The following is a 69,521-nucleotide window of genomic DNA, read 5'->3' on the forward strand; positions in this document are numbered from 1 at the left end:
AACATTTTTTGGACATTGTGTGGGTTGAAGACACTATGCATCGACACTTCATAGTAGGGGTGGGTTCAAAAAATCGAAAACCGAAAAAAACAGAAAACCAAACCGAACCGAGGCCGAAAAAAAATCAAACTGGACTGAACTGAACCGAAAAAAAATCATATATAAATACTAAAAATTACATGTTGTCGTCAAGGTTTGAACCCCTTCCCTACGGGTTGGGGTTGGTTGTTGCGAGCCAACTTGACTGTAGGCTTTGTGTTGTTATACCAGTAATTTATTTATAGGTTTCTTATGTTTAATGCTTTATAAAATTTCTTAACTTTACAAACCCTAGCCGTCTCACTCCCATTTCATTTCAGATCTCAAACACCTCTCTGTTCCGTCCACTGCTTCCTTTTTGCCTTTGCTTCCTCTCTCTCTCTCTCTCTCTCCCTCCCTCTCCCTCTCCTTCCTCTCTTCCTCCAAATCACTCTCTCTCCAGTCTTCTCCTGTCTTCCTCGCGGATTCCTTCTTCCATACCATTTGCAACGATCATGGCGATATCGCTGCAACAAAGGTTGTGGTTTTATTTATTTGTCAGTTCATAGGTTTTTAATTGTATGGTTACCCATTTGAAATTTATGTAATTTAAGGTGAAAAAGTTTGTATTTTTCTCTGAATATGTTTTGGAATTTTCTAGATCTATTGTGGACTTAACTATGAATTTGAATGTGGGCACTGGGCATGCGCTATTGAAGTCCGATTATGGTATTTAGAAGAACCCAATTGCTTTTTTTTTTTTTTTCGATTTGCATCGATCAGTTAATTTGTTGAGTTATTTCATGATTTTGTAAATTTTAAAGTTTTTGAATTTTGAATCCTGGAGATGTACATTTCCTTGAAGAATATATGTTTATGTATTTGCTTAACTTTTGAAAATTTGAATTCGTTCTACTTGATCACAAGTAGTTGAATTACTTGAATATATTCAGGATTTTAAGGCTCTCAATTCTCTGATATATGAGAACTAAGAGGTTGATAGGTAGGTTCCTTCCATTTACATCATTTAAAAATAAAAATAAAAAACCGAAAAAAACCAAAACCGAACCGGAAAAAACCGAAACCGAAAAAAACCGAACCGAAAAAAAACCGAAAAAAAAATGAACCGAACCGAACCAAACCGAAATTTCGGTTCGGTTTCGGTTTTTGCAAAAAACTGAACCGTTTTGAACCGAACCTAGCCCTACTTCATAGGGAGATAAAAAAAGCCCTTGCTTTCCATGAGTTGCCTATAAAAAAGTTAAGAGGTCAAAGCTATGATGGTGCGAGTAATATGCGAGGTCAGTGGAATGGGCTACAATCATTATTTACTAAAGATTGTTCATTCGCTTATTATGTACATTGTTTTGCCCATCATATGCAATTACCATTAGTTGCAGCCTCAAAAAGAGTGGTTGTTATCTAGTATTAGGTCCAATTGTTAATGTTATTACTACTTCTCCAAAGCGTCATACTTAGTTACAGGTCGCACAAGCAGTTAACATTGCAAAGTTGCTGCTGTGAACTTGAGATGGGAAGATAAGCTAATCAAATCGGTACTATACATTGACCTGGAGCTACTCGTTGGGGTTCTCATTATGGTTCGGTATGTGACGATACATATGTACAATGCATCTTATACAGTATTTGAGAACATAAAGAATGATAGATCTGCTACAAACGCTTTGCGTGGGGAAGCTACCGGTGCTTACAATGCAATCAGATCGTCTGAATTTGTTTTCATCTTGCATCTATTGTTGGAGATCATGGAAAGCATTGATATCCTTTATCGTGAACTACAAAATAAGTCTCAAGACATTCTAAATGCTATGAACCTAGTCAGTACTACAAAAGATGTCCTTCAAAACTTGTGATTAGATGGTTGGGCTACCTTTATTGACAAAGTGAATTCATTTTGTAAGAAACACGACGTTGATATGCTCGATATGAATACTTAATACAAAGTAGGAACTAGTTGTTCTTGTCAACAAACAGGTCATATTACATTTGAGTATCATTATCGCATTGATATCTTCAATAATGCAATAGATTTTCAGTTGGCAGAGCTAAATAGTAGGTTTAATGAGGAGGTAATGGAACTTCTTATTCTCAGTTCAACTTTAGAATCAAGAGATACTTTTAAGGTGTTTAACATTGATCATATTTGCAAGCTTGTAGAGAAATTTTATCCCAAGATTTCACTCAAAAAGAGTTACATATGTTGAGGTGCAAGTTGAAAATCTATGAATCACCTAATCATCTTGTGTTTCAAAAAATGTCTAATACTTTAGAATTATGTCTTAGAGCTTAACATCACAATATTTTAAACAACACAGAGCTCAAAACTTTGTAAAGACAAACTAAAATTAGTAGCCTTTCAATCTAGGCAAGTTAAAGAAAGACCCAATTGTTGATAAAGACGGAGGAGAAATTCCGGAAGGTCAGAAGTGGATGCGCTCCACTAAAATTAAAATTTTTTTTTCTTCTTTTTAGTTTTTAAATTATTTATTTTTAATATAACATTCTAAAAATTCTACTTTAATTTGACTTGTTTCACATGGCACTTATTTTGCTTCCATATCACCGTAAATATGAATTTCATACTTTTCAAGTTATTATTTAATATATTGACTAACAGATGTATAATAGTGCAATAAATTCGTAAATTTTTGTATGAAATTGCAATGTTTTAAACTTTAGGTATGAAGCTGTACTTGCAATGTTTTAAACTTTAGAGAGTGCAAATGTAATTTACCATTTAACATCTAACAGTGACATTTAAAAAAAAAAAAAAATCATCTTTTGCACATAGCTTACCAAGGAAAAAAAAAAAAAAAAAACTGGTGACAATTTAAAAACTAAAAATTCTACGCAAATTGAGGTTGATAATGGACTTAACTACAAAAGATCAATAACACATAAACTATTTGTATAATTTAGTTAGGATTTTTGAAGGGGATTAATGTCAGTTTGCTACCTGAAATTTCTTAGTTTTCAACGTTTCATAGATGAAGTTTTTTTCGTCCTAGTCTGGTACTAAAGTCATAATTTTGAGACATTTTCATACATCTGTTAAATGTTCCATCAAAACCTCCGTTAATTGATGACGTGACGCCTAAGTGTACCATGACTGAATGTCACCTGTGAATTTGGGCTCACGTTGAATTAAAAAATTAAAAGTTAAAAAAATTAAAAAATTAAATTTTTTTTTATAAAATAATTTTATTTTTTAATTTCAAATATAATTTTTAACCAATCTTGTCACGTCACTTGTCATTTTCTGAAAGTACAACTTTTGTGAAAGATGGTTAAGTGTGTGTGTGTATAAAATATTTTATTTCTTTCTATATTTTTAAACAATGTTTATATTTTTTTTATTAAGTTAATTAATCTAGATTGTTGAATTTCAAAAAGGATGAAATCTAACAGCCTAAAAAGAGACATATGGCCCACAGTAAAATCTGACATTTTATCTATTTATTATTTTTTTTAATGCTGAAACGCCGGTCCACGTGAGCGTGTATCCCACACGCCAGCTGCAAAAAAAAGAAAAGAAATTCATATGGCTGATGTCAGTCTGGCATCATGTAAGTCAGTCTCTTGCTAGTTCATTATGTGCTGAGCCAAAGCTGGCCTCCACTTTGGGCCAGCCAATTGAGCGAGGTGGAGTGAGTTTTGGAAGGGTGGCCTAAAATATAGATTTTGAGCCAACCCATTTGTTAAAGGTGGAGGTGCTCTAAAAATCAAAAGAAAATATCACAAAATAAGTCGGTACAAAAGTCAAAAGAAATAAAAATGATGTTAAAAAAGGTTATCGAACACGTGTCGATTGCAACATCAAACTTGACCCAACTCTCTTGTATCCGTTCACGTGGCAGACATGAAAAAGCATCCCGCTTCTATGCCGTTCTTGGTAGTTGATCCTCTCTCTCTCTCCATCCTCCGACTCTCACTCTCCGACTTCCATTCCATGCGATGAAGCTTCAGCTTTAGCTCAATCGAAACGTCACTAAAATGGTGCTCTTCTTTTGTCCCTAACTTTTTCAGATCCGTCATCTTTCTCTGAAAATTCGATTCCCTTCTGGCTCTCAATATTCTATCCCACAACTTTTATCAAACACTTTGCATCCCAACAAAAAGATCAATGATGCTTCGAACCCCACATTTGTACGATTCAAATACCTCCATGTTCCCTCTCTTTGCATCTCCCCCTTCATCTCACGCTAGTGCTTCATGCACAGTGGCTTCTTCTGTCATTGAAATGGGGTAATTCTCTTTTACTTCTCTGTTTTCTTGATTTTTTTATATGATTGATTGAATTTTCAGTTTTTTGGTTTGAATTTTCATTTTTATGCACTTGGGGTCCATTTTAACGAAAAAGCTTTGGTGGGTTTTGTTTTAAATTAATAAAAATGATTACTTTTCAACTTTCAAGTTTAAAGAATATCATACAGAAATACACCAAAATGTATTTGTAGCAGTGCTACTACCAGTATTTTATGTTATGGAAATATAGTGGTTTGTGATGAATCATTTGGGTTATTGTTGATTTCGGCGTTGATGGTTTATTAGATTGAAGTGGAGTAAACATGCATCGGGTAGCAATCAGCATGGAGCTGTCAGAAAGGCATGTTTATCTTTCGATAATGCAGGGAATCGAACTTTGTATTTGTTTTGGTTTTGCATTGTTGGTAATTATATGGATGGACTTCTGGCATAGGTTAGACCAGGAATGGGGCCAGGCATAGTACGGCCAGTGCTTACGGTCGGCGTGCTCAAGAACGTGTACTTGAGGTAGTTACTTCTTTTCATGTAGGATCATATCTTTTGCCTTCTATATCTGCTGGCTGAAACTTCCAAACTATGTAATATTCATAAATACAATACTAAAACAGTGATGATTCATCTATGTTTGAGAGCCAGAAACTGATTGATGATTTTTTTCCTTAATCAACTCCTTGCCAATGCCAGAATGGGAATATTTCACATTTTCATGTGTTCACTGTCTGTGTTTATAGGAAGAAGCAACCCAACTGTCAGAATCCAGCCCATCATGGAAACTTTTCCCAGGTCAAGCTTTTCCGTTGGGTGTATCAGAAGTTGACAGTGGGATAAATTTTGCTATCTTTTCACAGCATGCAACAGCTGTCACACTATGCTTATCATTTCCAGAGAGGTAACATTGTAGTACCATTTTGTTTGTTGGTTAATATATTTGTACGCTCACATATATATGTAGTTATGTACATCGGTATACAATACCAGGTCTGTTATGTTGCAGATTGACAATTTAACAATATTACTGAAACTTGAGGTCTGGATTGGGGCTGAAATTTGACTCGGATGAAGGCCCTTTATGTATCTCCGCATTGTGTGCTTTTTGTAAAAGACCAGTTGAGAGCATTCATCATTCTTTTTTCAGATTGTCCATTGACTCCATTCACTATGCAAATATGGATTAGGTTTAGGCATATTTTTCAAGGTTCTAAAAGGTGCTGGGCGCTAGTTGGGCAGCAGGTAGGGGCTAGCGCCTAGGTGAGCCAGGGTGGTTTTTTAATTTTTAACTAAATTTATTATATAACATTTAAATACATGTCTACTTATACTTATAAAAAATATATAATTGTATTAGAAGACATAAAGTGCAAAATAGAATGACATATAAATTATAAAGTAGTAGAACATATTGAAAACAGGGGAACATGAATATAATGAGTGTTAATCCAAGTTCCAACAAGTCTTACTATTTATTTGAAAAAAGTAAAATGCAAAATGTAAGTTATCTATATTATGTCTAAGTGAGAGTTGCGACCTAGGTGGTCTTGGCGGGTGCCTAGGCGGGTTTAGGCAGGTTCCTACATAAATGATCCGCTTGACCTGAAATGACCTGACCTGGGTCTAGGCGCCCTTTCTTGTTTTTTTTTAATGCCCAGGGATTAATTGTGGCAGTGGCCAACCGCCTAGCTCTTAGGCGGCCCAAGGCGGGGAGTTGTAGAACAGTAATATTTTTGAAGTGGCTGGGGTTTGGCCTAAAAATTTTCATTCCTCGGTGGAAGCTTACTTTAGTACTGGGCTAACACAAGGGCAATTATTGTTTTGTGCTGTCTCAGCTTGTTGGCGGCAGTTTCCCATTGTTTGAAACAAATTAGATCAGTTTTTCTTATAGGAAACTGGAAAAAAGTAGATTTTCAACTTCTCCATGGACATGTTTTCTTCGTTAGAGGGAGCTTTGATCTGAATGTAACTTGGTTTCTTTTTTTAAGTTCCAACTGTATTTTTGATGTAGATGGACAATGGACATTTTCTGCAGCCTTTTTGGAGATATTATTTCTTTCTTTTTAGTCCTATAAAAAAAAGTCTTCTTTCAAATAATTTCTTTGATTTTGGATTTTGGTTTAAAATGCTCAGTTTATATATTGTTGTTACTAGATGTATTCATCTGTTGACTGATGCTTTTAATGAATATAATTTTGTCATGGTAAGCCTTGGAGGCCTGGATGGTGGAATGATGGAGCTGCCTTTGGATCGTAATGTTAACAAGACCGGTGACATTTGGCACATATGTATCCAGGTAGAATTTGATTTAGGTTACTCAAAGCACTACCTGTCTTTGAGATGTCCTTGATTTAATGATGGCGTTAGTTCTTTGCTTGTACACACAGTGCTCATGATAATGAAATTATTTCTTCCCAGGATTTTCCGAGGAGCAATGTTCTTTATGGTTATCGTATGGATGGGCCACGAGGTTGGCATCAGGGACATCGATTTGACAGCAGCATTGTGCTTGTGGATCCTTACGCAAAGCTAGTTGAAGGCCGTCGAATTTTTGGAGATACCCCAAAAAAGTTATCTAAATTTCTTGGAACTTATGATTTTGATAGCTTGCCTTTTTACTGGGGAGACAACTACAAGCTCCCAAATGTACCTGAGGTAAATATGGTTGTACGGTTATCATGCAGTGAACAGGATAAATTGTGGTCTTGATACATTTGTTCAATCAGATAGAAATTTGATAGTTCCTCTTTCTTTCTCCCCTCAGCATCACATCTTATGGTTCACGAGAAAACTCATAACTGAATGCATTTTTATTAATATCTGTATTATTTATATGCTCATAGTTGATATGAGTTAATTTTCTAATAAATGATATTTTCATTTTTTTTTACCCAACTAAACATTTGATGCTCCACTTGTTTCTGAGTTACATGTAGACTTAAAATACATCTCATCACATCTCAACCTGTAAGTTATCTGCTGTTTTTTCAGAAGGATCTTGTTATCTACGAAATGAATGTTCGTGCATATACAGCTGATGAATCCAGCGGTTTGGATCCTGATATACGTGGTAGCTACCTTGGTGTGATCCAGAAGGTATTAATTGGTTCTACCAAGAAGAATGAGAATCTATCTATCTAATAGCATTTTAATACAAAGTGCAATATCTGAATCAATTATCTGATTGCTCCCTTCAACTCTATCCTTCTTTAACTTGATTTTATAACATTTTACGTTTGTTTTTTGAAATTTCAATTGTTTTCTTCTGTTTTCATGCAACACTCCGTACATGATATTTACCAGAAAACTATAACTAAGTTACGGTAAGGAGCTACTTCTGGAGACATGCATAATGGTATCTAAGTTTTTTCTTTTTCCTTTTCATTTGAAAAATGGTCTCTTAGGTTTTTATCTGCTGCCTCACTTTTAATTAAAAAAAGAACTTTAATTTTTGGTGTGAGCTCTATAATTGTCTGAAGTGATGCCCAGTTGCCTATAAATATGCCTATTAAAAACCAAATTTGTTGCTAAGTTGTTCTGACCGGATACGATTTCCATTAGACAAGACTAGTGAACCTTTATGCCCTCAGAAAAAATTGTCTTATGGGCCTTGGTTCTTGTGTGCTTGAAGATTTGTTTTACAATGTGAATACTTCTAGTGATTTCTTAAATGAAATAAAGTTTGGCAAGTTCAAGATTGATCATGAATAATGACAACATAAACTGCCTTGCAGTTCCATGTATAAATAATTGAAATTGCAACTTCAACTATTAAATTGCTATCCTTTACAGTTCCACGTATGATGGACTTCTCTAATTTTTCCCCTCCATTTTAATCTTTAGATTCCACACCTTCGAGAGCTTGGTATCAATGCAGTGGAACTGCTGCCGGTTTTCGAATTTGATGAGTTTGAGTTCCAGAGGAGACCAAATCCTAGAGATCACATGGTATTTAAATCAACTTTTCTTCATTTGTTACTGAATTTTATAATATATACCTTGCTGTAGCTTTCTTTGTAACTTCTCTTCATAGTCTGAGATGAAAATCTAGATGTTTGCAATTAAAAATGGGACATTTATATTGATAAATAAAGAAATGGATCTGATAAGAACTTAAAACCAACATTGTGCGGGAGAAAAATCCTTCTAATGAATCACCATCAACCTAAATTATGTTATGACATTATCATCAGTATCACAGGTCATTTTCTATACTATATATGAAGTCATTGCCACAGATAGATGCTACTGACTGACAAGTTGGATACCCCAGGTGGTTTCAAAGTTTAAGCTGGTTATTCGAGGCGTCTCAACAAGATGATGTTTCAATAATTGTAGATAATTATTGTGTATTTTTCCTTTTACCATGGCCAAGTGATCTAATTTGTATAACACTGTGTGCGTATGGCTTCTTTTGCTGTGAAGATAAACACATGGGGCTATTCGACAATAAATTTCTTTGCTCCTATGAGCCGCTATGCAAGTGCTGGTGGAGGACCCCTTAAGGCTTCTCAGGAATTTAAACAAATGGTTAAAGCCTTGCATGGTGCTGGGATAGAGGTAAAGTATGTCTTTTCTGCAAAGTTCCTAATATTGTAGTTGTGAAACCTTATCCTTTTGGACAGGTCATTTTGGATGTTGTCTATAATCATACTAATGAAGCTGATGATGCCAACCCCTATACAACTTCATTTCGCGGCATAGATAATAAGGTGATGTCATACTTCTGTTATGAGTATTTTAGTTACACTATTTTCATGCCTTGACTGTGTATTTTAATCCCCAAACAGTTGGAATTAAGGCTTTTAGCTCAACTAGATTTTACTGCCATCAATTAGAGAGAATTTCCTTGCACCTCCTAGGTCTTAAAGACTGAAATTTAATCAACTATATAAGAGCAAATTGATTCATTTTAGTCTTTATAAATATCGTTCATTTAATCTAAGCTTGAATTTTGCTAATAAGGAGGCTACAACTGTTTAGGGTTCTGAATTTTGGAGTTAACCTACAATTTCTAATTCGGAGTTAACCTACACGGTTCCCTTGTGGAATAAACTTCTGGCTGTGGCAGGATGTACAACTTTAAAACACTGGACATCTATTTTAAAATAAAGTATTGGAGGTATTATTTCAGATTTTTTTTAATAAATGATGCATACTACGTCTACAGGTTTACTACATGCTGGACGTAAACAACAATGGCCAATTACTTAACTACACTGGCTGCGGTAATTAATTCAAATGTCTTTACTAACTGTGTTCTTACCTGCAAATTCTGATGGTGCTGTTTTATCGAAGGCAAAGTGTATGAAATGTTTATACAGCATGAATGTGTTATAACTTATATCACATGGATATGGAATTGATTTGTCAATGAAGGGAAGGTGTATGTATTTTGCCAAAGTAAACTTTGAAAGTGACAATTTTTGGACTGTACTGCTGGATTTTGGACGCAAAACATGATTGACTTTGGCCTTGAATAAATGTTAAAACTAGCATTGTTAATATCTGAAGTTCTAAGATTTTGTATTTGTTGGTTTTCAGGGAACACATTAAACTGTAACCATCCTGTTGTCATGGAGCTCATTCTTGACAGTTTAAGACATTGGTAGGACACAATTCACAGAGTACTAATTCATAGAAGGATTGTAACATTATATTTTTTAACTTATTGTGTTGTCATCTGTTTCAATCTGTTGGCATTTCTATCCATCTGGCGATTAACATTGTAATTGTATTTGTGATGTCTTTTATCATTTGACAAAATATTGTAGTCATTGTTTATAAACTTATTCAAATGTGATATATGACATAAAAGTCTATAGCCTTAGTGCCCCCTATACCCTAACACCTTTTTTTTTTTTTTTTTTTCCTTGGTACTTTCATGGAATCATACCTTCTCCCATGATTCAGGAAATGAATTAATATTTAGGTGAAAATGACCCGTAATTTTGTTTAATATTGTTGAACTTAAGTTAGCCAATCCAAACTAATTGGCAATGGTCAGAGAAGCCCAAAAGTTTGTATATTGTGGTGCAAGACTTGGAATTCCCGATTTGGGATTTTATATTCTCATTAAGCCCTGGCCCTTGTGGCTAGACTCAGCCAAACATGTAGATCTATTATATTGGGTGATGTGGAGCATGTGTGGCCAAATTGGGCAGGACAAGTGGAGAAATTGCCTGTTATGGTGTCATGTTAGTATTAGAGCATGCAACCCTTAACCAATTGGCCATGAGTGAAAGGCCTGGACTTTATACATTCTGATGCAACACTAGAGAATTTCCAGTGTAAGAAGTTTAAATTTTTCGACAAAAATGATTAGTATAATATTTTCCCTTGTCTCATAAATCGTCTTCATTCGTTGATTTATACAATGAATAGCTATTTCATATCAAGCTTCATACTTCATCTTTTGTTACACATTTTCAGGGTTACTGAATATCATGTGGATGGATTTAGATTTGACCTTGCCAGTGTTCTTTGTCGGGGAGCAGATGGAACTCCTCTTGACGCACCACCACTTATTAGGGTAAGTTATTTGCAAACCATACAGAAGTTTGCTTCGTGTATCTAGTTTTAAAATCAATGTCTTTGTTATTATGAATTTCTAAAAATGTCCGTTGTTACTTTTATAGTTACAAGTTGGTGGCCATTGCTATGGGCATAATTATATATGATTTTCCATGTAGACCTGCCTTCTAGTTAATGAGTGAAGTTCTAGATGTTTAGTTGTGTGAGGATTGACTTAGCCTTGTTTGTTGGACCAGGCTATTGCAAAAGATGCCATCTTATCAAGATGTAAAATCATTTCCGAACCTTGGGATTGTGGAGGCCTTTATCTTGTTGGAAGATTTCCAAATTGGGACAGGTGATTCATTTTACAAATGTACAATTCATCATAGTTATGCGGGAGAAGCTGTTAGCCTGAGATTTCTAGAAGTAAATGTTACTTTCTTGTCAAAGACAAAAGAGGACACTTTTTTGCATCCTCTAATTTTATTTATATATATATATATATTTTTTTTTGTGTGTGAATAAAGTTGGCTTGCCGGAAAAATGTAACAATTCATTGTCTCCACCTATATCTGAATATTTTGCTTCTAGATTATGTTTTTTTTTTCGTGCTTCATATTGTTTTAAAGGACCACTTCTTGGTCTGTACGGTTTGGAGCTGTGCATGAGATGTTTTTATTGTTTGCCGTTTGGTGAAGGATGCGAATGTTGATGTTGATGTACCAATTTGTTTGTAAAGATCCTTGTATGCCTGTGAAAGTTTGGGTGGCTCTCGTCCATTACTCATGAGATTCCTTTAATGCAGGTGGGCTGAATGGAATGGGAAATATCGTGATGACTTAAGGAGATTTATAAAGGTATTCTTAAGAAATGACAGTCGTCTTAAATGCTCTATGACATAACCACGCTCTTAGCTTTAATGCAAAGTACAAGAACTGATATAACAACAAATATTAAAGTGCAAGTATGGATTATTACTCAAAAGGGATTTCCTCTCATTTTAATCCATAAAGGCTGAATTAGATAAGCAAGGGCTTGCATAAGATTCAATACATTTATTTATTTAGATCAGTGGATGCTTTTTGAAGCTTTGCCATAAACTGATGCAGTGGGATTAAGTTTAGTGTATGTCATTTTGTTCAGTGTTAACACTGTTATGATATGTCTTTTGACTGCCATATACTTTCTTTAATCATTGCATTTATACTTGTCTTCCTCTCTTGCTTGGCATGACTTTTGCCATTTTATGGTTGTTGTTATTTGTACCTTCTAAGTACCACTTTCTTGTATTTTATTGTGTGGTTGGATTATAAATTACATAAAGCCACACACACACATGTATACACATACAAATATGTATATATACATATTCAGATTTTTCATTGAATTTCCTTTATACAGGGTGACTCTGGTATGAAAGGAAGTTTTGCCACCCGCGTTTCTGGATCTGCTGACCTTTACAAAGTAAGATTTTTCATCAATATTATTCCATTATGCTGTTTTCCGTTTACTATCATTTCCTTTTTTTTCGTTACTATCAATTTGGTATTGTTGATGTTCACCATGCAAACTTGTTAAGCTGCCTAATCTGTATTTTGAATTTCAACTGGGATGATTTGCCCCAGCTTGAAAATTCAATAAAATTGAACATGGAACTGGGTTCAGTACTGGGATCGAAAACTTATCTCCCAAGTTTTATCGTCTCGGGTGAAGTTAGACGCGGGGATACCCCATTACAATCAAAAGAACAGAATGCCTTATATTTCATATTACGGCAGCCATACATCTTTTCTGAAAATGATATTTTTCTCCACAAACTATCTTGATTAAAACTGGTCCCAGTACCCGCATTACTGAAATTTTTTTATTCTGATGCAACCAAAGTACCCTCATGCTCATTGAATGTGCTTTTTTCCTTTCTAGTTTCCACAATACCCCAAAACTCATTTTAGGTTTATGATTCTTTTTTCTATCACCATGGATAATAAAAAGATGTAGAGTATCTGATTTCACGACCTTGAACGACAATTATTATTTCTTCTGTTTTATCAACTTATCAACTTCTTAATCTGGATTTGTATTATTTTACTTGCTCTTTTCATCTGGGAATTTGTTTTGCCTCTGTTGAATGTACGACCATCCTGTAGTAAACGTACATTGCATCGTTTTTTCTACTACTAGCTAGTTGTTTAACTGCAAGTCTGCATCAGTGTTGTATTTTGTATTTATTTGTGTTTTACATTTTAATGCAAGCTCTGGTTACATGTTCTCATTATTTTTGCTTATTCCACAGGTGAATAAGCGCAAACCCTATCACAGTGTTAATTTTATTATTGCGCATGATGGGTTCACACTATATGATCTTGTTTCATACAATTTCAAGGTACTTCAACATTTGTTAATGCATCAATTGTTTTTTGTTTATTTAAGTCTACATCATCCAGTTTGTCACTTCATTGTTGATTTTGCAGCACAATGATGCTAATGGAGAAGGAGGAAATGATGGAAATAACGATAATTTGAGCTGGAATTGTGGTCATGAAGGTAGGGCTAACTTCGACGCTTGCTCCTTGATATATTTTGTTATTATTCTAGCTTTAGTGTATTGGCAGGACTGAAAATTTGTGGTCAAGGCCACAGGGCGTCAATTGATGATTCATTTTCAATTTCAAGCTAGCGTTGTATTAGTATGTGTACTGGGGAAGCCCGGGAGGGGGTGGTTATAAGTACAAATTCTACATCTTAAAAATAAAAGTTCATGTCCTATCTCTGTCTTTGGTTATTTAAGCATTAGATTTGATATTTTTTGTTATCTTCACCGAACTTCCTAAATGCCTAGGTAGTTAAAGTTTTAATCAATATAATTACAATGATAGTATCAAGTAGTGAACTGTCCATTTCCATGTTATGTAAAACCACAAAGTAAATAAATATGGTGTACGTGCAATTTTGAGTTTTGTGCATATATTCTATAAGAGAAGATGTAACTTGTGCAAATGGGATGTGCCAGTTCTCTAGTGAAATTGTCATGTATACATGGGTACTGCTTAATTAAAAAATTATATTACATTTTGTCCCTGCAGCATTAGTTTGTGTTTCTACATGCATGTGTTGAAATTTCATTTTTTCCCCATTTATTTGACAGGAGAAACTGATGATTCTACTGTTAAAGCTATTCGCTCCCGCCAAATGAAAAACTTTCATTTGGCATTAATGATATCCCAGGTAAATTTGTTCAAAATCTAATTCCATGTGTCATATCATATGCATGTGCTATCGTGCTTTCCGTTTGGGCTATGTTAAACTTGTTAAGTTCAGACGTCAGTTACATGGTCTCAAAATTCGGCTTTTACTTGACATTTGCCGAATCTGGAAGCATTGAAAATTATTATGCCCCTTGTAATGGGGTCCTGCCTTTTTTCTGCCTGTTGATTGGCGGTAAATAGATTTAAACCTCTGGTATGATTGTGTACTCTTGCTAGACAATTCTTTTCGGATCTGGCAACATTGATATCTTTAAAATACTTAATTTGCATGCCACTTTGAGCACATTTAGTGCTGATGTAAGCTTCTGAATGCACTTGACCAGGGAACCCCAATGATGCTGATGGGGGATGAATATGGGCATACTCGACATGGAAATAACAACAGTTATGGGCATGATACTGCTCTTAACCATTTCCAGTGGGGACTGGTACGTTTTTTTGTTCAGCTTTTGTTGAACTTTAATCTATGACTGGCATGTAATAATCTTTTGGCATGACAGTTGAAGGCACGGAACAACAATCGCTTCAGGTTTTTCAAGGAGGTGATAAAGTTTCGACAAGCACATCGTGTATTTGGTCGTGATACATTTCTTGAGAAAGTAATCTCCTTTTCCTTTTGTTTTATTTTTTGAGGCATTCATGCTTGAATTTTAACTTTACGGATCCCCTTGTTCTAAGACTCATTGAAGAATTATTGGTGTAGCATGATGTGACATGGCATGAAGACAACTGGTACAACTATGAGAGCAAATTCCTTGCATTTACGTAAGGACTTATGCCTGTTTTCTTTTTAAAGTACAGATTTTTGATACTGTAAATTTGAATATTCTTTTCAAGATATTGCGTGAGGGGAGTTGATAAGTAATTTGTTAAGTGATCATGTCTTGCTTCAAGGTATCCTTACGTTTGATGGCTGTTGGTCCTTAATGCGGTTTTGTACTTTTGAGCATGCGCTGTTAAGTTAGATACCACCTAGAAAAGCATCTGATTTTTCCGTTGTTTTTTCCGCTTTCTGCTAACATCAGTCTTGGACTTGATTCTATGGCTTGTTGTATAGCATTTTCCATTTTCCTTTTTTTCTTGTTCAATTTACATTTCTCTTGTTAGTAACTTTAACCTTGAAGATTATAAGTTCAAGACTGTTAAATGCATCAGAAACATACGTACTGAAACTTTTGTTTTGCAGGTTTCATGACAATAGTGAAGGCGACATCTATTTGGCATTCAATGCGCATGACTATTTTATTAAAGTTCCAATGCCCGCACCACCGGTCAAGAGGAAATGGTTTCGTGTGGTTGGTTTTTCCCCCACTTCTATGCATAATCCTTTGTTTTCGAGAAATTGTTCACCAAAGGATCTGCATCTTTTACTATATGCATTCCTTTGGAAAATCATAGATTGCTGCGCCTCCGTTAATTTTGTTTCTTATTATCATCCCTCGTGTAAATAGCCCCGCTGATTCAAATAGTTGTTGACTTCAATGAAATGGAGCATATGTGTTCATTTCTTTATCATTATCATCCATTACCAAACTCTACTGAATACAAGCCTTGTTGAATTCCAGGTTGACACTAATTTGGAGTCTCCCAATGACATCGTGCCTGATGGCGTCCCGGGCATTGCAGGCACTTACAACATGGCCCCCTTCTCCTCAATTCTTCTTCAAGCAAAGTGATGACATAGCATTCCGAAGCTGCCTGCGGATGAGTTTTCCAAATGAAGTGGACTATCTGGAAGCTGGGTGAAGAATTCGGGTTCTTTCGATCTAGAACAAGATTTTCTAGTTGCATTCTCAAACTCCTCCAGCTCTAGCAATGCATGCTTATGCGACTGGGACCAGTAAAGTAAGTAGAGAGTAGTTAAAATCACCAATAAGAAAGAGGAGCCTCCAGCCTCAACCTTGTATATGCAGGGAGCTATGAAGACGTGTAATTACTAGAAATAAATGAGGCTCGTAGTGAAATTAAATATGAACAAATGAAACACTTGTAACTTATTTGGTATCCGAAAATTATCGGATTAATTTCGTGTATGTAAAATTACTCTAATTATCAAAGTATTTGAATAGAAACATGGATTACTCGTGTTGTACGGTCATCCAATGAACACCATTGCCCGAGGAAAAGGAGAAAATCAGGGCTACCGCATGCAGAAGCTCTCCCGCGGGGATTTGGACCCTCTCCTGAGCCCAAGGAGAAGATCCTCCTGACCAAAGGACTTGGGCCGTTGGATGAAACTCCAACGGTTATAATTATTATAACTTTAAAGGGTTTTCTTGTTTGTAGTTGTTGGATTTTCATCCAATGGTCCAAATTATTTGACCTGGAGGATCCTCTCCTTGAGCTCAGGAGAGAATCCAAGTCCCTCTCGCGGATTGTGAGAAGGCGTCTTGCGCAACAGTCCGACCAAGATACTTTTTTGATGCGATCTGCAAGAAAAACTTTGCACTTTTGACTTGGTCAAGAGCTGTGAAGAGATTGTTGTCTAATTGTCTTATGATGCAACGGGGGGTAGCTAGACAAGTGAATCACACCCACTATAACACATTTATGTAATAGGAAAAAATGTAGCAATGTGATGAGTAGATTTTATATTATATATTTAACCCTATTCTTAGTATATTTTGGTTAATATTTTGGAAGAATTTTAATACTTTGAAGTGTATTTTTGATATAGGACTTTCGACTTCCTCTAGAGTAAAACCAGACCAAATGGATGAATTTTGGAGTAATTCCAGTTGGAGAATGTTCGTGAGTCACTTGGCTTGATTGTATCAAATTTTTCCACCAAGCGGTGATTTTCTGGCAATGAAATAAAAGAGCAGTGCGCGGTGCTGGAATAGTGACGTTTTGGGCTTGAATTGCATTTTTGGAGCCCAAGGTGACCTCGGATGGGTTCATAGCCTTTTGGAGATGTGTTCAGAACGTCCTAATCTTCAAAACAAGCTATTATGGGCCGGATTTGGAGGATATCTGAGGTTAAAACGTGGCTAGACAAGTACTTGATAGATTCTCCTAATTTAATTAGAACTTTATTTTCTATTTTATTTTATTATTATTTAGTTTCTTAGTGGGAATGAAACACTTTGTTGTTAGGGTTTGTGCGCTGGCTTTAGGGGGATATTAAAAGGGTTTGGCCGGTTCTAGTTAAAAGGGTGTTGGGGGGAGGGGGCTGATTATTGTTCAACTACACACTTTGCTAGGGTTCTTGGATATTTTCTACTTTAAGGTGTTTTCATTCCTTTTCTTCTTAATAATATTTTCTTTGATTTTTATTATGAGTATGCGTAACTAATTCCTTTGCTAGGGTTAGGCCATAAGCCTGAACATGAATATGTGATTTTATTAATTTGCTTATGAATGGGTGCATGCTTGCTTTGAATTATTAATTACCGCGATTAAAAATATCTATCTATTTTAATGACTGATCACCATTAGAATATTTAGACAAGTAATTTGATGCAATTTCTGTTGGAACATCACCCTGAAATTGAGGAGGGCTTCTTGTGATTAGTAATTGTAAGTTCACTTAAGGCGAACATCACGCTTTTAAGGGTTGCATGGTTTTTCAGAGGGTTTTCACGAAACTTAATGAGTCTTGCATGTTTATATTTGATCTGAACATCACAGACGGATTGCATGTTAGATATACGTTTTCGCTTGAACATCACAAGGAAAATATGCATTAGGAAAACTTAACCTTCAAAGCATATATTTGGAAATTCAGAAGTAATTGATAGATTTGCATAGGATTGTGACGGTGATGGCTAAACCTTAGATTTCTCTAAATTTTTAATTTTAAAAACGTTTTTTCTTCCTTGCTGCCATTATTTCCAAATTGTCATATTTCTTTTATTGTTAATTTAATCTTTTTAAATTCATAAATCTCAAATCTTTGATAAAAATTTGTTTTAATAGTTAATTAAGAGTTGATTTGATTACAAATTAGTCAAACAATCCTTGGGGATAATGACCTTGCATGAGCATTTATACTACAATTACCTTGTATTCTTGCAAGTATTTTCAGTGATTTTAACCCTATTTGCGCAGGTACTAAAAATCCTATCACAATGGTCTCTCAATTTTAATCTAGTTGGAGCAATGGACCCTCAACTAAAATTTCATGACCATTGGCCCCTCCAACTCATCAAAACGTATAGCTATGATCATTTTCATCAACTCATTCAAGATTATGTCAAAATGAATCATGTTGGAATGACCATTGCAACAATTTGATTAAAGTTGAGGGACTATTGCTCCAATTGCGTTAAAGTTGAGGGATCATTTCTCCAATTGGGTTAAAATTGAGGGACCATTTCTACAATTTTTCTCATTTGGTTTTCTATATTTGCTTCTTGATTCAGCCTCACGTATGTGGCATATGACTCATTTTAATAGAAGTTCTAATGGAGTTGACGAAAATGACCATAGTTGCATGTTTTGATGAGTTCAATGACCAATGGTCATAGATTTTTAGTTAAGGAACTATTACTCCAATTGAGTTAAAATTGAGAAACCATTTCTACAATTTCCTCTATGAAATATAAAAGCGGTTGTGTTTTGGGAATTTCCAACTCTCTGCAGTCTACATCCACTCTTACCCATTTTTTGAAGATTTGGTTTTTATTCATTCAATTTTATTTCTTCATCTCCCTCCTACCACACCATTCTTCATTCATCATTTATCGTCTATATCACGTACTTTCCTTTTCTAGAGATTAAATTTATAAGAGAGAGTCAATTACGTAACGAGTGAGATAATCATATCAAATATAAATAGAGTAATTTTGGGAGCCACGGGGAAGTTTCTCACCATATCCCACAATAAAAACAAAAGGTTTCAACATTTCCCATTTGCACAGGTGGTTAACTCCACGACTCTCTCTGTGTTTCCATTCATCTTCGTCTGTAAAATTCACATTTATGCATATCAAACCAGCCATGTTTTTGGTTCACGCGATATCAATTTTTGCTTCAATTAGAAATTAAAATTAATTCAACACCATAACCCTAATCAGGCACTTCCGAATCTAGTAGTAGTTTATATATGTATGTGTTCAATGAAAGTATACAAATAATTAATTAAATAAGTTCCCAACCCTTATTTAAATGAAATCAATTTGTTTACCTGAGTCCTAATTCTTCTAGTCTTTTTTAGACATACCCCAAATCCTTCTTAAGCATGTACTTTCTTTGGCCTTTTATGCGCATAACAATATTTATGGCACGAGTACATTGTCACTGTACATTCTCATGCCATGAACGTATTAATTGTAACTTATATACTTTCCTATCATTTCCTCACAATTTGGATTGAAGTAACTAACTTATCAAAGAATGTTAGTACCTCAGCTGAACTACAAAACCATAACGTTAACAAAAATTAAAAGGGTTTCACATTAACGCATTTGTTTATCAATTCTAATTCAAAGTGTCTGCCAAAATAACACTGTTTTCCCGCTGCTCTTATAGTGCATAATTAGCCAACGTGCATGCATGCTCTGAGATGGATAAGATCTAAATAATATATCCATGCATGGCCCATGGGACAATATATTGACCTAGGTACGGTGTTTTAATAGCCTAATCTAAATGTTAATTAGTGTGATTTGACACTCCAAATGTCGATTATCTGCTTGAACGTAGGATGATGTTGGCCACTCAAACCGAAACAAAAAGCAGTTGGAATGCCTGTAACGCATTATCATGCTTGGGCAAGGGGCAACAAAGAAAACACATACGTGCCACCACCACCACTCAGTGTCGAGGACGTGGCCATTAGGTACACCCAAAGTACCGTACCAACTGAATGTGGATGGCGCATGGAGACTTGAATCAGAGGTACGGGAGTGATAGAAGGAGGGTAACGTCGACGCTGACCATATATGGACGCGGAGGTTATGATAACGCCAAGGGATCGATAAGGAAGATAGTAGAGCTGAAGAATATAATTATTTGATACAAGATGCTAGGTATAAATCTCTTCACATTCTTGAGTTGGCCTCAGTGATTTGTATATTCAGCATGTGTTGTGCATAATGATCCTTCATTTCTCTCATACTCTTTGTTATAAACAATCTAAAGTGGCGTCGGTTGCCACTAGCAGATTACAGTCTAGTAATATTTTTTTCTTCTTATAAGTAAAAGATCTTTAGTTTAACTCACATAATTGGGGGTTCGTCTCACTGTATCCTATAGCTCAAATCTCTAACACATTAAATTAGAATATCATTGTATTGAATAAAAATGGAGCAGGCTTGACCAAGGACAATTTTGCAATGTTAATGAGGGTAGTGTTTTTTCATTGTAAACAAAAGGTAAAAAATAAAAAAAAAAATTAAAATGTGAATAAAGTAGGGTTAACAACTTCAATCCAATTGATTTTTTTTCGAATCGTGAGTTTTTCAACATATCGTCAGTTTGCAAGTAATCTGAGCTCAATCCTAGATTTCGAACGTTGAATCAAATTTAAATCTACACTTAAGCTTAGACCTTAGGCTCCGATCTCTAACTTTAACCTTAAATTCAACGTCTCCAACATTTAATCTCATACGCCAATTTACCACTTGTAATTAAGTAAAGTAATTAGTTGTATGAAGAGGTTGGACCTGACCTTAGATCCATAGGGTAAATTTTGTCCACTAGGGATTTTGACGCAATTAACCTTATTCATTCATATTTTAAATTATTTATTTTCCTTTTGTTTACGATGAAAAAACACTTATATAAAACGACATTTGCGCTTTTCAATATACCATACTTGAAAGTGGGAAATATTTACCTTAAAGAGCACGGATAATGCTCCTACAAATCACAATTACCAAATTAATTCAGAGGTTGAAAATGAAAGATATTCTATTTTTATATATATCGATATATATATATATATATATAATAGAAAATAGAAAATCCAAGCAAAACACATAAATTTTCAGCTAATAAAAGTAAATCGAATTAAGATTTTTACCAGAAAAAACAAACGCGTTTGCAGGCCTACCAATATGGACGGCTGGGATTTCACCTTCCCCATACTTTTTTGCAAAAGCCTGGTCTTTCCATACACGTGTACGGGTGGGACATCAACGTCAACAGACTGAAATACAGACCCCAAAACCTCACTATATATATTCCTCCTCCTGTCTTTCCCTTTCAACCGTCTTTGTCCAAATCACAAACCCTCCTCCTCCCTCTCTATCTCTCCACTCTCTCTACCTGTCTCTGTTCTCTCTCCTTACTCACAATGGCTCGCTCTTCATTCGCGTTGTTGATGGTGACAGTGGCTCTCCTCGCCGTCTCCGCCTTCTCCGACGACAAGGCTAAGGTTGCCTCATCCACCTCCTCCCAATCACCATCATCCACTCCACCACCCTCATCAAACCCAGCAGCAGCTACCAAGACACCATCCGCCACGCCGGCAGCGACCCCAGCAGCGACCACATCCGCCACACCAGCAGCGACCCCATCCGCCACCCAAGCAGCGACCCCATCCGCCACCCCAGCAGCGACCCCATCCGCCACACAAGCAGCGACCCCATCCGCCACCCCAGCAGCGACCCCATCCGCCTCCTCTGAGGCTCCCAAGTCCTCGGCTTCATCAACCTCTCCTTCCTCCGCCCCCACCACCTCCTCCTCCTCCTCCTCCCCATCCAGCTCTCCATCATCCGACTCTCCACCCTCACCACCCACCTCTACTCCCGCCTCCGGCCCATCCACCTCCGACGTCACATCTTCTGCTCCTACTGAGTCGACTACGTCTGCTGAGGCTCCCGCCCCATCTGGTGCAGCCGTGAACAGAGGCTTCTCTGCCGGTTCCGTGGTCGCCGTCGTCATCGCGGCGTCGTTTTTGGCCTAGATGTGTTTTGCGGACGAGGCCTTTATCCGCTGGTTCGGTCACCGAGAGAGAGATGCAGCAGGCGGATCTTGAGTTTCGTATATTAGCGGGTAGAATTTAACTACTATTTTTGGTTTTTTTTAGTTTTTTTCAATAAGGTGGATTATTATTGGTGATGGAGATATTATTTGGACGGTGTTGATTTGATCGGACGGTGTTTCTACGGCAGATGATTACTCCATCGGCCTTAATTATTAATTATAATTATTATTATTAACTTCATCATTACTGTTGCTAATGATGATGACTATGGAGATTCTTTTGTTATGATCCAATGATATATATTAATTATATTTAATTCGTTGAGTTTAATATCTTTGATTTAAGCATGGTTGTGTCTCTTTGTTTCTTTAAGGACTCTCTGCGCCGTTTAATTAACTCATTATATGTGAGTAGTGACCTTAATTATTAATTCGAAAGTAATTTTCAAGTAAATTTAATATTTCGATTATTGTATAGTCTGGCTTTATTTTTACCAGATTGATAAATTATCAATTTAATTTTACCATTAATTTTGTACTATTGAATTCAAGAAAAAATAATAATTTTTATCCTTCTCACGCATTTGTTTTATTTTAAAGCACTTTTTTGCATTTTTCCAAAGCACTTTTTTTTTTAATATTCTGTTTAAATAATAAGACGTGAGAATCATACAAAGTAATGTTTAGTTTAAATAAATTAAACGGACAGGGGAATGGAGTTTAATTCCTTGATAAATAGAATGCTAGCATTATCATGCGTATTGGTTCGAATCTCTTATTTTTTTAAATTATTAAAATAATTTGAGCTCTTTTTTTAATAATAATAAATTAAAAAGAAATCAGAACGGATATATTAAACATTAGTCTTTGATAATTTAAGAGATGGTGAGATTTAAAAAAGTTTGCGATTATTATTGTTATTAATTCTCAAAAATAAATCTTAAGGACTTTTAAAATGGAACTTTTTAGAATCCGTGCGTTGCTTTATTTTGTTTGTTTAATTGTTGTGTTAATATTATAAAATAATTTAGTATTTCTCAGTTTCTTGAACTGATTTGGTTTTTGTCGTTTGGTGAATAAAAAGTAGAGCAGAGGTGTACGGAGTACAGACCCACGTGGTTTGCGACAGATAGACATGCATAAAGCAACACACTTTAGCTTTGAGAGAAGTTGAAAGAAAGTAAGGGTTTATGTTGGTTGAATCCGAATCCCCTTGAGGATTTCAAGAATCCGTCCACTGTGACCTGGTTTGGTACTGAGGTGATTCTGAAAAAAGCTGGTATCAAAAAAAGCTGGGAGCTGTTTTTGTGTTTGGTAAACATTCAGCTTCAGCTTTTTTTCACAGTTTTGGGTGAAAAAAAGCCAAAAACAAGAAGCTGCAAAACCCAGCTTTGAAAAATCGGCTTTTTTTCACATCTGTTTTACATAAAAGTTTACCAAACACTATAATACTGTTTTTTTTTTTCAAAAGCACTTTTACAAAAAAGTTTACCAAACACTCTGCTGCTTTATTTCACAGCCGCTTATTCTCACAACACAGCAGAATCAACTTTTTTTCAAAGCACAGCAATACCAAACCAGCCCTATGTTTGTTCATTATATATAGTACTATCAAAAAAACATTTAAAATTTTTTATTTAAAATTAAATACAAATAATATCTGATAAAAATTAACCGTATGATATACAATAAATTAATATGATTCATAAATGTCTAAGATCTTTGTTTCCAGAGAGGATGTTGGTTTAGTATTAATTAATTTGTGGGCCTTTTGTGTTTCATAAAATTTTGTTGGTTCTGCGATTTGATGACAATATGCTGATTAAAAACGTGTGATTAGATTCCTCTAGCGTATGGCGCCTTAGGTTTTTTTGGCCGATCGTATAAAGGATCGGATATGACTAGTTATACAAATTCGATCGTTTGACGTTCACTCGTATTAAATAAGTATCAGATTAATTTAATAAGTATGCTTATTTAACACAGTATACACCTGCTTAGTAAAACCAACCAAAAGGCTTGGATTATTAGTTGGTTTTGCTTTCCTCTCTCAAACTCGGCCTTCTCTCTCACCTTCTCTCAGCGTCGTCGTCCTCCCCGTCACCTTCTCTCGCCATCGCCGTCCTCCCCATTGCTGTCTCTCGCCGTCACTTTCTCTCGCCATCTATGCTCTCCTCATCGTCGTCGCCCTCTCCATGTGGCCTTCCTAGTCGCCTACTCTCCATCTAATAATTGGAGATGCCGACAAATTCTCTCACCGGTCGTCTAACTCACTCGCACCAACCACCGCACAAAGAGAGTTTCATTCTCGTTTCACAACTGTCTATTCGAATTGGGTTTTTTTAGTACTGCAGTGGGTTTCAAATTTTAATTCTGATATTTGGAAGATCTGATAATTTGGCTGTTTGAATTTAAGTGAGATTTGGTTTTATCATTTTGCTGCCGCGATCTAGTCTGGGTTTTCTTAACCTGGGTTGGCTGAATCTTGGTTCAGAATTGATGATAGAATTTGAAAATTAAGAAAAAAAAATGTGGGCAATTTCTTTTTTTCTTAAAAAAAATAAAAAAGATTTGCTCTTATTTGGGGCTTTTTTATTTGCTTTTTATTTTGAAGATTAGGATTTGAAATGTATTCAGGTTTTTAGATAATTACATTGAATTCATATTTAGTCAGTATAAATAATACGGTACATTGAATTCATATCCGATCAGTATAAATAACACGGTTATTAATCCAAAGTTACACCAAATACCCGATTAATTTAGTTAGTACTATTCGTTGGCTATTTATTCATCTATCCGACTAAAATAGTCAGTACAATTTGAGCTACCAAACGAGACTTTTTAGTGTATTGTATAATTGTATTGGAAGAAAGTTATCTTTATATGTTATAGCCTACAGTGCGGGTTCACTGATTTCTTCTTTTTTAATATTTAATAAATCTAATTTATTAATGTCACCGTTTGTGTGTGTGTGTGTGTGTGTATTCCTCTAGAACTCTCTCTCACAATGCACAAGCTTTTTATTTTTGATATATTGGTCTCACTCAATGTAGAAGTTGCTTTGATGAATAAGAGAAATGATAAGTGTGACATCCCACATCATTCAGGGGAGTGATCTTTATATGTATATTCCCATCTCTACCTAGCACGAGCCCTATTGGGAGCTCACTAGCTTCGGATTCCGTAGGAACTCCGAAGTTAAGCGAGAAGGGGGCTAGAGCAATCCCATGATGGGTGACCCACTGGAAAGTTGCTCGTGAGTTCCCAAAAACAAAACCGTGAGGGAATGGTAAGCCCAAAGTGGACAATATCGTGCTACGGTGGTGGAGTGGGTCCGGGAAGTCGTCCCGCCCGGGCCAGGATGTGACAATTTGGTATTAGAGCCTAACCCTGGTCGCATGTGTGTCAACGAGGACGTCGGGCCCCTAAGGGGGGTGGATTGTGACAATGGGTGACCTACTGGGAAGTTGCTCGTGAGTTCCCAAAAACAAAACCGTGATGGAATGGTAAGCCCAAAGCGGACAATATCGTGCTACGGTGGTGGACTCGGGCCCGGGAAGTCGTCCCACCCCGGCCGGGCCCCCTTCTCGCTTAACTTCGAAGTTCCTACCGAACTCGAAGCCAGTGAGCTCCCAAAAGGCCTCGTGCTAGGTAGAGATGAGAATATACATATAAGGATCACTCCCCTGGATGATGTGGGATGTCACAATCCACCCCCCTTAGGGGCCCGACGTCCTCGTCGGCACACCACGACCAAGGTTAGGCTCTGATACCAAATTGTCACATCCCGGCCCGGGGGAAATCACTTCCCAGGCCCGTTCCACCACCGTAGCATGATATTGTCCGCTTTTAGCTTACCATTCCCTCACGGTTTTGTTTTTGGGAACTCACAAGCAACTTCCCAGTGGGTCACCCATCATGGGATTGCTTTAGCCCCCTTTTCGCTTAACTTCGGAGTTCCTACGGAACCCGAAGCCAGTGAGCTCCCAAAATGCCTCATGCTAGGTAATATACATTTAAGGATTACTCCCCTGGGCGATGTGGTATGTCACAATAAGTAAATATTTTTTTTCACTCTCCACTTTTGTTTAATTATAGCCGCTACACGTATAATAAAGAGTTGTGGGTAGAAACTAAAAAAAGTATGTGAAAATCTCTTTTAAGAAAATGTATGAAATTTTTATTTTGATACCATTTAACTAGAGTTAGTCTTTACCGGTGTGAAACTGTTCTAATTAAGTAGAGTTTTTTTGGTGTACTGTGGAGATTTTTCACGATTATTTAAAAAAAAAAAAAAAAAAAAAAAAATATATATATATATATATATATATATATATATATATATATAAGTGGAGGAACACTTGAATTGTTTTTTCCCTCCAGTTATATAAAAATATATGACATAACATCTAATGCTCCGGACATATTGAAAAGTCTCTCATAATTAACCAATAATGCTTGAACCTAGAAAATGATACCTTTTCTTTCGTGCAAGCTCAAACCCAAAAAATGATCTTTTCAAGTTTTGTAAGGATGGCACAAGGCATTTCAAGGTATTTTTATTATAACAATTAATTTTGGTTGAATTCTAAAAAAAAATAATATCAATTTACTGGTTTTAGTGGCGGATTCACAAGGGGGTTAACGTGGTTAGTTGACCCCATGGCAGCCCGGAAATTTGTTTGGGAGTGTTTGATGACATTTGGATCATTCTATTAGTAATTACTTTGTGCACAAGTGTTTGACAAAATGTTTGAGCGAAACTTGACATCTTTTGACAATGTCTTTATATGCATTGCAAGGCTTGCTAGATGACTATAGCCAACTAACTATTTAACAAATGTCAACACTGCAAATTTACGTGTTGTTCTGTCCAAAAATGTTTGTGCGTTGCTTGTGCTATTTCCTTTTTGACCCCAAAGAATTTTTTCTATATCCGTCACCGACTGTTTTAACGTTATGAATTATAAGAACCAAAATGAAACCCTAGCAAATTACAGAGCATGATCTCTACCCTTCGCGGTTTTTAGGATAATAATCGCGGGTTTGATCTAAATTTTGTTGCTGGGATTTAATTTTAAATTCACATGTCACAATCTCATCAATTTGGATGCCAATATTGTTCTGTTTTCGTGAAATTTCCCTCAAGAATCTTTGATGTGTGAAAAATGACAATGCGTGTGAGATTACAAGACATGTGGATCGCGTACAAAACTGGACACGACACCAAAACACCAAATTGTACAAAAAGATTGTCTTCACGCAACTAAGAAAGTTCTCAAATTACTTTACCGTACAAACATCAAATTCAAAGGCATTTATTCTCTTCTCCTTCTTATTAACGCATGAAAGAATTAAAATGTCTCGAAGAGACGAGGAATAGATGATTTAAGAATCGTTCTACAAAGAGTCGGATTCGCTCACGTCTGTGCGGAGATAGAATTTGGAAATCACTCAACTAACGACAACGGAATCACTCATATCGCTAATCATGAATTCACTTACACGGCCAAATCAAAACGCTTGATTATTCGAAAGAAGAAACACTCACTTTAATTACACAAAAAAAATATGTTTTTCATTCATTCCAGCCTGTCAATGGCTTCTAATACATGATATTTATAAAGAGTACAAACACAAATAAAAACCCAAATCCGAATTGGATTTTTAGTCTCCCCAATACTATTTAAAATGTTGTTAAATGGCTACTAATATTTGTGTTGCTCTAAAACTTAAATTAAATATATTTGATGGTTCCAATTACCATGAGACTCTTGGTAAATTTCTATACATGCAGGAAGTGGACTTTTACCACAGTGATGGAAAAATGTTGAGTTTTTGCATGATGACGTGGGTTCGAACCCCGTCAATGGCTAATCTAACATCTAATATAACAAAATCTATCATTTGAACCAAAAAAAGAAAAAGAAAAAAAAATCTATACATGCATGAGAGCCTTGATTACTGCATCAATTATAATCTAAACATCATATCTTCCAGTCACTTATTACTACAGGCTCATTTGTAAGTAAGATGTCTTAGAAGATATTATCTAATGTCTTAGAAGATATTATCTAACACTACAAATTGACGATTCAAATTTTACAATGACAAGTTTGATACCCTTTTTTTTTTTTTTTTTTTTTTTTGCGCCATTTTTTAGTGTAAAAATTTCATTATGTGAAAAAAAGATCGCCTTTTGAAGAATTCAATGTGAGGATGCTATTTATTATCATATCCATCAGTTTGTTCAATACATTGATGTCTTGATGACTAAACAATTTTTTAATCAAATAATTTTTTGAGTGATAATACATATTTAGATGATGATAAAAAAAATGATTTCGACTATGAAGTTTGTACGGTAAAACGATGTCAGGGAAGAACAACTTCCTTTCTTAAGGGAGGAGGGAAGTATTATCCGATGTGGAAATGAGCTCAAGCTTATGATTAGCTAAGTTGAGCTGGAATAAGCCACAAATGACCCAAACTTGAAGCGTACATATCCAATTTGCAACCTTAGATGTAAGCAATGAACTTGAAAGTGAAAAGAAATCACTCAACTACAGATAAATTACAATCTGACATGTGTACGTTCATTTGATTTTTTAACTAGTTAAGCTATGAGATGCCTGAGATTTGCAGGTTACAATCTTAATACAAAAGGGGTGTGCTGTCCACACCCTATTTTACTTTTTACACACCCATTGTTAATTTCTATATGTTGATTTTCTTCAATTCATCTGATCTGACGGCCGAAAATTAGAAGGATGTGTGAAAAGTAAAATGGAGTGTGTGAATATCACATCCCAATACAAAATTGTAAATTAACACCACGTTTTATAACCTAATCCCTTTTTCTTTCATTTCTTAGTTAATTTATCAATTTACCTTCATTTTATAATTTGGTTTACCAGTTTGCTATCCATTGGGCTCTAGTTCAGCTTGTGTGTTACAATTGGGTTCAGAACAATTTGACCTTGTTTCCAATGGGCCTATGGGCCAACTCGTTGCCTTTGATGTTAAACTTTAGTCATTTTTTACCATGCCCGTGACCACATTGCAAATCTTTTTAATTTGTACTTTTTTTTTTCACTATGCAATTGTTATAATTTTCATTCGGTTAATGAAGTTAATTAAATCACTCCAAGATTATTTTTCTTTTCAAATTTCATATTTATAATAGCAAATATCGATTAACTACCAAACAGAATTAGAATGAAAAAAATAAGAATCATTCTCGTTCATGTTTGAAAAGTTATAGTACGTGAAATTGTTGTTGAGTGAGATGGGTTTGGGAATCATGGTCCTTCAAAAGCAAAGTGCATAATATATATGAACCTCAATCATGCTACACAAATAATGTATCATGGACCCCAGAAACTCAAGAGTACTTAAAATTTAAACAAGAAGAAATAAACCAGCACTGCCTCTATCCTGGCACTTGGAGTGATATCATCTCATCAGCTGCCAACCTTAAGTAGAAGGAACATACAAAAACCAACCAAACTAATCACACTCCACAAAGTCGCAACAAGAGAGCTAGAGTGGCTACTCCCATTACCAGTTGATGAGGGTTTGGTGGTACTTGCAGGGGTGGGAACTGTAGAGTTACTGTCGGAACCACCGGATGGTGCTGCGGTTGATCCTGACTGTACAGTCACAGAAAGCTTCATCCCCATCGAACAATGCCCAACCGAGCTACAAATGTAGTTATGAGTCCCGGCAGTCTTGAGGGGGATGGTGGTGGTTCCGCCACGATGACTTTTAATTGAATTTTCCAGAGTGCAAGTTTTGTAGTCACTGTCAGTCACTTCTTCCACCGTGTGCTGACTTTGATAGTTGAACACTAACATGTACCAAAATTTAGGAAAAATTGACACAATCAGTTCAAACGTAAACCAAGTGGCAGTGTTACTAGACTATAAATAATTCTAACACCACACTCGTTAAATAAAATTGACCTGATCAATTATCTAAATTGATTATCTATAAGTTATTCTCAAAACACGTATCTAGATTGAATGTTTGTACTTAATTTCCAAACTTTACTCATTAAATCGATAGTCTAGAATGAATCTATACGTAACTCTGAAACAACACATCAAAATAACACCTCATAAACATTATTTTTGAAGCATGTTCACGACAAATAATTAAAAGGGAGTAAGGACTTTACCCAGGCTGTCACCAACTTCAAAGGTCTTGCCACTAGTCCAAGTGCTATAATCCACACCAGTATCCCACCCAGAGGAGTCTCCAACGGTGTACACAGTGGCTAAGCAGCTTGGCATCATGACCATGGCAAAAACCAGGATTAAACCCACAGTTCTGGCCATTCTCGATGAGCTAGCTACAATGTGTGTGTGTGTGTGTGTGTGAGAGAGAGAGAGAGAGAAGAAGAAGCCTTTTGTGATGATATAATTCTAAAGAGTGGGAATTCAGTTACATAATGGTATGAAGGGGGTTGGAGAAGGTAGGGTTTGGTGGCCCACTTGGTCGACTAACTTCCGATGAAATGCAAAATGTTCCGTCCATTGCATGGGGATGACTTGGGTTAAGATGTCACACCTAATGCCTTGTTATAATAATGTGACCCTTTTTTCTTTTTAGTTCTTTTTGCATTGTTAATGTCCTAACTTACACAAGAAAGAAATGTGATGATAAATACGGCCATCATAATCTAGGTTTGTTAGGAAAATGTTCTATATTTCTTAAACCCATTTCTAAGCACCAAAGTGGAATAATCAAATTAAAGAAAAATAGGAGACGTAATGATTTTTTAAGAGTGCAAATAACACTTCCCTAATAGAAATGTGAGTTTTATTGGTTCAGTATTGACATAACACTAAAACAAGCAGGAGGTGATCTCCCTTTCATGACCCCCAACGCAAGGGTTGAGGAGTAGCATGCCGAACTTCTGATTGACATGGGAACAAAAAATTCTCGGTGTCGAGGGAGATTTGAGATTATACAAGTAACTTAGTGCAACATGACAAATTTCATTGAGAGGAATCAAAGCTCTTTACGGATTGTCTTCAATGAACACCCTTACACAAGTTCTGGGACAAAAATAAAATAGAAATAAGTTTAGAATCGAAGCAAGAAAATCGTAAGAAGTCAAGAGAACAAATTTGCAATTAACCCTAAATTCAAATATAAAGAAAAAAAAAAGTCTCAGTGTTAGTTACTAGTTAGCCTGAAAAGAACGTAAACCTTATTAATATTATTTCTAGTTCTGGTTAATCTTTTTATTCTTGTCCAAGCACAAACATAGGTCAAAGTGGGTTTGATCTTTGGAAATGAGAAGTCACATTCTCTGAGCAAAACGGTTCACCTAACAAAGTGAGCATTAGACGTTACTAGATAATATGCCCGCGTGTTGCGGCGGGAACTGTGATGAATGAACAGAGGGACACATGAGTGAATGAGGTCGATAAGATCAGCAGCTTGGCTTTTATATACATTCAACTGAGTATGGCTTATTCAGGTACACCAAGAATCGCTACTATATTTGAAATGAATTTGGTGGATTAGAAACACAATAATCTCATGCAACTAAGATCATCTAATACTTTCAACACTATTTGCAACTCAACGACAATACCTATTATTGATTAAGAATTAATTCCTAACCCATTACTCAAAAACCTAAATTTCATAAGAAAATGAAGAAGAAAAAAATGAGCAAAATTTTTGGTAAAACTCAATAATTGTTTCTAAATATACCTTCTCAGAATTTCAGCACTGCTTTGATGATCTATAAAGAAGGCAGCCTTGGAGAGTTTGAAATCGAAGTAAGGTATACATTTTGGTGGCGGCGAACTTGTCCCGGAACTTCAGAAACCCAAATAAAAAATATGATGATTAAGTAGAGCAGCAAATGATTACACATATGTATAATAATATATATATATATATATAGAGAGAGAGAGAGAGAGAGATAAACACACAAACACAAATCAATGTTTCAATTTGTATCTTATCAAAAGCTTAAACCTCCAACTAATCATTCTTCCCAGAGGTCATCAGAAATGTGATTCTTCTGAGAATCGAAGTTTAAGGAGAGGATTTGTTCGTCCCCGGGAAACCACAAATACAATCAAATAAGCTGCCAAAAGAACATTAATAAATGAAAAATAAAAAAACAAAGAAATAATGAGAAACCAAAATATGCATCTCAAAATCTAATCACTTTTTAGCCTGCTGGCCATTTTTTGTTCTTGAATTTAGACAGTTAAACCATGACTCAGCACATGAATGAAGTGAGAGCGTGAAAGATAAGTGGGATAAGCTAAAAGTCATCCTCGAGTCATGCATTAACTTTCAAACTGTTCCAAAATAGCAAACATCCTTAACAAATGAATAACTTAAATGCTTAAGTTAGCCATAGGAAGCCTGCAGAACAAAGTTAAACATGAAGAATGAACAAAATGACGGACAGATTTAAACAGCATACCAAAAAAGGCGTGCAACGCTGAATTCTTCTCGATTTACCTATTTAGTGAGTTATTGAACCTATTAAGACCATCTCCAATGGTGACCTAAAACCTAAAAATATTTAGCCCAGAAAATTTAAGTTTTAGCCCAGAAACAGCTTTTCTACTCCAACCCTTCTGGCTTAAAATTTTAACCCCAGATTATCAAAGAATGAATTAAGGCTATTTTTTTTTAAATTAACTTTTTTTAAAATAAAAAAAAATTTATGTAGACTATCCTAAATTAATGTTATGAACATTTTAACTTAAAAATATTTAAATTCCGATAAATCACTAAATCAATACATGAAAATATAAAACTAAAAAAAAAAAGTAGCCGTTGGATCCATTTAACATTAGACCATCTCCAACAATGACCTAAAACCTAACATTTCCCTTTTTTTCTCCCCAAAATCTACTCCAACCCATGACCTAAAATTAACCTAAAACCTAAAACTCATTTGAGGGTCAAATATCAGCCCAGATTTAAGCCACAAACCAAAATGGACCCCACCAACTGTCTGCCAAACAACAACCCCACGTGGGGCTGTTCCCTCATGTTTCAAAGCAAAAAGTAGCCGTTAGGCTACTTTTTGTAATTGAATGGTGATGTTAAATGGATCCAACGGCTACTTTTTTTTTTTTTTTTTTAGTTTTATATTTTCATGTATTGATTTAGTGATTTTTCAAAATTTATCGGAATTTAAATACTTTTGGGTTAAAATGTTCATAAAATTAATTTAGGATAGTCTACATAAATTTTTTTTTAAAAAAAGTTAATTTAAAAAAAAAATAGCCTTAATTCATTCTTTGATAATCTGGGGTTAAAATTTTAAGCCAGAAGAATTGGAGTAGAAAAGCTGTTTCTAGGCTAAAACCTAAATTTTCTGGGCTAAATATTTTTAGGTTTTAGGTCACCATTGGAGATGGTCTTACCATTCAATTACAAAAAGCAGCCTAACGGCTACTTTTTGCTTTGAAACATGAGGCAACAGCCCCACGTGGGGTTTGGCAGACAGTTGGTGGGGCCCATTTGTGTTTGTGGCTTAAATCTGGGCTGGTATTTGACCCTCAAATGAGTTTTAGGTTTTAGGTTAATTGTAGGTCATGGGTTGGAGTAGATTTTGGGGGGAAAAAAAGGGAAATTTTAGGTTTTAGGTCATTGTTGGATGGTCTTAGAGAGTTACTAGACTGAAATGAAGCCAACTCTGCAATAGAGAAACAAATGGAAAAGTCAAAATCCAGAAATCCAAGTTTAACTCAATCAAATATAATAACCAATGAAAGCTCCAAGCTCCAAATACTCAGCAACGTAGACAAAGAAATTTGTTTTTCAAAGACTTAATTGGTCCTCTATTTTATTAATTATCGTTTGGGAAAGGAAATTTGAGACAACACCTTATCAAAGAGAACCATATATGCATTTAAGTCATGGTACAATGGGTGGCATTCGCTGCTGCAGTGATCTAATGCTTTGGCAATGTTCAGAGCAACTGTTAGTCATATAGCCCACTCAATGGTCTGATTCTCCCCTGTCAAGGAAGTGTGAGGTGAATTTATACCTGAAGCGCTTTGAAAAGATATAGGCAATAAATTTCAGAGGTCACTTGTTAGGAATATGAGAATGGGAAAAGCAAAATAGCAGTCACAATTTGAAATGAAAATAGCACAAGTAGATAATAAATCAGCTTTGTGAAAGTGGTTTGAGATCAGAATATTATGCTCAAGCAGATCAAATGCATTCTTCAAAGCGATGAATGACAAAAAAAATCAATATCTTATGTAAAAGAAGAGAAAATTATATCTTTGCAGGACTGTGGCTTCATCCAAAAGTCTAGCCAAAACAACATCTTAAAAGTAGTAATCGAAAGTAAGAATTGAAACTGAAGAAGTAGGAAAAACAAAATGGTTGAACAGAAAACAGGCAACTTTGAAATATCCAACTTTATATGTCAGGTTTATCTTTTGACAACACCATAGCATCTTTAATCGGTATGGCCTGTGCAAAATGAAATTGTCAATCCTGATTCACAGAGAAGAAAAAATCAACTCCCATATAAATTAAGATACTATCCAACATCCCGGGTTCTTATTAGCCCCCAATCCCAATCGAAAATCCCAACAGCACAAAAATTATTAGTCCTAACAATGTATAAATCTATATGCACACATATATTCACACAAAAATATATTTACACAGATATATTTATATACACGGACAACATTGAGTTCAAACCAAATCTATGGTCCAAACAATGTACTAAACACATAATAAACATAAATCCAACGTACCTCCAACAGAGACTTGAACCATCTTTCAAGAGTATAGCTTTCCTTTGCCCTTTTTCTCTTTCTAATCTCTGTAGATTTTATCTGGAAACATAAATAAACTACAAAATCACAACTCGCTTATACTGGATCAATGTTTTGCTCTGAAATCTCTATTTTAGACTTAGTATCGAGAAACGAAAAGTCTTATATGCAAAAGATAACTCATTCATCACAAAGCAACAATACATTTGCAGTAACTGTTTAAATCAGAACATATGATTATCATGAACTGCAGCATTAGCATTCTAATTAGACACTTGTAGCCATAAAATTGAACATTTCACTACCGTGTTTGATCGCATCAAAACAATCTGATTATCGATAATTACCTTAGCAGAAGCTTGAATTTCTCTGGCAGTCATATCCAAGGCAAGTGCATAACCTTACACCATCCGATTCTTGATTAATGAGGATGGAATTAGAAGTATGTCATTCAATTCTTGATTGTTACTAAGACACTTAATGAGGATGGAATTAGAAGTATGTCATTGCATTTCTCGATTGTCATTCCAATATGGATGTTAATTGGACTCTATTAATATTGAACCTATCAGATGAGAAATTAAACAGAAGAAAAATCAAAAGTTTCTTAACTGAACATGTTCATGAAGGGGTAATAGGTTGCTGATACAAAGAAAAAAAGACAGATTTTATCTACACATCACCATAAGAAAGAAAACGATCACAAAGTACTTTTTTTTTCTTAGCAACTTCGTGGAACAGAAGGAAGCAGGATAGATAAGGGGCAAAACAATCTTCTTACTCGTACATCAAAGCAAAAGAACAACCATTATATTAGTATGCCATTATCATCTGGGGAACAAATCCAATTGGCAGCTTTTACATACCTACAATTATAAGCAAAGTTTGGAATTCACAAAAAATACTGGGCAAATTGCCAAATACTAAGACTGCCATTTGAAAAAGCTAAACAACAACAAACTTTGACAAATCAACTACAACTAAATTCAGATGACATTCGATATATGAAGACATTCTGAGAAATCAAAGGCTCTGAAATCAATACCATATTTCATGTGCCTTTTACTGATATTGAACCCAGCAGCAAAACCAGGATAAAAAATTGATTTAGAACCTTTCTATCTTTGTCCTTGTAAATATGATATTTTGGCATCGGCAATATATCCCCCAAAAAAAAAAAAAAAACAAACAAACAAACAAATATATTTGAACTCACAGAAAATATAGAATGAACATAAAAAAAGGCAAATTATGAACGTTTAGAAGCTAATTTCAATAGCAATTAAGCAACCGAGCTCTCTCAACATCGCGATTCAGAACCCCCCAGGAACCCAGAAGTTTAATGAAAATTTTTCTAATCATTCAATTGGATTAGACAAAATCAAGAATTTTTTTTCTAAAGCCCAATTATATTAAATCACAAATTTGAAGCAGATTTTGACATGCAATAAGTGAATAAGATAGGAATCGCTTCAGACTAACCTCGATGGCAGGGCCTCCGGAATCGCCCGATCCGAACCAAGCTCCTAGGTTATAGGGAGATGCCGTTGATGTGAAATTCAACACGCAAACCTTTGACGCAGCTGTGGCGCCTGGTGGTGGTAGGGGTTCCACACTGGGAGAGACTCCAGAAGAGGAATCTAGTTTTCTGGTTCAGAGAAAAGGGAATGAAGGAAAATAGTGGAGAAGAGGGAAAACGCTGTTGAAATCTTGCAGGAACAACCCTAGGTAGAGCTTTCGAAACCAACCCCTTTCTCTCCCTCGAATCGTACACCCCCAGTGACTCTATCTGCCTGCAAGCCGCATGCCTTGCTCTCACCAAATCTCTATCTCTCTTCCTCCCTGTCTCTCTTCTCTCTCTGCTCGCTCGCTCTCTCTCCCGACAGCATGCTCTCACCGAGTCCCACTGCAGCTCACAAAGAAAGGAAATGAAAGTCACTAACCCACCCAACCGCTTCGAAACCCTACAGACTAAAATGACCATCGCGCCGCTGTCTTTCCACGATCATCAACCAGCGGCATGAAGATCACCGGCAGAGAGAGTCAGTGGCAGCCTCGTAAATAAAGTGAAATTCGACTCCATTCATTTGTACAGTGCAATTGAAAAGCCTTCTTTAGACTAAACTTTTTCATATGTGTAAAGTAGGGTTTGATTATTTTGGTTTTGGTACACCAACCACCCACGTTAGGGAATCTGGCTAGTCAACAATTGCTCAGGGAAAAGAATTATGATATGAATCCCAAGTGTTTTGAGGGAGATAGTTTCAAGAATTAGAATTAAGATTGTCTTCACGCAACTAAGAAAGTACTCAAATTACTTTACCGTACAAACGTCAAATTCAAAGTCATTTATTCTCTTCTCCTTCTTATTAACGTAGGAAAGAATCAAATAGTCTCGAAGAGACGAGGAATAGATGATTTAGGAATCGCTCAACCAAGAGGCGGATTTGCTCACATTTGTACGGACATAGAATTTGGAAATCACTCGAGCAATGGCAACAGAATCACTCATGTCGCTAATCGTGAATTCACTCACACAACCAAATCAAAACGTTTGATTTTTCAAAAGAAGAAATACTCACTTTAATTGCACAAAAGAAATACATTTTTCATTCATTCCAGCTTGTCAATGGCTTATAATACATGATATTTATAAAGAGTACAAACACAAATAAAAACCCATGTCCGAATTGGACTTTTACTCTTCCCAAAACTATTTAAAATGTTGTTAAATGACTACTAATATTTGTGTTGCTCTATAACTTAAAATTAAATATATTTGATGATTTCAATATCCATGAGACTCTTGGTAAATTTCTATACATGCATTAAGTGGGACTTTACCACAGTATTGAAAATGTGTTGAGCTCTTACATGGTGACGTGGGTTCGAACCTTATCGATGGCTAATCTAACATCTAATCTAACAAAATCTATCGTTTGAACAAAAAAAAAAAAATCTATACATGCATGAGAGCCTTGATTACTGCATCAATTATAATCTAAACATCATCTCTTCAGGTCACTTATTACTATAGTCTCATTTGTAAGTAAGAGGTCTTAGAGGATATTATGTAAGACTGCAAATTGACGATTCGAATTTTACAATGACGAGTTTGATACTATTTTTTTCTTGGGCCATCCTTTAGTGTAAGAATGTCATTATGTGAAAAAAATCGCCTTTTGAAGAATTCATTCAATGTGAGGATGCTATTTATTATCATAACCATCAGTTTGTTCGACACATTGATGACTTGATGACTAAACAATTTCCAAATCAAATAATTTTTTGAGTGATGATACATATTTAGATGATAAAAGAAATGATTTCGACTATTAAGTTTGTATGGTAAAACGATGTCAGGGAAGAAAATTTTCATTTCTTAAGGGAGGAGAGAAGTATCATCCGATGTGGAAATAAACTCAATCTTATGGTTAGCTAAGTTGAGCTGGAATAAGCCACAAATGACCCAAACTTGAAGCGTACGTATCCAATTTACAGCCTTCGATGTACGCAATGAACTTGAAAATGAAAAAAAATCACTCAACTATAGATAAATTACAATATGACATATGTCCGTTCATTTGTTTTTTTTAACTAGTTAAGCTATGAGATAACTGAGATTGTGATTTGCAGGTTACAATCTTAGTACAAAATTGTAAATTAACACCACTTTTTATAACCTAATCCATTTTACTTTTATTTCTTAGTTAATTTATCAATTTACCTTCATTTTATAATTTGGTTTACCAGTTTATTATCCATTGGGCTCTAGTTCAGCTTGTGTGTTAGTTCAGCTAGTTAATTTATCAATTATCTCTTGTTCATTGCCTCTGTGGTTAAACTTCAGTCATTTTTTATTTTTCTTTCATATTCTCTTTCCACCCCCACAAATTCTTCTTCTGTTTTTTTTTTTTTTTTGTAAAGGGGGGAAATCGATGGTAAGCTGTAGCTATCCATCCCTTCTAGGTTTGGAGAGGTTATGGGAATTTTACCTTACCCGTGACCACATTGCAAATCTTTTCAATTTGTACTTTTTTTTCACTTAATGCAATTGTTATAATTTTCATTCGGTTAACGAAGTTAATTAAATCACTCCAAGATTATTTTTCTTTTCAAATTTCATATTTATAGTAGCAAATATTGATTAACTACCAAAACAGAATTAGAATGAAAAAAATAAGAATCATTCTCGTTCATGTTTGAAAAGTTATAGTACGTGAAATTGTTGTTGAGTGAGATGGGTTTGGGAATCATGGTCCTTCAAAAGCAAAGTGCATAATATATATGAACCTCAATCATGCTACACAAATAATGTATCATGGACCCCAGAAACTCAAGAGTACTTAAAATACCCTAAAATTTAAACAAGAAGAAATAAACTAGCACTGCCTCTATCCTGGCACTTGGAGTGATATCATCTCATCAGCTGCCAAACTTAAATTAGAAGGAACATACAAAAACCAACCAAACTAATCACACTCCACAAAGTCACAACAAGAGAGCTAGAGTGGCTACTCCCATCACCAGTTGATGAGGGTTTGGTGGTACTTGCAGGGGTGGTAACTGTAGAGTTACCGTCGGAACCACCGGATGTTGATTTACCGTTGCCGGATGGTGCTGCGGTTGATCCTGACGCTACAGTCACAGAAAGCTTCATCCCCATCGTACAATGCCCAACCGTGCCACAAATGTAGTTATGAGTCCCGGCAGTCTTGAGGGGGATGGTGGTGGTTCCGCTGCTATCACTTGTAATTGAATTTCCCACAGTGCAAGTTTTGTAGTCACTGTCAGTCACTTCGTCCACCGTGTGCCCACTTCCATAGTTGAACACTAACATGTACAAAAATTTAGGAAAATTTGACACAATCAATTCAAACGTAAACCAAGTCCCAGTGTTACTAGACTACAAATAATTCTAACACCACACGTTAAATAAAATTGACCTGATCAATTATCTAAATTGATTATCTATACGTAATTTTCAAAACACATATTTAGATTGAATGTTCGTTTTCAAACTTTACTCATTAAACAAGAGCTCTCTTAATCAATAGTCTAGATTTACGTAATTCTGAAACGACACATCAAAATAACACCTCATAAGCATTATTTTTGAAGCATGTTCACGACAAATAATTAAAAGGGAGTAAGGATTTTACCCAGGCTGTCACCGACTTTAAAGGTCTTGCCACTAGTCCAAGTGCTATAGTCCACACCACTAGCCCACCCAGAGGAGTCTCCAACGGTGTACACAGTGGCTAAGCAGCTTGGCATCATGACCACGGCAACAACCAGGACTAAACCCACAATTCTGGCCATTCTCGATGAGCCAGCTACAATGAGAGAGAGAGAGAGAGAGAGAGAGAGAGAGAGAGAGAGAGAGAGAGAGAGAGGGAGAAGAAGAAGCCTTTTGTGATGATATGATTCTAAAGAGTGGGAATTCAGTTATATAATGGTATGACGGGGGTTGGAGTAAGTAGGGTTTGGTGGCCCTTGGTCGACTTACTTGCGATGAAATGCAACATGTTCCGTCAAGGAACTCATTGCATGGGGATGACTTAGGTTAGACGTCACACCTAATGCTTTGTTAACTTATAATAATGTGACCCTTTTTTCTTTTTATTTCTTTTTGCATTGTTAATCTCTTAACTTTCACAAGAAAGAAATGCAATGATAAATAAGGCTATCATAATCTAGGTTTGTTAGGATAATGTTCTATCTTTCTTTTAAACCCCTTTCTAAGCACCAAAGTGGACTTAAATTAAAGAAATGTGATCAAAGGGTTGGTTTACTTTTAATTTGTTGTATGGCTTTGTGGATTGACCTTTCACCATCTCTTTAATGATGGATTGCGAATTAAGAAAAGATTAACATGTTATGCTTATAAGAGCTATGATTAATGCCAAAGAGAATCCAAAGACAATCATAATAGACATAAAATATGTGAAAGATGGTACATTTGAAATTTTGTAGTCTTAGCACCCTAAACCCTTATTACAGACATATGGAAATGTGTTGATACTCCAAATTAGTCAGCCTGCAATACTCCCATAAAGAAATATAGGAGAGAATAACATTAAAAATGAGTACGTAATGACTTTTAAGAGTGCAAATAACATTTTCCTAATAGAAATGTGAGTTTTATTGGTTTAGTATTGACATCACGCTTAAACAAGTTGGAGGTGATCTTCTTTTCATGACCCTGAATGCAAGGGTAGAGAAGTAGCAAGCCGAACTTTTTATTGGCATGGACACGTAAAAAATTCTCAGCGTTGAGAGATATTTGAAATTAAATAAGTAACTTAGTACAACATGGCAAATTTCATTAAGAGGAATCAAGGCTCTAACAATGAACACAGTTACAAAAGTTCATGTACAAAAGTAAAATAGAAATAAGTTTAGAATCGAAGCAAGAAAATCGTATGAAGTAAAGAGAACAAATTTGCAATTAACCCTAAATTCAAATATAAAGAAAGAAAAAAAGTCTCAGTGTTGGTTACTTAGTGCTAGTTACTAGTTAGCATGAAAAGAACGTAAACCTTACTAATATTATTTCTAGTTCTGGTTAATCTTTTTATTCTTGTCCGATTACAAACATAGGTCAAAGTGGGTTTGGTCTTTGGAGATGAGAAGTCACATTCTGTGAGCAAAACGGTTCACCTAACAAAGTGAGCATTAGACGTTATGGGCATCATTTTCTGTTCATGCATGAGATGAGTCATGACCCAAATAAAAAATGTGGGTCCATCTCACCACATGTCAAACTTTTTCATATGTGAAAAATAGGTTTTGATTACTCTGGTTTTGGTAAGGGTTGTTGGAGGCCATATGGTTCCACCAACTGCCTATGTTAGGGAATCTGGCTAGTAAACAATTGCTTAGGGAAAAAAAGAATTATGATATGAATCCCAAGTGTTTTGAGGGTGATAGTTGAAGAATTAGAATTAAGATAGGTTCACTGTTCGATTCTATCAATATAAATGAAAAAAATAAAATAAAATTATACAATACAGTGTTTAAACAGATAAAAAAATTATTGAGCTTATCTACGTCCGAATTTGGTGATTGCACATATCCATAGTTTTACTTTTAAAAGTTATACTTATACTCAACGAAAGTAGGGGTGGGCACGGTGCGGTTCGGTGCGGTTCCACCCCTAAATTGGAACCGGAACCGAAATATATTAACGGTTCGATTCGGTGCGGTTCCACTTAAATTTATGACTAGAACATTACGGTTCGGTCTACACCGGTTCCGATTCGGTTCTTGCCGGTTTACGGTTCCTAATAATAAATTATTTGAACACCAAATCATTATGCATTCAAATACATCTTTTAAAACTGATTACATAAAGTTGCATACAACACATCTTTTTTAATGCAAATGTCTTTGGTAGTGGCACCAAGTCAACAAAAAGAGACAACTAAAATACATATGCACTGGTCAATCAGTCAACAAACAAAAAAATGATGAAACAAATTGCAAGTTTTCAGACTTCAGAGAGCAAGCAAGAAGCAGCAACTCCTGTATACAATTTTTCAACCTATTTTTCAACCTATTTTTCAACCTATTATACCATGACATGTGTGTATATATAATTTATTTATTTATTATTAATAAAACGGTTCGGTTCGGTTCGGCCGGTTCTTGGTCATTAGAAACCGGAACCGGAACCGGTTTGAACGGTTCGGTTCGGTTTTTCACTCAAAGTTGACTTTTCCGGTCAACACGGTTTTTTTTCTTACGGTTCGATGCGGTTTTGCGGTTTGGCAGTTTTTATGCCCACCCCTAAACGAAAGAGAGAGTTTTCCGGTTTTTCTCAAACTTTTAGAGCACAAACTTCGGATTTACTTCAGAGTTCTTGAGAATGGTTGCACATGTAATAATGCAATGACATTTTTTCTTTTCTTTTCTAGAATCGTACTTTGAAACGTAGCTAGTTCCTTCGTGAAGAATAATATTCACATCCCATAACGGTTTATCATGAAAATGTTACTTAGTACTTACACCATTAATTTATTTCGTTCATTCGATGATTAAAGGATCTCTGATTTTAATAATTTTTTGTAAGTAGGATCTTTAACTACTGATTAAGAATTTGATCGATTCTGAGTATGAAATTTGTATGTGGCACGAAATAGACTGAAAGTGGACAGTCCCAAAACAAATCCTGAAAAATCTCCAATGTCATAATGCATACCTAATCCTTAACTAAAATCTCAACGTAAAAAAGCATTCAATCTCTTTTTTGGTTGTGTGTTTTTCTTTCAAATGAAGACACAGTACTCACACTCTAATAATGTAGGCAAAGATTACAAAATTTCTTTTTATAGGTTAGGGTTTTTGGGAGGTCATCCGCATGGCAATCTACGTCCTAAAAGATATAGGAACTGGACCAAGTCTAGTGATACTTCTTCAAATGTTTGCAGATGTTTCAAGTTTGTAGTCGCTTATGCCGTGAATACGAAAAACGAAAAACAAAGGAAACTTGATTAGGATTCCATTTTTTTGCTTTATAAGGAAGACTAAATGTCACATATATAAGAAATAAGATCACAAAAATGAACCTAAAGTCTTAGATTTAGGTGACAAGACACAGATCAAGAGACTAAAATATTTTCTAGTACAAGTAGCTCAATTTATCCAAACTTGTAGCCTACGTACATAACCAGCTTCGAGCCTTCCAGCAACTTGTACAAGTAACAAAGGGACGGAATCCATTGAATGTACCTCCCCCTTCCCTCCCAAACGATGGGCGAGAATCTCACCAAGTACGCAGGGAAAGTCCGAGTGAGCATACACAAATGTTCCTGCAAACGAAAGGGAAGGAGAGAGATTATTACTATGATGGTACCCAAAGCACAGATAATTGTTTAACTAGAATGCTTGAACAAGCTAACAAGTGTTTGCTTATATCATGGCTGATCAATAATATTGCAAGTTAGCTGCCAAACATTTGACCCCACTCTCTAGGTAAATCAACCAAGTTCAAAAACTCATTCAGCCTTATATAGTAAATTTGTCTACCACTCTCTAGCAACCAAATTATTCTAGAAGATCAAGGCAACCCATACTTTTTAACTACACTTTTCCTGTATCATTATCCCGAGGTCCAGAACGTCTCACAGCCTTCCTGTTGGTATGGTTAATAGTTTGGAATCCAAAGAGAGATGCTAAGTTGCTATGCAAAGTGCAAACAAAGACATGTTGATCAAATAAATTCATGGCATTGAGAGAGGCTAAATGCGACGACCTCCATTCAACTTTAGGTCAATGGGTAAAAAATAACGGACTTTACTTTCAATCTATGTAATTAAACTTCTGGATGAAGACATTAGCCATTTACAGTACATATCTAATTCGAAGTAGTTTAAACAATGCAGAAGTTACTGCAGAAATTTTGGTACCATATTACTATGCATATTCTAGTGAACCAACTAATGCTCCGCCACTGAAAGAACTAATTATCTGACTAACAAAATGTTTATTAGAAAGCTAAACAAAAATCAAAAGGGCATACCACATAGCAAGTTGCATTAGTTTCAAACAAGCAGAACATGATTTAAAGAGAAGACATACCTACACAAATATGATGTGAAGATAATGCAGAAATTTCACCGTGCCAGCCAAATTTCAGTTTGTATCACTGACAATTGTGTTCAGTCTGTAGATTTATCACCCAACTTAGAACTTTCTGTTTTTGGCACTTTAACAAATTGTTTACCACGTGCCACACGAATTCGTCTTCCCATAAGCAGCTGCAGGAAACAAAAGTTCCAAGGGGAAATCTTCATTTTAATATCAATTACTAAAAGTCTGTATAGAATGCGGTTGAGAATTTTAACTTTTCATGCCCTAGACATTAGTTGAACACATAATTTCAATTGAATTGAAACAATCATCAAACAGAAAATTACCTTCCCGTGGGAAGCAGAAAGAGCTGCCTCAGCCTCGGCCTTGGTTTTGAAGCCCACAAATCCATATCCTGCGGACCTTCTCGGGTTATTTTGGAATACAATTTCTGCGGTAACAACATTATAATCCTCTGACATAAAGAGCTCCTTGAGATCTTTAGATCTTGCTTTATATGGAAATTTTTCCACATACAAATTGAAAGTCATTGGCTTGGGTTGCGAAGAAGGGGGAGGAATCTTTGTCTTTTTTGGCCTGGCATAAGCCATCTGTATGACATGACCCTCCATTTCCTATAAGGTATTCCAAATACGAGAAAATCACAATATGGGAGGGAAGCCGCATAAATAAATATCATACATTTAGTTGCTCAAAATATAGTGGAAGATAAAACTAATTTTGAAGAACTTTTGATTTCTTTATCTAAAGAGTTTACAAAAGCAGAAAAGCCAACGTATCCTTGGAATATTTTACTAGTTAACCCACACTTAACCCCTTAAACTATAATTCGTGTGTTTGGTTCTTATTGTAATGTCTTTTCTAAACATTAATGAAGGGAGCAGTCACTCAGTGGCATATTGATCACTTATTCAAGGGCATAAAATGATGTAGTTCTCCAATATTGAGAAATCAGTGGCAGCACAACAGCACTGCCTTCTTCCCTCTCCCTTTCCCCACAACATCTCCTAATCTCCACCACCGCTATCATTCCATTCAAGCACATATCTCTTCTTATCGCCCTAAAAAACTTCATAAAACCCACTCCTGCCCCTTTCTTAAAGTCTCCCCTTGTTTTCTCCTCTTTTGACAATTTGACACTCTTCGTCATTCTCGTAGCACCAAAAGGTCTCCAAAGGGTAAGGGAAGCAATTGAGTATGTGTACCTATGTTTCAGGAGGATGCAGCTAACAACCAACAGGCTTGTCAAGGCATTTATTCATTACATGATTTTATAAAGATTCTGGTGGTTAAGTACGTGCAGGTTCTGGAGATTTTATCGCTCCACAATATGTATGCCGTATGTAGCCATTACCATAACAAAATAAGGAATTTGGATCAATTTTCTCCAACGAAAAATATACTTCAACTTCCAACCCCAATTGCTAGGGCACCAAACAAGTTTTATTGTCATTTTGACAGGGTACTTTTTTTAGCCTCCAAAACAACAAAAAGCTAAAATGTGCCTAGTAGAAGTACATGACATCATAGTTCCAGCTCAATCCCTCGTTCCCTTGGTGCTAGATTAGCTCTGCTCGTTGAACAAAGTTGATGGTATGTCCAACAAGAGTAAGAAGATCACAACCAATGTCAGAGGTGGAAAAATGTAAATAAGAAAGTGAGCGTGTGAGAGGGTAATAATGGCACCATGAGAAAGAATGAAGGCATATATATGTTTTGGCATGAATTGATGACGATGATGATGGAGTTAGCTGGTTTCTAGAGGTGTCAGCAGCCTCTAAGAAATTGCCACTTATGCTCTCTTAGCAACTGAATGAATGACTTTTATCATCTACAAATGAAGAGACAAAACGATAGACCTCCCCTCCAGGAATACGGTAACAAATTAGGCCCTTAAATAAGTAGTCATGTCCCAATCGTATGAAATAATACAACGTCTCACATTCCCAGATTCAGTGCCCAATATGGGACAGAAGTTAAACTTAAAGTTGAAGGGATACTATCATATTAGTGAATTTTGCCAATAAATTCAGCTCCAAAGTAAAGACACAGGGCAAATGCACACAGATATACATAAAACAAAGAACTAAAATTCTCTTCTTATATTTTCAAACGGCAATGAATTTTTCAATACGAACGAAACAAACACAAAACAAGTAGTCAAGTAGATAAGTAGAACACAACATCAAGTCTCATCTAGTGAAAAGTTAAAAATTCCCAAATTTTGTAACTAGTAGTCTTTCTCGCTGACCAAACCAAGCATAAAACAAAACCCACAACAACACAAGCATTCACAGAAGATAACACAACCCGAGACACTTACAGATGATTTGAGATTATCCAGAGCCGTACGAGCCTCCTCGGGCGAACCCATTGTTACAAATGCCAAACCCCTGTTCCTGGTCTTGTCATACATGGCAAGCTTACACCACCACAGGAAAAAACAGACAAAAACAATCAAAACCCATGAAATAAAATAGCAAATTATTAATACCAAAAAAAAAAAAAAAAAAATCCCTCTTCAAAGCAAAGAAAATGAAAAACCTCAACGTCCACGACAGTGCCGTACTTCTCGAACACAGTACGGACGTCTTCCGGGGTACAATGCCAAGGAACATTCTGGGCAAGCAATCTTGTGTTGGAGAACTCTTCAGGCTCTGCCTCGAGAACTGGGGTTTCGTTGAGAGCTATTTGTCAATCGTATACAAATAAACTTGGGTCTTACAACCTATTTGTCAATCACAATCAAAATAAAAGAGAAGAAACAAGATGGGGGGACAAGAAAAAGAAACTAAATCCAAGAATTTCACAAATGACTACAACATTTATCTAAATTACCTATTAACAAAACCCTCTTTGTCCACCAAATGAGGGTGAAAAGACAATTTGGTCTTCTAACACAAAATAAAATCATGGTCAATAATGTAATTTTGCACAAACCAAATTTTGCTGTGTTTTTTCAAACCTCACCCACATGTCTTCATAGCATCTCTAATTTGAAAAAGAAACCCACAGTTTCTTTATCTCTCTATTTCTCCATCTCACATTTCTCTTTAACTTCTCTTTTCAATATTATAGTTTTTTTTCTTATCAAAATTTTTATATTTCCACACTCAGTGTGAGCTTCATCTAGTCTGAAATGGCAAAATATTGGAACAAAAATATGCATTCTGCTATACTGTAAGAGCAACAATACAACAGCAGAACTCCAAATTCATGATTGAGAAACATGCTACAATGCCGAAAACGAATTATTGTCTTTTACACTCATTCCTATTTGATTAATTCATTTTATTTTGGTTGGACTTAATGTATATACTAGCTAATTTTTGCCATCAACATCAGAACCAAATTGCATGTATATACTTGTTCTTCGAAGTGCTTCAAAGAAACCGAAAAAGGTAAACCTCAAAAAAGGGCACAAGTTTTATTATAAGTTTTTTTCTGTGATTCTGTGGACATGTATGTGATCTTTGCACAAAGCTAGAAAGATTGGGGAAAACTGAAACCAGGAATAACAGCTTATCTACAGCATCAAGATCAAAAATGAATTTTGTAAAAGCTTACATGCCAATTCACCAAGCACAAAGGAAATTTCATGAAGCTGCAATAACATTCTGGAAACCGAAAACATTACACAAAAAAAGAAAAAGAAAAAAGCAATTCACAGTATAAAGTTTAAACACATGAGCTTGCCAGTCTCACAAACCCACCATAGAACTCCAAAGTCATGATTTAGAACATGCTACAATGTCGAAAACAAATTACTAAGTCGTGTACACTCATTCCTATTTGCGTAATTCATTTTATTTTGGTTGGACTTAATGCTGCAATTGAAGTTTCTAATTTCTGAGAGGTTTACATTAATTTTCCTTCCTTGCTAATCTTTGCCATCAACATCAGAACCAAATTGCATACATATACTTATTCTTCGAAGTCCTTCAAAGAAACCGGAAAAGATAAACCTCAAAAAAGGGCACAAGTTTTATTCCAAGTTTTTTTCTGTGATTGTGTGCACATGTATGTGATGCTTGCACAAAACTAGAAAAATTGGAGGATACTGAAACCAGGAAAAACAGCTTATCAACAGCATCTAAATCAAAAATGAATTTTGTAAAAGCTTACATGCCATTTCACCAAGCACAAAGGAAATTTCATGAAACTGCAATAACATTCTGGAAACCGAAAACATTACACAATTGAAAAAAAAAAAGAAGAAGCAATTCACAGTATAAAGTATAATCACATGAACTTGCAAGTCTCACAAACCCACCATAGTAAAATTCCGACCCATTGTCCAAGTTCATTTCTTTCAATTGATCAAAACCTATTCACAGTGCCAAAAAAAAAAAAAAAATAGAAATTACCGAATGCATCTCCATTTTGTACTTGTATAACCCCAATTCATCCCTCAACTCTCTGACTTCGTCCTCCAACTCCTGAACACAAATTTCGGCCTCCTTGGCACGCTGATCAGCCTCGTTCCCAAAATCCATCAAAGCCTCTCGGTCATGATCGTAGAGCTAGCACTCGCTCTCCCACTTGTTGCATTGAGTCACCAGATGCGCACACTCCGATGCCAATCTCTGATTCTCCTCAACGAACTTCCTCAAAGCTTGTGTATTCATGCTCGCTTCAGCCTATTTTACAAAACAATCAAAAACCCAAAATCCAAAATATGTATGTGTGTGTGTATATATGCACAATTATATGAATATGTAAAGTCACGAACCTAACGCGCTCCAGGAGTTGCTCTTTCTCCTTCAAATTTTATGTAAATTTTGGTTTGAGGAAGCAAGGAAGAAATCTAGTCGATCTATACAAACGAGACTTGAATCGACTCGATGACAATAAACGGCGAGATCGTAATATACGGGAAGGTTCGACAATCATCCTACGGGACTTCGCTGGTGAGATATAGAAAGGGAGTGTAATGGAAGCTTCAACGGCCGTGTGAATTGCCGCCGACTGCGGCAACTGGTTGGGTGACTGGCTGCTCGGAAAATACTGGAGGGAGTTGCAGACTACGAGAATTTATCATAAATAGTAAAAAATTAGCCCTTATTTTCAAATATGTCAATTTTTATAAAAAATTTCAAATATATCCAAAATCAGACTTAAATAGACATAAATACCTCGTAATTTATATGAATAACTAGTTAACTAAAAAGCTTCTTGTGTTATAATCAAGTGTTGTTGACCCATGAAATTAAGGACTACGGTGGTGATTGATTCTCCTGGCAAATACGTCATATAGAAATTGGCCTGATTATGCTCAGGTTGCACTAAGAAAATTCATAAACATGACGAAATTGTCATCATCATTATATGTGTTCAACTTGAAACTAAATTATGTGTCCTTGTAACAAATTTATGAGAAGAAGATAGACCCACACAATGTCTACATATAAGTTGACTCAAGCAATACCGTAACAGATTTACGATTCCCAGCAAAAAGGAATTCATGTACACTGCAGATATAAAAAAATCCAAGAATTGTATTTTTTTGTCAAATTTAAATGATTGTACGTACAACAAAAATAAATAATAAGATGATCAAAAGAAAATATTTATCCACTACACCTAAATTTAATAAATGTCTACAAAGTAGGATGAAGTGGATTCCTACAAGTTTGTTTATAATGGCCATTTGAACCACATTTTGAACACTTTTGAGTTGATTTTTCTTCTCCACGTGATGGGATTCTCTTTTCTTTGTGCCTACCACATCTTCTTAGTGTAATTGGTGGTAGGACAACTATTTCACGCACATCATCAGTTACTATCCAATTAGTCTGATCACCAACTGACCATATGGCTTCTGCATACGCAATGACTAGAGAGTTTGTTATATAATAATGGGAACACATAAGATAACATGACATTTGTCAGTGCCTACATGCAGCACAAGCATGTGAGCAAGGTAATTGGTCAAGATCAAATTGCTGGCAAGTGCAACTCTTTTCCTCTAAATTCACAACTTCAATACGAGATCCATTGTATACATGAAACAAGTAAGATGTGATAGGCGATACCTGCATATTCACATACATACATATATTACTCAAACAAAAGAACCACTGATCAACAATAATTCTTTGGCAATTATCGTATCTTGATGATCAACAATTTCCCACTTCCACATTCTCTATCATTATATAAAAAATATAAAAAATATAAAAATAATAAAAATAAAAATAAAAAACTTCCCACTTCCACATTCTCTATCATTATCTTCCTCTCTCCTTCTATTTCAAAAACAAAAATAAAAAATTTTCTCACACACTTTGTGTGTGCCCATATACTAGTATTAATTAAGAAAAGTTGACATTGTTAAATTGGGAGTTAAGTTAAATGACATAATTAGAAGGAGACACGAAGAACACCGGATCATGGGCTACTTCTTACTACAGCTTTGACCAACATCGTAGCTTCTCGGATGCTAATTACTTCTGGATTTTGCATTTTCTTTGGCAACAATCTTATTTCAAGGAGTGCAAAAATGGAAACCATTGTTGCCGCTCATCTACTGAAAGTGCGTATCGCTCCCTTACACCGTTGGCTGAAATCTCTCGGCTCTGTTATCTACTTCGGGATCCTCACTTCTACCTTCGGACACCACCTCTGTTGTTTTGTGACAATTTAAGTGCCCTGCCCCTTGTTGCTAATCCTATTTTCCATGCTACAATGAAGAATATCGAGATCAATTACCATTATATACGAGAATTAGTCACTAGCAAAGCCATTGATACAACTTATGTTGCCTCCAAGAATCAGCTCACGGACACCTTCGCAAAGAGCTTACCAAAGGCTCGATTCAAGTTTCTCAATTCCAAATTAATTTCTCCTCCACCACAGCTTAGATTGAGGGGGATATTGTTGGATTTATCCAATATAATTAGAGAATAATATTGATTGTGATTTTATAACTTTAAAATATCAATTATATATAAGGTGTCTTACATTGGAAAATAAGATTGAGGAAGTTCTTAATTGAATATGATTATGATATTTAACTTGGAGGCCGAGAAAGTAAGTTTATGTTTTTTTTATGGATGGAAACCCTAGCTTTTAGCTTATATAAAAACATCGGTCCGTACAAACCCTTGAAAATAAAACATAATACTTCTCCTAAAGTAGTTGTATCCGGCTAGGTGTTTGTAGAAGACTTTGGTGTTGTCTTGCCCTTCATCTTCCTTGGTCTACTACCATAATTACAATGAGAATCAGGTTTGTCACTCTTTGGTTTGTGTTTTAATTATATAATCTGGCTAACACATATTGGACTTAGTCCAGATCTTAAAGTCCAATGTGTCACACCGCATGAAAAGCCACCCACTCAACTGATCTTAAAGTCCAATGTGTCACACCGCATGAAAAGCCACCCACTCAACTGATCAAACCATCCGCGCTCCATCTAGAAAACTCAAGACCTCTTCATTGACAACAAGACAAAGACAGCAAGGCATTGATGATAAGATTGAATGAGAAGAATTTTCGTTAAGCGTACGTTTCTAGGGTTACCAATTGTGACACGGTACAATTATATTTCTGCAGAAATATAACTAGGGGAACTTGCATCTAATAATAAATAAATTTACAATAATAAATCTTGAACCCTAGCTCCTCATTGTACACGATGATTTAAATTACATAACTAAAAGTACAAATCAAATAAAATACATGAGCTGCTACTTTGAGCCATCTGCTGCATCAGCTTTTTATTGTCTCTTTTTTAACAGCATTCTTTTCCTTGATCTCTGCTATCTTTGTTTTAATCTCAGTCGCATCTTTAATTTTTGCCGTCTGATCTTCGGTATCATTTTCTTCTTCGATTTTCCTATTGGCTTGCTCAATGATAGAATCCACCTCCTTTTCGACTCCCTCAACCTACAAAGTTTTGTAATTATCAAATCACGTACAGTCTCAACGCATCTATCATTTCTTAAAAAAGTTCATATCGCAATAAAATCTTATATAATATGCCTGACGCTGATAACCACTAAACGCGGAGCTGACGAAATCATGCGACCCTCACCCACTAACTACGAATATATTATATATGTTGGTTCAGTTTTTAACGTGGAAATCAAGAAATTAAACAAGAGGATTAGGTATAAAGAAATATTACCTTCTCAATGAGATCATCTGCTAGCGCAGCATCCTTGCCTGCTTCTCTTGCCACGCTTTCAACAATCCTTGCTGCCTCTTGAAGTCTCCCTTCCGGAAGATGATCGGCAATGTCGTCAGCCACCTTCTCCACTTGCCCAGCCACCTTCTCTACCGTTTCTGCCACATCTTCCACTGTATCCAGCGCCGTTGAAAATCTCTCTGTACATAATATTGGGGCTGTTACATATGTTTATATAAACACGGAGAATGTTACATCACACTAGTATTTGATCATAAAATTAATTAACTAATTGGTCTAATAATATTTCCCTTTACTCGAAAAAAAAAAAATCTTTACTGCGAATCTCTCCTTCCACATCGGAGAAAAAAGTGATGATCGAGGACGGTGATGATGATAATTACATTAAGTATGTCCTCATTCCGTACCTTTTATATTTTGCAATGGCCACCATTTGTTCTTCCAAAAGGGTATAGCTACTGAGAAAAGCGTCCCCACAAGCCATAGTTTCCTGCATATGTAGTAATGTTGACATTAATCATGCACTGATCTGATCCAAAACCAAACATATGTAGGAAGAAATTAATTAGACAAGTATTTCAAAGAGATCAGGTAGTCGAAGATCATCGATTCGACGTACCAATTAATACCCGAAGGATCAGAAGGAAGAGGCGCTCCTGGTTCAACACTATTGACAACCACGGCCCTGAAAATAAAGGGTCGTACTATTTATCCATGACAATCAGATTTAGGAAACTCATGGAGTTGAAGATATACAGCTAGGAAAAATTTACTTACATCTTTTTCTGGCTACCACTTTCGACCTTCATGATAAGGGGCTGCAAGAAACTCCGATTTCCGAGAAAACGACATCGGTCCCGATGATTAGTACTCAGACAACTAGGTCCTAAAACTGATGCCTGCAAATGTCTAGAACTGCAAGGAGAACTTATTGAGCTTCTGATCAACATGGCCATGGCCTAAAAATACAAGTTTTTGTTGAGATGGGCTTCTGTTGAAGACAGAGAAACAAGGTTAGAAAGCTAACAAAAGTGTGTAGAATGAGAATCTACTTGCTTGTAAAAGCACTTCCAGATAAAGTGGCTTTCTAAGCTTACAGGATTAAATTGTTGGAATTCTAGCTTTCAGAAATATTCGATTTAATGCATAATTTATTTGGTGGATTTGATGTAAAGTCAATATTATATAGACTGATCAAAGTCAATGATCATCACCGATTTCTTTTTCTCATTCGCTTCACGCTTTGTAAGTTGTCTGTATTATTCTAGTTTCATATTGGTGGAACTTCCCTCGTTAATTTTCGAGACGTGTGGTTAAACAACCCCTTACATTATCAAATCAAATCGCTCGTCCTGTACAATTTGAATGAAGTGGAGTGGTTTTTCAATACCACTACTTCTTGCATTGTTTCATCAACAATGAATCTTAATGAAACACTGTTGGCATTAATAACAATTTCTTAAAATAAATGTGTAAATAAATAGTATTATGAGTGATTTTTTAAAGTAAAAATCTCTTTAAAGTTAAAAATAAATTGTACCAAAAATGTTTTATTAAGATTTATTGTAACAATGCAAGAAGCAGTGGTATTGAAAAATCATTCCACTTCATTCAAATTGAACAGGACGAGCATTTTGATTTGATAGTGTAAGGGGTTGTTTAACCACTCTGTCTCGAAAATTAACGAGGAAAGTTCCACCAATGCGAACTTTTCAAGCTGTCGAAACTTGACTTTGACTATTGGTGCCATAATAATGTATGGTACAAATTTGGCGAGAGCAATTACTATCCTTCTTATTTTCTTCATTAATTTTCACAGTTGCAACTTGACAAGTCCTAAAGGCAAAGGCAACGAGGGTGGGACAGCTTCTTTGCCTGCACCAGCGGCACTTGCCACATGGTCGTTTACCAAAAACATATTAGCATTTCGTGTAAAAATAATTTTATTCTGACACACAAAATTATTATATTTTATTATAAAAAATATAATTAGTATATGTATTAGAGAGTCTCAACAGGTATTTTTTTTTAAGGAAACTCTAAATAATTGTGTAGAGTAAAAAATAATCAAAAAAATTATGAAGACGATACATATACTTTTGAATGAAAAAGAACAATATTACCCTCGAGACACCCCAAAACTTCTACGCACAAGTAGTAGACAATCATGGCACAATCAAGATCAAAAGTGATCAAAATAGGTATTTATTCAAAACCTATTTCACTCATTCCCATCAAATCATTCCCACAAGGTAACTTTCAATTATTCATTCAAAATTGGATTAATTACCTAAATTAATTGATTAATTTCTTAATTAATTAATTTTCTAATTAATTTCCTAATTGATTGCAAGATATTATTTTGACATAATATATTGCAATTACACCCAAAAACCACCCTAGGTGGCCTGTTCCCATCTCTCTAAAGGGGGCCGGCCACACCCTATAAATACCACTTTATTTCCCCAAAAACCTAATTACAACTCTCTTGCAAAATTCTCCAAATTTCTGTAAACATTTTCCCCTCAAATTCTAACTTTGGCACCAGAGGTTCTTCGGCCAAAGCTCCCCTTCCCATTTATTGTGGACGCGTGAGGCTCTTGCCTTTGACCTAAGGTGTTAATTGTTTTGCAGGTGCATTTTCGTCCAAGAAGAAAGAGGCGGAAATTTGCATCCACAAATTGGTGCTTTCATTGAGAGTTTGATTCACACACTCGAGGAAGACTCTCGCATCTAAGGTTTTCCATTTTTTTGTTCATTCGTAGATTTTTTTTGTACATTCTTATTCCTAGAATTTTTTATAAAAATTCTTTGAATAAACGTAAAAGAAAAGTACAATGAAAAGAAATTCGAAAACCATGACGAACAAAACTTCCTAAGTTCAAGGATTTGGACCACGATGATCTACAAGACTTAATGTGACGACGAGTGGAATGGCACCATCCCCACGAGGCACCATTGTGGTAGCAACCATGACAGCGTCCCTCGACGAACCCACTGCCCACGGTGAGTAGGCCACCTTGCAGCAGAGAGCCCAAGCTCGTGCCACAAGGCAGCTAACCTAGATTCAACGGACCTAAGTAGCTGTGGCAATTATAGTAGCCCATACCTCACAGGCCCAAGCTTGTGCCACAAGGCAGCCAGCCCAGATTCAACGGGCCTAAGCAGCTGTGGTAATTGGAGCAGCCCACACCTCGCGGGGCCTAAGGCTGACGTAAGCTACGTTACTTCAGCCCATATGGCAAGCCCAAGACGAGCCGCGACTCGACATGAGCCCAGCCTGTTCCCTAGCCGAGCCCAGGTTCAGTACCCATGTGCACTGCATACAGAACAGCTTACTTTCGTGGCCTTCCAAACAATCCAAACCGGTCTAAGATCGGTTCAACCATCCCGGCTTCAGATTTCTGGGCTGACGATTGAACCGGGGGCATTTTCACCCAATTTCTCCGCAGATTTGACTTTTCCCAACTCAAATCTCACACTCGGAGTGCACTACACTTTTACCACCTATGGAGAAACCTACCATCCAAGCCCTTTCATCTTGTATGGCGAACAACATTTGTCTTGACAAGTCATAGAGTTAACAAGTGCCCTCGCGCAGCAGACGACCTTGGTGAATCAACTTTTGCAGCATACCAAGATGCAGCGTGCCTCAGACGAGGTGTCCCAAAGTAGGACAAAGGTAGACGACGAACCTCTCTAGCAGCGTCTTGACAAACAGCCCTTCAACCAACCACGATTCGAGCATACTGGTAGTTTACGCTCCCTCCTGGGCACTCGAGATAACGTATACTCTTGTCTTAGTGCGCAGAGAAGCTTGCACTTTCTGTTAGGCCCACGGACGAGCATACATTCACGGTTGGGGCCACACTCAGATAATCAACATAAGCAACATTCCAGGTGAAATGTTCATTCGCGGCTAGGCCAGCAAGGAGAATCATCCACTTCACATTAGAGTAAGCAGCACGATGGACAGAGAGAAGCAATCACTCAATCCTGCTCAGGTTCAACCGGCAGTCTGCAAGGAATTCACTCACCTGTTAAGAACGTACTACATGCACCGCAACCATGACATAGACGAGTCGAGCCGAGCACATAGAATAGAAGCCTAGGCCAATAGGCCACGACTGAGGACAGGCTGAAGCTCCGCTGCCCCATTAAAGAAAAATTTAGGAAGAGGTTGAGAGGCTCATGACCGAATGATTGCATGATTTCTAGCTCAACGAAGTTACTGAAAAGGCGTTTCGACGAGACATGACCGACATAAGCGGGACACCTTTCATTGACAAGATCGATCAGACGAGACTATCCCACATAGATTATCGAATACAAAGATTACTTTTGTTCCGATAAACGCAACAGCTTAGCCTAGTGGTGCGTTGGGGGCAGACGAGTACCATAAGGATGCACCAACCCAACTACCAAGAACCGGGGGTAGGCCTTATTCTCAACACTCTAGACGATCAATACTGAAGAGCACATCACCAGTAATCGAGCATCACATACCTAGTGGTCCAAGTCATCCTGCTGTGCACAACCTGGCCCAAGCCAGCCCCAGTTTTGCGTTCATAGCTATGCCTACCTGCTCCATGACTCTCGACAAACCTTAATCTATTACCATGGCTCCTAACTATGCCGATCTTGCACCATGGCTCCTAGCTCTACTGATCTTGCCATGTGGCTCCTAATCGCGCCGACCAAGCTCGTGGCACTTCAAACTTCAAAGCATCCAATGACGGAGCAGAAGACAAAGCTTTATTAGCAACCCTTGTTAAATAAAAACTTAGTGGTGAAGAAGTTTGGAATCCATCCAGATTCTCAGCTGACCACCAACCAAGCATTAAAATGACACATGATGAAACATCTAACGATTGCACAATACTTGAAGAAAGTCCAGGAGAAGCTCGATGCACTTCCCGCTTACACCTTTACGCAGGTTCCACAAACAGTTTGAAGTCTCAAGTAGATCACCAAACAAAACCTCACAGGCTGAGGATTATTTCAGTTGTCCAGCAGTCCAGCTTTCCTCAGCTACACTTACGACAACGACTTCCATGCTATCTAGTGCGAGAGGATAAACTAATTGCTCTCCAATGTGAGAGGGTAAACCAGTTCCCTAACACCCATTTGGGTCAGCTCTTCAGTGTGAAAGGATAAACTAATTGCTCTCCAGTGCAAGAGGGTAAAACAATTCCCCAACACCCATTTGGGTCGGCTCTCTGGTATGAAAGGATAAACTAATTGCTCTCCAGTGCGAGAGGGTAAACCAATTCCCTAACACCCATATGGGTAAGCTCTTTAGTGTGAGAGGGTAAACTAATTCCTCAAGACCCATCTGGGTAAGCTTTCCAGTGCGAAAAGGCTACATAACTTAAAAGATCGAATGCTTGAAGACCAACTAGGAAACAAATGGTCAGGGGGAAGCAGACACTTTGCACTCAATAGTTTGCTCATCTGACACTTCATTTTCAGCAGCTTCGATCTTGGCAACTTCATCCTTGACTACCACGACAGCTAAGAAATCAAACTCAAGTAGTTTCCTCATATTTGGTAAGCAGCGCAAACCGTTGCCCATGCCACGCCCCATGCCGAGCAAGTCTTTGGCTTCAGTCAAGCCAAGAAGCATAAGCAATGCCCCATGCCACACCATATCCTTGGCCCATGCCAAGTCGACTCCAAGCCCCTGCCAGCCGACGTGCCACACCACCCTGATGGCTGCCCCGTGACAACACCACCCAAGAAGAAGATAAGGAGAATTAAGTGTTTCTTACATCGGTGCAGTGCGGAGAAAACCAAGAAATCAACGAAAAACGGTTCTTTGCATAGGCAAGCAAAGAAGAGTGCTAGGGGAGGGGGAACAAATATCCTCTAGTTTTCTCTCTTTCTTGTAGGGACAAATAATTGCCCTCCAAAGTTGATTTAATCCCCTACTTAAGGTAGGCTTAAATAGGCTTTGGAGGTAATTTATTTCCCTTTCCTAAAAGAATCTAATTCCAAGTCCAAGTGAGAATCTGCATCAAAGCTGGAGATCTTTACACCTGCTGCCCTTTCGTACGAGCACCCTAGCAGGTGCGGGGGCATTTGTGGAGTAAAAAATAATCAAAAAAATTATAGAGGCGACACGTGTACTTTTGGGGTGAAAAAGGACAATATTACCCTCGAGGTACATCGGAAATTCTATGCACAAGTAGCGGACAATCATGGCACAATCAAGGTCAAAAGTGATCAAAATAGGTATTTATTCAAAGCCTATTTCATCTATCCTCATCAAATCCTCCCCACAAGGTAACCTTCAATTATTCATTCAAAATACAATAAATTACCTATATTAATTGATTAATTTCCTAATTAATTAATTAATTTTCTAATTGATTGCAAAATATTATTTTGACATATTATCTTGCAATTACACTCAAAAACCACCATAGGTGGCCGATTCCCATCTCTCCAAAAGGGGCCGGCCACACACCTATAAATACCACCTCATTTCTCAAAAAACCTAATTCCAACTCTCTTGCAAAATTCTCCAAATTTCTCTAAACATTTTTCCCTCAAATTCTAACTTTGGCATCGGAGGTTTTTTTAGCCAAAGCCCCCCCTTCCATTCATCATGGGCACATAAGGCTCTTGGCCTTGACCTAAGGTGTTAATTGTTTTGTAGGTGCATTTTCGTTCAAGAAGAATGAGGCGGAAATTTGCATCCATAAATGGAACGTACCTTTACCAAAAAAAAATATATAAAAAAAGCAAGATAAGGAATGCATCTTTTACAAAAGGAGAGGATGGAATTGTATATCCACGAGAGAAAGGAATTGTGATCAGCATATCAAATGATGATACAATTCATGTGTAATGAATAAAAAACGTGTGACAAAATTGTTAGAAATGATAAGTTCATATATCATTTCCAAACAGGACGTCAAAATGGAATTAAATTAAATTAACAGTTTATATGTCGTTAAGTTGCTTGACAAAAACCCCGTTATAAAAACTTGACATACTAGCAGGCAATTGTACTACAACAGCATTCTCAGGAGGGCGCTATATGAGATTAAAAAAGTGGTTGATATAGCCTATTTTAGAATTCTGATAAATCTTTGAAGTTTTATAAAATAATATCTTTTAATGGGAGGCTATTTACTTTTGGGCTCTATACGAGGCTATATATATTTCTATGCAGTTGTTTGATTACGCAATAAATTTATGAAATGTTCAGAAATTTATGAACATTTCATTACTTATGAATCGTTGGATTATATTCTTTTATCACAATCGTATCCGTTGGTTTGTTTATTTGAAATCAGACAAGATAATGTCCTTGAAATTTGGTGATTACACGAATCCATAGTTTTACTTTTAAAGCTTATACTCAACGAAAGAGAGTTTTCTAGTTTTTCTCAAACTTTTAGAGCACATACTTCAGATTTACTTCAGAGTTCTTGAGAATTGTTGCACTTGTAATAATGCAATGACGTTTTTTTTCTTCGTCTAGAATCGTACTATGAAACTAGCTAGTTCATTCGTAAAGAATACTATTAACATCCCATAACGATTCATCATGAAAATGTTACTTGGTACCTACACCTTCAATTTGTTTCTTTCATTCGATGATTAAACGATCTTTGATTTTAATAATTTTTTGTAGGGAGGATCGTTAAGTGCTGAATAAGAATTGGAACGATTCCGAGTATAAAATTTGTATATGGCACGAAATAGACTAAAAGTGGACAAGTTCCAAAACAAATCCTGAAAAATCTCCAATGCCATAATGCATACCTAATCCTTAACTAAAATCTCAACGTAAAAAAGCATTCAATCTCTTTTTTGGTTGTGTTTTTCTTTCAATTGAAGACATAGTACTCGCACTCTAATAATGTAGGCAAAGGTTACAAAATTTCTTTTTATAGGTTAGAGGGTGATGAGTCAATATTATATTATATATTTCATCATATTCTTAGTATAATTTGATAATTATTCTGGTAGAATTTTGATACTTTGCTTTATATTTTCAACATAGGACATTCGACTTCCTCTGGAGCAAAACGTGACCAAACGGATGAATTTTGGAGTGATTCAAATTGAAGGACGTTCGTGTGTTCCTTAGCTTGTTCTGTCAAAATCTCACCACTTTCTACCAAGCGGTTATTTTCTAGAGATTAAATGAAGGAGCAGTGTGCGTTGCTGGAAAGTGACGTTTCTGGGCTTAAACTGTGTTTTTGGAGCCCAAGATGACTTCAGATGGGTTCGTGACCTTCTGGAGAAGTGTTCAGAATAGTCGAAACTTTAAATCCAGCTATTTTGGGCAAGTTTTGGAGCTGATATGAGTCCAAAACGTGGCTGTGCAAGATTTTGGGCGAATTTACCGAATCAATTAAGGATTATATTTTAATTTTTTTAGTTCCCTAGTCTTATTCTAAGACCATTTATTAGGAGGGTTTTAATGAGGGTAGGATATATAAGCCTTTTGGCAGACCTAGGGTTTCCAGAGAAGAAAGAACGCATGCAATTTTTGGAGAGATCATTTGGGGCAAAGCTTAGAGGTTTCAAGACTTATATTTTCAAGGTGTTTTCATTCTTTTTCTATTTCAATAAAGACTATGATTTTTAGTATGAAAATGCGTAACTAATTTTCTTTGGCTAGGATGAAGCCATGATCTTTAGCAAAAATATGTAGTCTCTTTTTAAGTTGCTTATGAATTTATGCATGCAAGTTTTGGATCGTTAATCACTATGCTTTAAACTATCTATTTGTCTTAGTGATTCGCGACCATTAGGATATTTAGAAAAGTAATTTGATGCAATTTTGGCGGAGGGCTGTCCCTAAAATTGACTAAGGTTTCTTGTGGTTAATATGTATAACCTCTTAGGATGAACGACACGTTTTAAGGATTATATGGTTTTTCAAAGGGTTTTCATAAAACTTAATGAGTCTTGCATGTTAGATATATGTTCTATGTTGGAGGTTTCAAGTAGGATATACTCTAGGAAAACCTAACCTTCCAAATAGGCATGTATGATTCATAAGTAATTTAGAAGAGCTACATAGGATTGTTAGGGTGACGGCGGAACCCTAGTATTTTCTCACTTTGAATTCTAAAAATTGTTTCCTTTATCTTTCTTTAAAGTTGTGGATTTTAAGTAATCTTTTTAATTAAATTCGTTTTTCTTAATTTAAGTCATTAAATCACCTCTTTCTAAAACTTTTTTTTAATTAATTAGTTGAGAATTGATTTCACTTTGATCTCTTTAAATTAATCATTGTGAAGAACTACATTGCTTGAGCCAATTATACTACAATAACCTTGTTTCTCTTGCAAGTATTTTAGATGTTTTTAACCCTTTTGCGCAGGTGATAAAAATCCTATCAGAGGGTTTTTGGGAGGTCATCTGCATGGTAATCTACGTCCTAAAAAATATAGAAACTTGACCAAGTCTAGTGATACTTCTTCAAATGTTGGCAGATGTTTCAAGTTTGTAGTCGCTTATGCCGTGAATACGAAAAACGAAAAACAATGGAAACTTGATTAGGATTCCATTTTTTTTCTTTACAAGGAAGATTAAATGTCACATATATAAGAAATTAGATCTCAAAAATGAACCTAAAGTCTTAGAGTTAGGTGACAAGATACAGATAAAGAGACTGAAATATTTTCTAGTAAGTAGCTCAATTCATCCAAACTTGTAGCCTACGTACATAACCAGCCTAGCGCCTTGCAGCAACTTGTACGAGTACCAAAGTGACGGAATCCACTGAATGTTCCTCCCCCTTCCCTCCCAAACGATGGGCGAGAATCTCACCAAGTATGCAGGGAAAGTCCGAGTGAGCATACACAAATGTTCCTGCAAACGAAAGGGAAGGAGAGAGATTATTACTATGATGGTACCCAAAGCACGGATAATTGTTTAACTAGAATGCTTGAACAAGCTAACATGTGTTTGCTTATATCATGCCTGATCAATAATATTGCAAGTTAGCTGCCAAACATTTGGTCCCACACTCTAGGTAAATCAACGAAATTCAAAAACTCATTCAGCCTTGTACAGTAAATTTGTCTACCACTCTCTAGCAACCAAATTATTCTAGAAGATCAAGGCAACCCGTACTTTTTAACTACACTTTTCCTGAATCAATATCCTGATGTCCAGAACATCTCACAGCTTTCCGGTTGGTATGTTTAATAGTTTGGAATCCAAAGAGAGATGCCAAGTTTCTATGCAAAGTGCAAACAGGGACATGTCGATCAAATAAATTAATGGCATTGAGAGAGGCTAAATGCGACGACCTCCATTCAACTTTGGGTCAATGGGTAAAAAATCACGGACATTACATTCAATTTATATAATTAAACTTCTGGATGAAGACATTAGCAATTCACAGTACATATCTAATTCGAAGTAGTTTAAACAATGCAGAAGTTAATGCAGAAATTTTGGTACCATATTACGATGCATATTCTAGTGAACCAACTAATGCTCCAAGTCACCGAAAGAACTAATTATCTGACTAACAATGTGCTTATTACAAAGCTAAACAAAAATCAAAAGGGCATACCACAAAACTAGTTACATTAGTCTCAAACAAGCAGAACATGATTTTAAGAGAGGACATACCTACACAAATACGATGTGAAGATACTGCAGAAACCTCACCGTGCCAGCCAAATTTCAGTTTGTATCATTGACAATTGTGTTCACTTCCTCGACACTAGAATTCAATTCCGTAGATTTATCACCCAGCTTAGAACTTTCTGTTTTTGGTACTTTAATAAATTGTTTACCACGTGCCACACGAATTCGTCTTCCCATAAGCAGCTGCAGGAAAATAGTTTCCAAGAGGAAATCTTCATTTTAATATAGTTTATTAAATGTCTGTATAGAATGCGGTTGAGAATTTTAACTTTTCATGCCCTAGACATGATTTGAACACATAATTTCAATTGAATCGGAACAATCATCAAACAGAAAATTACCTTCCCGTGGGAAGCAGAAAGCGCTGCCTCGGCCTCAGCCTTGGTTTTGAAGCCCACAAATCCATATCCTGCAGACCTTCTCGGGTTATTTTGGAATACAATTTCTGCGGTAACAACATTATAATCCTCTGACTTGAAGAGCTCCTTGAGATCTTTAGATCTTGCTTCATATGGCAAATTTTCCACATACAAATTGAAAGTTATTGGCTTGGGTTGCGAAGAAGGGGGAGGAATCTTCGTCTTTTTTGGCCTGGCATAAGCCATCTTTATGACACGACCCTCCATTTCCTATAGGGCATTCCAAATAAGAGAAAATCCCAATATGGGAAGGAAGCCGCATAAGTATCATACATTTAGTTGCGCAAAATATAGTGGAAGATAAAACTAATTTGAAGAACTTTTGATTTCTTTATCTAACACGTTTGCAAAAGCAGAAAAGCCAATGTATCTTGTAATATTTTACTAGTTAACCCAAGTGTTTCATTGATTCTTAGACTTCAAAAGGAGACACTTAACCCCTTAAACTATAATTCGTGTGTTTGGTTCTTATCATAATGTCTTTTCCAAAGATTAATAAAGTGAGCAGTCACTCAGTGGCATATTGATCACTTATTCAAGGGCATAAAATGATCTAGTTCTCCAATATTGAGAAAACAGTGGCAGCACAACAGCACTGCCTTCTTCCCTCTCCCTTTCCCTAAAACATCTTCTAATCTCCACCACCGCTATCATTCCATTCAAGCACATATCTCTTGTCATTGCCCTAAAACTTCATAAAAACCACTCCTGCCCCTTTCTTAAATTTCTTTTGCTTTCTCCTCTTTTGACAATTTGCCACTCTTTGTCACTCTCCTCGCACCAAAAGGTCTCCTTAGAAGAAGAGGAACAAACCCAGCGGATGAGGAAACTATGCTTTAAATTGATAACTTGGATCGAGGATGCGCCTATGGATTTCAGCTATTCTCCAAGTGGGACAAACAAAGGGTAAAGCAACCCAATTGAGTATGTGTACCTATGTTTAAGAAGGATGCAACTGACAACCAACAAGCTTGTCAAGGTTATATTCATTACATGATTTTATAAAGATTATGGTGGTTAAGTACGTGCAGGTTCCGGAGATTTTATCACTCTGCAATATATATGCCTTATGTGGCTATTACTATAACAAAATAAGAAATTTGCATCAATTTTCCCCAACCAAAAATATACTTTCACTTCCAGCCCCAAACAGTTTCTAGGGCACCAAACAAGTTTCATTATCATTTGACAGGGTACTTTCAAAGCCTTCACAACGATAAAAAGATAAAATGAGCATAGTAGAAGTTCAGGATATCATAGTTCCAGCTCAATTCCTCGTTCCTTGATGCTAAATTAGCTCTGCTTGTTGAGCAAAGTTGAAGGTATGTCCAACAAGACTAAGAAGGTCACAAACCAATGTCAGAGGTGGAAAAAGGTAAATAGAAAGTGAGCGTGTGAGAGGGTATGGCGCTAAATAATGGCGCCATGAGAAAGAATGAAGGCATATAGATGTTTTGGCACGAATTGATGACGACGATGATGGAGTTAACTTGTTTCTAGAGGTGTCAAAAGCCTCTAAGAAATTGCCACTTATGCTCTCTTAATGACTGACTGAATGACTTTTATCATCTACAAATGAAGAGACGAAACAATGGACCTCCCCTCCAGGAATATGATAACAAACTAGGCTCTTATATAAGTACTCATGTGCCATCCCTAATCATATGAATAATTCAACGTCTCACATTCCCAGATTCAGTGCCTAATATGGGACAGAAGTTAAACTTAAAGTCGAAGGGATACTATCATAGTAGTGAATTTTGCCAATCAATTAAGTTCCAAAGTACAGACACAGGGCAAATGCACACACATATACATAAAACCAAGAACCAAAATTCTCTTCTTATATTTTAAAACGGCAATGAATTTTCAATTCGAACGAAACAAACACAAAACAGTAGTCAAGTAGATAAGTAGAACACTACATAAAGTCTTATCTAGTGAAAAGTTATAAAATTCACAAATTTAGTAACTAGTAGTCTTCTCACTGACCAAACCGAGTATAAAACTAAACTCACAACAACACAAGCATTCACAGAAGATAACTGAACCCGACACACTTACAGATGATTCAAGATTATCCAGAGCTATTCGAGCCTCCTCCGGCGAACCCATTGTTACAAATGCCAAACCCCTGTTCCTGGTCTTGTCATACATGGCAAGCTTACACCACCAAAGGAAAAAACAGACAAAAAAAATCAAAACCCATGAAATAAAATGGCAAATTATTAATACCCAAAAAAAAAAAAAAAAAAAAAAAAAAAAAAAAAAATCCCTCTTCAAAGCAAAGAAAAATGAAAAACCTCAACGTCCACGACGGTGCCGTACTTCTCGAACAGAGTACGGACGTCTTCCGGGGTACAATGCCAAGGAACATTCTGGGCAAGCAATCTTGTGTCGGAGAACTCTTCGGGCTCGGCCTCGAGAACTGGGGTTTCGTCGAGAGCTTGGTCTTGGGCGGCGGCGGAGAATTGGAGAACGAAATTTCCGAGCTTTTTGGCCCTGAGGGAGGAGGAGCGAGAGTGGGTTTGGAGGAGAGAGATAAAGGGGGAGGAAAGAGAGGTGGAGAGCGAGAGAGTGGTCGAAGCGTGCTTGGAGAGGTGGTGTGGATTTTGGAGAGAGAGGAGAGGTGTGAGAGGGAGGAGTTGTTCAGTGGGGAAAGAGAGATGACGAAGTAAGGCCATTGCTGTCGAGCTTTGTTGTGTCTGTGAAGGGGGAAGTTGGAAGTAGGGGTAGGGAGTGTGTGTTGGGGTTTTGGATAAGCAAAGTCATGCGGTCTCAAGTGGGAGACTGGCAGCAGAGGTGATTAATTACAAAGTTGGCTAGAGGTAATTTAGAAGCTCGAAATCTATTAATTTTCTTTAATTCATTCGATTTGACAGTCAAAAATTAAAAAGAGTGTGAAATGTAAAATAAGAAAAATTAAAAGTCAGAGATCGAAAGAGTTAACCGAACCAGACACTATCCTTCAAGACTGATCAATATTCTATGATATTTTATGATGCTTTAATTTTATATGCACCATATAAGAGTGGACAAGTGAACTCGAAACCTTGAAGTAAATGTTCTTAACTACTTAACTAATTGTAATCTTCTTAAAAAATAACATAAAGGATTAACTTTATGATTGAATAAGCAATTAAGCGATTCCATAGGCAATTAAGCAATTACTCACACAAGACTTTGCTACTCGAGAACAAGGAGTAATTCCTCCTCAAAACGCTTAGGGGTCAATTTACAGAAGTTTGTGCTTATAGTCAGAATAAATTATTATTTAACGATCATTTTTAAAAATTTATGAGATTGTTTGATTGTCCTATAATAATAAATGGAAAAATTCTTTTTTTTCAAATTGTTGCTAAGACTAAAAAATAAGTCCGAATCCAGCGTCATTTTGGTTGCCTTCTCTATCGGGTTTGCATTCTCTAACAAAACTCAATCTAAGTGACTGCAATCTTTTGGAACTCAACTTCACTTGCTTGACGTGGAGGATTGGATTGCCCCAAGCTTCAAGTGTTACTCGCTGCGCATGTCCATTTGTGCAAGTGCGGCGGGATGTTGAGCAAGTGTACAACTGCAACTGCATCCAGCTTGGTTTACTTGCAGTCCATGAACAAGTACACCCACCTTGGCTATAGCTCCTCTGGATTTTATGGAAACCGAAAGAGGCTGGATCATTGGCCATCTTTGTGCTGTGGCTCTGTGGGTTCGGGTCATTTATTTATTTTACTGTTCCCGTCTGTTTGTTGTTGCCTTTGTTTTTCCTCTTCGTTTATGAAGTTGTTTGACAAAAAATAAAATTTAAACTGAAAGTGAAGTAGAAAATGATTTGTTAAAAATAGAATAATTATACTAAAATACATGAATAGGAGATTCAAATTTAGGTGTAGAGGCCGAATCACACTGTTATAGCTAACTTGACTAAACTCATGTCTGCATGTCATCATCAACTCATGATTTAAATCCAAGAAATGATGCTAGTATGCAAGATCTAGCCTAACTTTGCATTTCAGATTCATTCATCTTAGACCCCTAATTAGTTGCAATACATCTATTTAGTATTACGCTCTAATAATATTTTCAGTGTCCAACACATTTCAACTCTTCTTCAAGTAGAAAAAGCAATGGGTCAAACCAAGCCAATTGGGTTTTATGTGTACGGTTTACTTGCTTTTAATGAGGATTATGAGTTGACATTATGCATTGTGGGGTTGGTCTAAATGAGTACTTAGCACTTGATTTAAGTATTCCAACCTCCTTTATGAGAAGAACTTACATGGAACGGGTTCATCACCACTATGGTGCCACATGACGGTGTACCCATGCCATGGATCTCTCTGACGAGTGTACACGTCACAATTTTCGAAGGATTTAGATTGCTGATTATTGAGCGTGGTGACGTCGTGGATCTCTCTAGTGGTCTAGTAGCACTTAACATGGTCTACAGTGGAAGTGCAGAGGTGTAGTTTCTGTATAGTATATGAGCAAGATGTGGAAGATTTATCTCGACGCCGAGCAATATGCTGGAAGATTTATCTCCTTGTTCATTCATACCACTAGGCAACAGTAATATACGAGAACATGATCAGTGAAATTCATCATAAAACGCAAACAATTTCACAACTGCAAGTAACTGCTGCATCCCTAGAAGTTACCGAAGCTGTAAAGACGAGCACTTGTCTTTGAAAAGAAAAGCGCCCAACCATTTACTAAAAGACTAAGCAAACGATTCTTACAATCAAACTTGTTAGTCATGCATCCTGAATACACAAGGTACAAATGGGACTCGTTGAAAAAATTTCTACTACCTCTTAGAGGTTCTAGAGTTAGGGGAGTTACAGCGCAAGGGTGATAGGGGCTGTCTTGCTGCTTCTTGCTCACTGAAATCAATCTTCCCTTGAATCGGGCTGCTTGTCTTAGAGCTTGATTTGCGCTTATTTGACTGCAACGGAGAGACAATACGTATGTTACTATGTTAGAGCAGAGCAACACATAGAACAAACGAGTCAAGGCTGTTATTTGCCCTTGTCTCACCTTCGCTGATGCACTGTCCGTATGTTTTCCACCAGAAGCAGAATGGTTTCTTTCCTTCTGGTACAGCCTCAGTAATCTTTTGTTCTCCACATCCAGGACTTTGTTTTCTTCAAAAAGCAATTTGACCTGTGTACGTTATATATATGGGATATCATTCTACAATATATTTACGTATATACATCACAAGTATGGGATATCGTTATACAATATAGAGTATTCCAGGGAAAACCAAGCGAGAAGACAGATAAGGAAAATAAGCGGAGGTTGAAAATAGTCTGCACTCCTTACCTCCTCTTCAGCCGTACGAAGATTGATCCTAAGATGTTCCTTATCCTTCTCAAGTGTCTTTACCTCAGCAACTAGTGATAGAACTTTTTGAGACGACGGCTTCAAGCTACCACATTATCAAGACAAAAGTTAAGTGATGGCTCAATTCAGAAACAAGTTCAGATATGGGCAGCCACTCTCAAAGTAGACTTTGCATAAGTAGATTCTAATTCATAAACTACAATGTTAGCACTCACTAAATCATCTGAGAAAAGGACCATTCATAATTGTGAACAAACTCACCAGTTCCACATTTTTAGCAATCTTGCACATGACTCATTGCCTTTGTTGGCCTCCAGAAACGCACGTGCAGACGCAGCTTCATCTTTACTGATCAATGTTGCCAAAACAGAATCCAGTAGTTTGTCTTCAATTGCAGTGTCTTCAGCAGATGAATCAACCTTCAACATAAAAACTTTTATCAGCCTTCATAAAATCGTATACAAATAAACTTGGATTTTACAACCTATTTGTCAATCACAATCAAAATAAAAGAGAAGAAACAAGATGGGGGGACGAGAAAAAGAAACTAAATCCAAGAATTTCACAAATGACTACAACATTTATCTAAATTACCTATTAACAAAACCCTCTTTGTCAACCAAAAGAAGGTGAAAAGACAATT

The 69,521-nt window shown here is 36.3% G+C and overlaps 8 protein-coding genes across 20 annotated transcripts in view; 2 read left to right on the forward strand and 6 right to left on the reverse strand.

Annotated features, from left to right (window-relative positions):
- Positions 1 to 3,937: 3,937 nt before the first annotated feature.
- On the forward strand, positions 3,938 to 16,173 carry LOC137717854 (isoamylase 3, chloroplastic-like). Its single transcript, XM_068457348.1, has 24 exons — positions 3,938 to 4,284; positions 4,591 to 4,645; positions 4,744 to 4,812; positions 5,037 to 5,194; positions 6,502 to 6,589; positions 6,712 to 6,948; positions 7,285 to 7,389; positions 8,137 to 8,241; positions 8,719 to 8,853; positions 8,919 to 9,005; positions 9,464 to 9,521; positions 9,838 to 9,901; positions 10,726 to 10,825; positions 11,064 to 11,164; positions 11,615 to 11,666; positions 12,211 to 12,273; positions 13,103 to 13,192; positions 13,281 to 13,353; positions 13,955 to 14,034; positions 14,399 to 14,503; positions 14,576 to 14,674; positions 14,779 to 14,840; positions 15,262 to 15,370; positions 15,641 to 16,173. The coding sequence occupies exons 1-24, from the start codon at positions 4,163 to 4,165 to the stop codon at positions 15,749 to 15,751; spliced, it is 2,328 nt and encodes a 775-aa protein (XP_068313449.1). The 5' UTR covers positions 3,938 to 4,162; the 3' UTR covers positions 15,752 to 16,173.
- Positions 16,174 to 21,210: 5,037 nt separating this feature from the next.
- LOC137717882 (early nodulin-like protein 1) lies at positions 21,211 to 22,272 on the forward strand. The gene has a single exon (XM_068457379.1). The coding sequence runs from the start codon at positions 21,316 to 21,318 to the stop codon at positions 21,925 to 21,927; it is 612 nt and encodes a 203-aa protein (XP_068313480.1). The 5' UTR covers positions 21,211 to 21,315; the 3' UTR covers positions 21,928 to 22,272.
- A 6,988-nt stretch (positions 22,273 to 29,260) lies between these two features.
- On the reverse strand, positions 29,261 to 36,858 carry LOC137717662 (blue copper protein-like). Of its 5 annotated transcripts, none has more exons than XM_068457090.1 (6): positions 36,224 to 36,858; positions 35,089 to 35,141; positions 34,721 to 34,801; positions 31,680 to 31,787; positions 30,130 to 31,012; positions 29,261 to 29,799 (listed from the first exon to the last, which is right to left on the reverse strand). In XM_068457090.1, exons 5-6 carry the CDS (start codon positions 30,287 to 30,289, stop codon positions 29,414 to 29,416), a joined length of 546 nt encoding a protein of 181 aa, XP_068313191.1. In that variant the 5' UTR covers positions 30,290 to 31,012; positions 31,680 to 31,787; positions 34,721 to 34,801; positions 35,089 to 35,141; positions 36,224 to 36,858; the 3' UTR covers positions 29,261 to 29,413. The 5 variants fall into 5 exon arrangements, with proteins under 5 accessions (XP_068313191.1, XP_068313192.1, XP_068313190.1 ...); XM_068457091.1 differs by having other exon boundaries at positions 35,089 to 35,157; XM_068457089.1 differs by having other exon boundaries at positions 35,089 to 35,607.
- A 2,145-nt stretch (positions 36,859 to 39,003) lies between these two features.
- LOC137718605 (blue copper protein-like) lies at positions 39,004 to 40,133 on the reverse strand. The gene is made up of 2 exons (XM_068458156.1): positions 39,904 to 40,133; positions 39,004 to 39,574 (listed from the first exon to the last, which is right to left on the reverse strand). Exons 1-2 carry the CDS (start codon positions 40,061 to 40,063, stop codon positions 39,180 to 39,182), a joined length of 555 nt encoding a protein of 184 aa, XP_068314257.1. The 5' UTR covers positions 40,064 to 40,133; the 3' UTR covers positions 39,004 to 39,179.
- A 3,099-nt stretch (positions 40,134 to 43,232) lies between these two features.
- On the reverse strand, positions 43,233 to 49,430 carry LOC137717663 (28 kDa ribonucleoprotein, chloroplastic-like). 5 transcript variants are annotated; one of them, XM_068457098.1, is made up of 7 exons: positions 49,068 to 49,430; positions 48,703 to 48,975; positions 46,880 to 47,004; positions 46,659 to 46,757; positions 44,662 to 44,949; positions 44,324 to 44,502; positions 43,233 to 43,554 (listed from the first exon to the last, which is right to left on the reverse strand). In XM_068457098.1, the coding sequence occupies exons 4-6, from the start codon at positions 46,749 to 46,751 to the stop codon at positions 44,404 to 44,406; spliced, it is 480 nt and encodes a 159-aa protein (XP_068313199.1). In that variant the 5' UTR covers positions 46,752 to 46,757; positions 46,880 to 47,004; positions 48,703 to 48,975; positions 49,068 to 49,430; the 3' UTR covers positions 43,233 to 43,554; positions 44,324 to 44,403. The 5 variants fall into 5 exon arrangements, with proteins under 5 accessions (XP_068313199.1, XP_068313198.1, XP_068313197.1 ...); XM_068457097.1 differs by having other exon boundaries at positions 46,880 to 47,022; XM_068457096.1 differs by having other exon boundaries at positions 46,880 to 47,063.
- Positions 49,431 to 51,917: 2,487 nt separating this feature from the next.
- On the reverse strand, positions 51,918 to 53,796 carry LOC137717664 (uncharacterized). Of its 3 annotated transcripts, none has more exons than XM_068457100.1 (6): positions 53,702 to 53,796; positions 53,265 to 53,478; positions 53,107 to 53,172; positions 52,895 to 52,977; positions 52,467 to 52,684; positions 51,918 to 52,225 (listed from the first exon to the last, which is right to left on the reverse strand). In XM_068457100.1, the coding sequence occupies exons 2-6, from the start codon at positions 53,441 to 53,443 to the stop codon at positions 52,049 to 52,051; spliced, it is 723 nt and encodes a 240-aa protein (XP_068313201.1). In that variant the 5' UTR covers positions 53,444 to 53,478; positions 53,702 to 53,796; the 3' UTR covers positions 51,918 to 52,048. The 3 variants fall into 3 exon arrangements, with proteins under 3 accessions (XP_068313201.1, XP_068313200.1, XP_068313202.1); XM_068457099.1 differs by lacking the exon at positions 53,702 to 53,796 and adding an exon at positions 53,585 to 53,640; XM_068457101.1 differs by lacking the exon at positions 53,702 to 53,796 and having other exon boundaries at positions 52,467 to 52,666; positions 53,265 to 53,578.
- An 8,196-nt stretch (positions 53,797 to 61,992) lies between these two features.
- On the reverse strand, positions 61,993 to 66,302 carry LOC137717665 (28 kDa ribonucleoprotein, chloroplastic-like). Of its 3 annotated transcripts, none has more exons than XR_011065819.1 (5): positions 65,839 to 66,302; positions 65,600 to 65,698; positions 63,458 to 63,745; positions 63,103 to 63,299; positions 61,993 to 62,327 (listed from the first exon to the last, which is right to left on the reverse strand). XR_011065819.1 is itself a non-coding variant. In XM_068457102.1 (5 exons), the coding sequence occupies exons 1-4, from the start codon at positions 66,217 to 66,219 to the stop codon at positions 63,153 to 63,155; spliced, it is 915 nt and encodes a 304-aa protein (XP_068313203.1). In that variant the 5' UTR covers positions 66,220 to 66,302; the 3' UTR covers positions 61,993 to 62,327; positions 63,138 to 63,152. The 3 variants fall into 3 exon arrangements, 1 of the variants encoding a protein (XP_068313203.1); XR_011065818.1 differs by having other exon boundaries at positions 63,099 to 63,299; XM_068457102.1 differs by having other exon boundaries at positions 63,138 to 63,299.
- Positions 66,303 to 68,197: 1,895 nt separating this feature from the next.
- The window catches only part of LOC137716761 (spindle pole body component 110-like), a 2,979-nt gene continuing 1,655 nt past the window's right edge, over positions 68,198 to 69,521 (reverse strand). The window contains exons 3-6 of the mRNA XM_068456142.1: positions 69,140 to 69,297; positions 68,858 to 68,963; positions 68,570 to 68,695; positions 68,198 to 68,477 (exon numbers count right to left, since the gene is read on the reverse strand). Coding sequence (XP_068312243.1) covers positions 68,340 to 68,477; positions 68,570 to 68,695; positions 68,858 to 68,963; positions 69,140 to 69,297 — 528 coding nt within the window. The 3' untranslated portion in view covers positions 68,198 to 68,339. The remainder of the gene's footprint in view (positions 68,478 to 68,569; positions 68,696 to 68,857; positions 68,964 to 69,139; positions 69,298 to 69,521) is intronic.

This window comes from Pyrus communis, chromosome 15 (genome assembly GCF_963583255.1).
Source record: "Pyrus communis chromosome 15, drPyrComm1.1, whole genome shotgun sequence".
NCBI classification, from domain to species: domain Eukaryota; kingdom Viridiplantae; phylum Streptophyta; class Magnoliopsida; order Rosales; family Rosaceae; genus Pyrus; species Pyrus communis.

Coding starts and splice junctions, on each gene's coding strand:
- LOC137717665 (XM_068457102.1), bottom strand. CDS start 66,219: ATGGCCTTACTTCGTCATCTCTCTTTCCCCACTGAACAACTCCTCCCT. Junction 63,746..65,599: donor TGGATAATCTTGAATCATCT/GTAAGTGTGTCG, acceptor AATGCCCTATAG/GAAATGGAGGGTCGTGTCAT. Junction 63,300..63,457: donor TTTCTGCTTCCCACGGGAAG/GTAATTTTCTGT, acceptor ATTTTCCTGCAG/CTGCTTATGGGAAGACGAAT.
- LOC137717664 (XM_068457100.1), bottom strand. CDS start 53,443: ATGGCCATGTTGATCAGAAGCTCAATAAGTTCTCCTTGCAGTTCTAGA. Junction 53,173..53,264: donor AGTGGTAGCCAGAAAAAGAT/GTAAGTAAATTT, acceptor CTTTATTTTCAG/GGCCGTGGTTGTCAATAGTG. Junction 52,226..52,466: donor CAGATGATCTCATTGAGAAG/GTAATATTTCTT, acceptor AAAACTTTGTAG/GTTGAGGGAGTCGAAAAGGA.
- LOC137717882 (XM_068457379.1), top strand. CDS start 21,316: ATGGCTCGCTCTTCATTCGCGTTGTTGATGGTGACAGTGGCTCTCCTC.
- LOC137717663 (XM_068457098.1), bottom strand. CDS start 46,751: ATGTATGACAAGACCAGGAACAGGGGTTTGGCATTTGTAACAATGGGT. Junction 44,950..46,658: donor TGGATAATCTCAAATCATCT/GTAAGTGTCTCG, acceptor AATACCTTATAG/GAAATGGAGGGTCATGTCAT. Junction 44,503..44,661: donor TTTCTGCTTCCCACGGGAAG/GTAATTTTCTGT, acceptor TGTTTCCTGCAG/CTGCTTATGGGAAGACGAAT.
- LOC137718605 (XM_068458156.1), bottom strand. CDS start 40,063: ATGGCCAGAATTGTGGGTTTAGTCCTGGTTGTTGCCGTGGTCATGATG. Junction 39,575..39,903: donor TAAAGTCGGTGACAGCCTGG/GTAAAATCCTTA, acceptor TGTACATGTTAG/TGTTCAACTATGGAAGTGGG.
- LOC137717854 (XM_068457348.1), top strand. CDS start 4,163: ATGATGCTTCGAACCCCACATTTGTACGATTCAAATACCTCCATGTTC. Junction 4,646..4,743: donor AGCATGGAGCTGTCAGAAAG/GCATGTTTATCT, acceptor GGCATAGGTTAG/ACCAGGAATGGGGCCAGGCA. Junction 8,242..8,718: donor CAAATCCTAGAGATCACATG/GTATTTAAATCA, acceptor TTTGCTGTGAAG/ATAAACACATGGGGCTATTC.
- LOC137717662 (XM_068457092.1), bottom strand. CDS start 30,289: ATGGCCAGAACTGTGGGTTTAATCCTGGTTTTTGCCATGGTCATGATG. Junction 29,800..30,129: donor TGAAGTTGGTGACAGCCTGG/GTAAAGTCCTTA, acceptor GGTACATGTTAG/TGTTCAACTATCAAAGTCAG.